The sequence below is a fragment of the Dipodomys merriami genome, unplaced genomic scaffold (genome assembly GCF_024711535.1).
Source record: "Dipodomys merriami isolate MVZ:Mamm:240054 unplaced genomic scaffold, mDipMer1.0.p SCAF_36, whole genome shotgun sequence".
NCBI classification, from domain to species: Eukaryota; Metazoa; Chordata; class Mammalia; order Rodentia; family Heteromyidae; genus Dipodomys; species Dipodomys merriami.
The window spans coordinates 3,895,408-3,967,496 of NW_027205159.1; the positions used below are offsets into that span (position 1 = coordinate 3,895,408).

The following is a 72,089-nucleotide window of genomic DNA, read 5'->3' on the forward strand; positions in this document are numbered from 1 at the left end:
CTCTCTCCTCTCCTCTTCTCCCCTCCTCCCCTCCCATCCCTTTCCTTTTCTTCTCCTCCCATTCTTTCTCCTTGCCTCTCATTCCTTTCTCTCATCCCTTCTCCTCCCTCTCTCCTTCTTTCTGCTCTTCCTTTTCCTCTCCCCTTTCATCTTTCTCTCTCTCCCTCTCTTTTCCTTTCTCTTCTTTTTTCTTTGTTCTGGGGATTGGATCTAGGCTCTCTGGCTTCATTCTTTGCAAATACTGATTTAAACCTTAAACAACCACAGATAGATCCTGTGATGGTCTCTGTACTACAGAGGAGAAAATTTTGGCACAGAAAGGCTAATCCTTGTGTGCAATCACTAACTAGTAATGTTCACCATTGCATTTTGACTCCTTGGACCAGGCTTGTGCTTAAGAAGTATTTGTGAAGCTGGATTGAATAAGTGAGCCATGTATCCTGACTCAGGTTCACAAGGTCTCTGTTTTCAGGGTGACAGCAGTGGGCAGGGTGAGAGTCAGAGTTGTCTGAGCCCTGTGCTTTCTAGGCTCAGTGAGAGGCAGGTTTGTGGAGGACCCATCACCTGCCCTCCAGGGAAGGGGAAAGCCTTGCTTTTGGGTCTTATTCTATCTAGCAGGTACAGTCAATCCATTCATTCCTTGGTGGAATTCACCCCCCCCACTCCCTCCCACAAGAGTGGGATATCACTTATAAAAGTGATAAACAAGCCCATCTCCTCTCTAGAGCATGTGTGACATTCCTGATCAAACTGCTCTGTTGTTACACGCTAGGGAGTCAGGGTGGTTTCAGTCTTGGCAGAGATGCTAGGTACTTTTTCTTTATCTCTTTTAATCTTTTGGAAATGTGGATGAACAACCAGGAAAACATTACCTTAGTCCATTTTCGCCAAGTTTTAGGTTAACCGCTACCACCACCACCACCACCACCACCACCACCACCACAATGAATGTTCCTCAGGTCTGTGTGTGCTGGCAGCTGCCTTGCTCACAGCCACCTGAAGCTCTGGGAACGCCAACATGAACTCCCAGTGTGCCATTGTTTTCTAGCAAAATAACCTGGTGGTTTGCAAGGGAAATTTCTTTTTTTTTTTTTTTTTTTTTGGGTCCAGTTGTGGGGCCTGAACTCTGGGCTTGGGCACTGTCCCTCAGCTCTTCAGCTCAAGGCTAGCACTCTACCACTTGAGCCATAGTGCCACTTCTGGCTTTTTTTTTTGCTTATGTGGTGCTGAGGAATCGAACCCAGGGCCTCATGCATGCAAGGCAAGCACTCTACCACTGAGCCACCTTCCCAGCCCCTGCAAGGGAAATTTCTTGTGTGACCCTTCTGTAGGCCTGAAGTCTGAGATCAAACTGTGGGTCTGCCCATGCCCCTTCCAATGTTTTTAAGGGGGATTCCTTTCTCGGCTCTTGTGGCTCCGGGTGTCCTGACCATCCTCGGTGTCCTTTACTTGTACATTGGCCACTCTGGTCACATAGTTATCTTCTGGCTATTTATATTTATGCCATCTTCCCTCTCTATGCCTGTCCCTGTGTTCACTTTATTTTTTGTTTAAGGACACCAGTCACAGTGGATTGGGACTCACCCTCATGACTTTGTGCTAACTCAATGACCTGTGGACAGGTCCTGTTTCTATAAATAAGATCACAATTCCAGGACCTGGCAGTTGGCATGTCAACACATCTGTCTCAGGAAGATGCATTGCTTCTTCATTTGACAGGCTTAGTTTCTTTATCTGAGGCTCCTGTAAGACATTGTGGGTTGTAAACAGGGCTCTGACGTGGGCATCCCTTGAGACCAGTATCACACTCTGGACTGGCCCCATGTAGCCAACTGAACTCCTAGGATCAGGGGCCTCGTTTGGAAAGTGAGTTTTCAATAGGTTGCTGTTGTTGCTGTTGCTGTCCCCCAAGAATTTCCAGTCAGCAAACTCAAACTCCGGGGAGTAGTGATGGCCTCTTCCCTTAGCCTTGAACATGAGTGAAATCCCACCACCCTTGTTTCCTCTGCTGCAAATGGAGTATTTGCCCTGGGGTGGGTCCAAAGCCCCTTCCTACACTGTCACATATGATCTATAGATCTACAGGTCCCAAAACAAAGCACACACTGTTCGGACTAAGAGCTTCCAAGCCTAGCTTAGATAGTCAAACCCAGCTTAGAGGACAAGATAGTAAAACAACCACAGCAACCTAAAAAGCTTGGGCAGCTCCTCAGGGCTTGTTAGAGAAGACTTAGCCAGTTTCTTTTGCATTTGGGCTCTGAAGAGCCAAGAAAGAGTCTGGAGAGCGCCACAGGGTTCTAAGTTTCCTCAGGGAATGAAGAGCAGGGGCCAGATGAATCTTGGAGAGTCCAGAAGCTTCTCTCTGCCCCTCAGTCAGAGCTGACACAAAGATAGGAGTGAAAGTCTAGATTCCTCTGGGGTCAGGCCTCAGAGGGCAAGTCTAAAAAATGCTGGTGTGCCATCCTAGCATAACCCTTTTTAAGGCCTTTGTCAATGAGAGAGTGGCTAGTATGACTGTGTAGCCACTGTCTCTCCTGATGGGCAATAGTAGGATGCTTCTTTGGAGTACTGAGGTAGGGCCTCTCTCTTCCCCTGTCAGAAGCTAGAAGGGAAGACATGAACCCATGCCTTCAGGTAAAAGACCATTGACTGCCAGCTGTGGACTGAATATTTACACCCTGCTTCCCACCCAAATCCATACTCAGAAATCCTAATCCCTAAAGCAATAGTTTTAAGAAGTAAGGTCTTGGGAGGTGGTTACATCAGGGGAGTAGAACCCCAATGAATGGGATCTGTGCCCTAATGAAAGAAACTCTGTATAATGCTCTAGTTGGAGAGGAGGGATAGGTTCAGGTATTCTGCTGTACCATAGGATTTCATATATATGTTTCTGTATGTGTATGTGTGTAGTATATATATATATATATATATATATATATATATATATATATATTCATCAATAAGGTATTAAATATATTCACCATAAGATACAAGTTTAATTGCCCTAATCTGACCATTGTATAATATATACATGAATTAAGCGTTATATTATATCCTACAAATATATACAATTATTATGTACTAATCAATAATATTAATAATTAATTTTTTGATGGCACTGGTGTTTGATCTCAGAACCACTCATTCGCTAGGCTGGATCTCTACTACTTAAGCAACACTACTGTTTTTTTTTTTGCCAGTTACTTTAGAGAGAGTCTTTCTGCCTTGTCATTTAGGCTGACTTCAAATTTGATCCTCTGGATCTCAGCCTCCTGAGTAGCTAGAATTACAGGCATCAACCAGTAACATCTGGCCAGAATGTTAATTTTTTTTTTAAGTATATGAAGTCTTTCAAGTACATTCTGGCAGTGGAGCCAGTGTTCTAACAGACATACCTGGAACAAATAGTTATGATTTGTTATCAACACAGGATCACTGTTTTTCTTAAAATGAGATATGCACCCTCTTTCTTTCTTTCTTTCTTTTCTTTCTCTCTCTCTCTCTCCCTCCCTCCCTCTCTCTCTCTCTCTTTCTTTCTTTCTTTCTTTCTTTCTTTCTTTCTTTCTTTCTTTCTTTCTTTCTTTCTTTCTCTCTCTCTCCTTCCTTCCCTCCCTCCCTCCCTCCTTTCCTTCTCTCCCTTCCTTCCTTCCCTCCCTTCCTTCCTTCCTTCCTTCCTTCCTTCCTTCCTTCCTTCCTTCCTTCCTTTCTTTCTTTCTTTCTTTCTTTCTTTCTTTCTTTCTTTCTTTCTTCCTTTCTTTCTTTTTTCTTTCTTTCTTTTGAACCCTTTTTCATATAGATGGAGTCAGAACAAATAGCACCTATTCCAAAAATACCAGCATTATCAGTGTCCTTATTTTTACTTCATTCCTATGGTTGGATCAAGGATCAGAAAACCCAGGGACACAAAGGAGAACCAGATCATACCAACTACTCAGATCAAATCCAGTGAGAAGTGACATTTGAATGGCTCTATCTCCTGGAGGGGAATTGTCCAGAACAGGGGACCTGCTTGAATCCATCTCACAGGTTATAATGATGTTTATTTGTTGCCATCGTTACTATTGCCTTTTTCTTCCACTGGATTGTGAACTGGAGAGCCTAGTACAGCATTGAGCTAATAGGAAGTGCTAAGAGAACAGAGAATCTTAGTAAAAACAAACGAATAAATGAATGAGTGAATGAATGAATAATAAGGATGTTAATCTACACCCTGGTCTCCTGTGAGCTTCCGTGGAGGGAATGACAATTGAGGCTCCTGTGAACCCTTTTGTATGAATTGTGACTCATCTTTGGAATTTCTTTTCTTTTTTCCTTTTTCTTTTTTAGCACTCTCTTGCTCCCCCCACCTTCTGTGAAAGCCAAAGACACAGAAAATGGAGGAAGTTAGTAGTTCAATTTCTCAGTCCTGCGAGGCAGCATTTTTGACCCACCTGGGGGAACTTTGGCAACAATGACTCATCCAGCCACCCCACCCTATCCTGTACTCCTCATTGGTGTTTAGATGGAGAAGTTGGGAAAAGCTTCCTGGTAGAGACTGAATTTGGTTTCTTAGTCTGTTTTATGCTACCACAGCAAAATATCTGAAACTTGGTATTTTGGTAAAGAATAGAAATTTATTTTTGACTCATGGTTCTGGAGGCAGGAAAATCCAAGAGAAGAGGCTGGTCCTGGGATCTGGTGAGGGCCCTGTGCTGCACTGGACCATGCTGAGGGTATCCTGTGGGGAGACAGGTATGTGTGCCCTCTCAAATCTCACTTACTCTTCTTAGAATGCCACTAATGCCATGATGGGGCTCCACTCTGACCGACTCCTTTAATCCTAATTGCTTCATAAATGCCCCACCTCTAAATACCATTCACACAGAAAGGTGGGGATTAAGTTTCCAACCTGTGAGCTCTCAGGATGCACATGTACAAATCATAACAAATGCCTCACAGATGTTCTAAAGAGCATCAGAAGATGGGAAAACAGAGTAGTCAAATGGAGGACTGAAGTCTACCTGTGCATACCAGTGGCTTTAGAGATAACACAATGTAGTCTAGGCAGTGAAAGAACTTGGGGACTAGAGCAAGGAATGCTGTCACCTGGGGAGGGGCCTGAGCAGGGCAAAAGGGGGATCTGGGATGTGTGCCCAGCTAATCCCTGCTTCTTTCTGAACTATGACTCTTGTGGCTTCTCTGTTGACTATCTTTGTTGACTTTCTCTGTTGACTTCTTTGTTGACTTTCAGGGTTAGGCTGGAAGCAGATGGAGAAGGGAAAAGAGAAGCTACTCCCAAGGAAGGTTCTTCTGGACATAGTAAGCAAAGCAGGGTATGAGGCCTGTGATTGGCAGTGGGAAACATTTCAGCAGTCTCTGGGGTTGTGGGGGGGGCGGTGCCCAGTAGTCTGGTACTTGGTCCTGGGGTAATTTGGGGAGGTGGATGGCGAGTATGGGAGCCTCAGAGTACAGGTTGTTGGGATGCAGGTTTTGTGTTGGTGCTTTGGGAAGTGAACAGTCTATGAGCAATCTGTTTGCTCTGTCTCTAGTAACTGGCTAATGGGGTAGTGAGGGCAGTCTTCTAGGGTCTGCAAGGTCTCACAGAACAGAATACTGAAAATAAAAGACGTGATCGATTTAGGCTAGCATACAGAGATGTTGAACTGTGGGGTCTGAGCAGCGTGGACATGGAAATGCTGTACCCTATGGGCCCATTTTGAAGTCTGTCTTCAGAACTGTCTGGTCTGCCCTTTGCTGGGCTCTGGGTCTTCACGGATGGGTGCAACACCAAAGTTTTTGATTTTTAATTACTTTTCTCAGCACAAAGGAGATTGGAATCTAGCCTAAGCTCCTGCAGCTATCTTTTTTTCTCTAAACTTGGCTGATCTTTCTGGATTTTGTCAGAGAAGGGGAGCTGACCACCTCCTCCTTTTTCTCTCTGAGGTATCTCTTTGTCATGATGTGTGTGGACTGGCTGCAGGTTTTTGGTTTTGATTTTGTGCTGAGATTGGGGCTTGAAGTCAGTGGCTTGAAGTCATTAGCTTTTCGCTCAATGCTGAAACTCTACCACTTGAGCTACAGCTTTATTTAGTTCAACTTCTTCATTTTTTTTTTTTTTTGGTACTTCATTGGAGATAAGAGTCTCATGGACTTTTCTACCCAGGCTGGCTGGGAACCTTGATCCTCACGTTCCAGCCTCCTGAGTAGCTAGGATTACAGATGTGAGCTGCTGGCTCTAGTTTGAGTTGTATATGTGGGCTGGCTTCTGCAGCATGCCTCCTTGGGCAAACACAGCAGCCTGGGCAGTGTGGGGTGAAATGGGCCCTGTGAAAGATGGTACACTAGGCTGTGACAGGATGCCAGAGGAGCCTGGATTCCATTTGTGGCCAATTTCGTTCTAGCTGCCAAAGTTTGCTGAGTCCATGTACCAAACATGCTTGTGATGGCCTGCCCTGGTGAATATTTTGAAGATGATGAATCCAAGTCAGGGCCCTCAAGGAAGTCTGCACGTGGGACATTTGGACTTGCATGTTAGGGCACACAGGTGGAATATCTAGGTATTTGTTATTTTATATAATGCCAGGTTGGTTGAGAACATACCAGGTATTCCTGGGCCCAAAGGTGACACATCTTCATCATCTTTCCAGAACTTGGCCAGAAAGGCAAAGTTGTCCAAGTCATAAGAGACAGGATTCTGACTTTGAGATTCATGTCTAAATGAGTTATGCATATGAGATTTGCTGTGTCCAAAGCATTTACTTTCTAAATTTAAACTTTTAAAGCAAGGTCTGGTCAGGTGTGAGGGTGCATGTCTGTCATCCCAGCAGTAAAGAGGCAAAGGCCAGAGGATTATCAGAGCAAGGCTTAGTCTACATGGCTTTAACCCAAACAAAACAAATAAAACCCAAGCAGACAAAAACAATAGAAACAATAAAAAAAAGGAGGCCCAATGCCCATATTCCTGTTTGTTATGAATCTTAAATTTTGGTGTTTTTTTTGGGGGGGGGCTAATACTGGCACTTAAACTGGGGGTCTGATGCTATTGCTTAACTTTTTGCTCAAGGGTAGAACTCTGCCACTTGAGCCATACCTTCATTTCTGGCTTTTTGCTGGTTAGTTGAAGAGTCATTGTGATTTTCCTGTTTGGGCTGACTTCAAACTGTAATCCTCAGGTCTCAGCTTCCTGAGTAGCTAGGATTATAGTTGTGAGCCACTGGCACCCAGTCTTTAATTTTTATTTAATTGAGAGCTTCAGAATTGCAGTGGATAGAGTCTTTTTTCTTACCTGGTAGAGATCCTGACAGGTGTGTGTGTGTGGACTGTTCAGTAGTTGGGTCAGGAGGGTGGATATGACTCTGAGGGAGCTAGAATGAAGAGTTCTAATCTAGGAAAAAGGAACCAAGCTCACATCGCAGGTACGCATGTTTGCATGTGTGTGAACACACATGATACATCCTCCACAAAGGTTTGCTAGGATAGAGACCTCCTTGAAAAATTTCTTGTACCAACTTCATTATGAGTCTGAAATTACTTCAAATAATCCATAATCATTTCTTCTAATGGAAGCCAAAAGGAGCCAATGGGGATTGATTGGCATATTGGCAGGTTGGTGGGTGGTGGGGCGGCTGAGAAGAGGGAAGGGCAATGGAAGATGGACTGTGGGAGGGGGGAGGAGATGGCATAGGGTCGATAGCTGAAGGTTGGTTCTGGTATTAGCTACTGATTGGTTCTCGTGGTTGCTGTCTGATGGACTTGGCATTATCTCTTCCTGCTGATCGGGCTAGGAGTTAATGTAGCATCAGATCTGCTAACAAGGAGTCCTGTAGGTGGCAGGCTTCACAGAAGTTATGGCTCCCAGATTGGACCTTGCTTTAACATGAGAAGAATCAGACCAAATATCAGGTATTGTGGTGGCGTATCTCCACGTTTCACAGTTCTAGATGTCTGACAATTGCCCAAAGGACCTACTTGATTAAGTGTGGGAGAGTATCAGAGGCTGCGGATGCAGGGAGACCATGCACTCATCATGGGGTGGCGGGGTGGGAAGGGGATGTGGGGAACACACTTGGGCTGGTTCTCACCAGCCCGTGGAAGAGCAGTTGCAGAGTCACTGTGTTGCTCATTCATGCTGGATGAATATCCACTTTCCATCATGAGCAGATCTTCCCCTTTCTGGTTCTAGAGAGAGGAAGATTTTCACTTCCCCCTCCAGGTCAAAGAGTGTGGGTCCACTTCAGTGAATGGTGTTGTCAATGCCCTCTGAGGTCAGCTTATAGGAGTTTCCTACTAGAAAGGTCCAGCAGCTGAGGGGCCAGGCCCAGAAACAGAGGTTTCCGTTCCACGTGTTAGTTACTAAATCAAAATAGAGTCTCTTTTGCCAAACCATAACAACAAAAATATTAGCCACTAAAGCAGGGAGGTGAAGAAGGAGGGGATCTCATGCATGTACGCATGTCTGGTATGAGAACTATCACAAAGACCCTTCCAGAACGAGAGCTTTGCACAACAGACACACACACACACACACACACACACACACACACACACACACACACACACACTTCTGAAAGACAACTGCCACTTCCTGTTTGATCTCTGACCAAAGCCTCCTGGTGACTGGTCCTTGGAGCCAAGGATTATTTGAGAACAACTATATAATCCTTCTAATTTTTTCCTGTGTAACAACTTCTCCTGGCCAAACTTTGTCAAATAGATACATCATTTATTATGGCTTTGTGAGGTCTATTCACAAATAATTCACTAGCTTCTGACATGTGCAAAGGAGACAGTGGAACTCAGGTCACAGAAGATGGAGTCCACCCGAAGACTCCAGGGTGCTATAGAAACAAGGAAGGTTTGGTTAAGCATGTAGAAGAATACACAAGGGTATGGATTGCTGGGTTTTTGCCTTGGTGTCTGGGAGGGATACTAAGCATTGAAATAGGACAGGTTTCTAGATGCCCTGTCATCAGTGCTCGGAATCTTGTGGAGGGAGAGAAGGTGGCATTCATTAGTGTTACAACCTTTTCTAATATCTGTCCTGGAAACACAAGGTAGAGAGAAGGAAACAAATGAAAAGAAGAAATCTTTGCACTTATGGCAAGGAGAAGAATGGAACCAAAAGATGTTTACATCCTAATCCCTACAAGCTGGGAACTCACTACCCAGTATGGCCTAAGGGACTTGGCAGATGAGACTAAGCTAGTGATTTCTAGTAGAGGAGATTATCCTGGATTGTCTGAGAGGACCCTAAACATAATCCCTAGGGTCCTTGTAAAAGAAAGGCAAGAAGGTCTGAGGAGGAAGAAGGGGATGCCACAGGCAGGAATAAGAAAACCTCCAGGACTCTCCCCTTGGAGGAACCCAGCATTGCCCGCAACCTGATTTCAGTCCTCTGAGACTCTGCTTAGACTGCCAATGCCCATGACTGAGAGACATACACACAATAACAGGAAGCCAGACCAGAGCCGTTGCTTCCTCCTTCTCTTTCAACAGGTGAAGAGTCTGGAGCCCACTGCACTCACTGTTGTTACTTTCAGTTTGTTAATTTCTAAGTTACTGTCTATAGGGAATGGCTTTTCTCATGTCTCTGGATAAGATCTAGAGGGTTTTTTAAATTTTGTTTTATTTTGGTGTGTGTGTGTGTGTGTGTGTGTGTGTGTGTGTGTGTGTGTGTGTGTGTGTGTGTGTGTGTGTGATATTGCACAATTGACCAGTGTACTCCCTAGAATTCTCAATTCTATGAGAACTTATTGTACAATTTATCCTAGGGGGTCTATGGCTAGTTTTGTATGAAAATGATGGAATTCTGATCTGATAAGCATAAGTGAATTGTGAGGATAATGTCAGAGTATTTGGATGTGAAGCTGTTCCCTAACATGATGTAGTGGCTGACATACTCTTCTTTCTCATCTTCCTCCTCCTCCCTGTGGCCTATACATTGCAAGAAAACAGAAGGTGAGGGGGGGGGTCACAGAATTTTCAGAGGATGCTACTAATCTCCAAGCAAGACTTTGGGAAGGCTCCCTTTGGTCTAAAAATGAAGAATCATTGTGTCAGTTCTTGCAAGGGTATCCTGGGTGACGTTTACCTCAAACCTCAGAGGATTTCAAGATGCTGTAGTACGTGCACTTCCTATCAGCTGGTGGAGAAGCTGAGCTGCACGTGTTGCTGATGGTGGTATCATGAGTAGAGGATGAAGGGATACAAGGAAAGCAGTCATTGTCCCGTGGGTGCTATAGCAGCCTTGGGATTTAATCTTGGGAGACTGTTTTGAATGTTAACTCTTCCTCCTCCTTCTCTTCCTCCTCCTCCTCCTCCTCCCCTTCCTGCTCCTCCTCTTCCTCTTCTTCCTTTCTTTTTTGTGTCTATACTGGGGCTTTAACTCAGGACCTGGATATTGTCCCCTAGTTTCTGTTGCTTGAAGCTACCACTTGAGCCACACCTACATTTCCATTTTTTTCCTTTTTTTTTTTTTGAATAGTTTATTAGAGATGAAAATTTCATGGATTTTCTACCTGGGCTGTTTTTGTGAACTATGGTCTCAAGATCTTAGCCTCCTGAGATATGATTATAGGCACAAGCCTCCAGCACCAAGCTGTGGGTCTTGAACACTGGGCCTGAGCTCTTCAGCTCAAAGTTAGCACTCTACCACTTGAGCCACAGCACCACTTCCAGTTTTCTAGTTGTTAATTGGAGATAAGAGTATCATGGATGTTCCTTCCTGGCCTGGCTTTGAACCATAATCCTTAGATCTCAGCTGTCTGAGTAGATAGAATTGTAGGCGTGAGCCACCAGTGCCTGGCCCGGTGAGTGTTAATCCTTGAAAGGACTATTTTGCAATCCCTATAGCTATATTATCAACTTTTTCCAAGGGCAAAAAGGTTATGTATTTCTCTTTATAAAGTTCACAAGAACAACAGTATACTTCAGCATGGTCAAAGGCAGGTTATGTGATACTGCCTTTCCATCATGGCTCTCAACAGTTGTATGATGACTGTGTTATTTAGTAAATAGACTCTTCAAGGCAGGCAGGCCAATTGAGAGTGACGGGTTTGGTTCATTTAAAAGGAGACTCAGTTATTGCATGTTCACTTATTCTGTGAGGATGATGGTGTCTAGGGAAATTCCTAGTAGTATAAATTCTCACCACTGGATTGACCTCAAATTTACAGCACTCTCTTCCAACTTACCATGCCAAAATTATGGAACAAAACCAGATAATACCTCCATCCCCTTATAGGTCTTTGGGAAGAGAATAGACATGAGTATAATGAACCTTGCCCAACAAGCTCCACTTTGGAGAAGTCCTAAATTCTGTAAGTTCACCACCCATCATGGAGCTAAGTATACCTTTAAATGGGCTCTGCTCACTCACTTGTGGCCCCTCAATGCTGAAACTCAGTTTTCTTTTAAAACTAGAGCATGGGTCAGATGTTGGTGGTTCACAACTATAATCCTAGCTACTCAGGAGGCTAAAATATGAACAATCCAGGCAGCAAAGTCTGTGAGACTCTTATCTCCAATGAACCAAGAAAAAGCTAGAAGTGAGGGTGTGGTTCAAGTGGTAACACTCTAGCCTTGACCAGAAAAAGCTAAGGGAGAGCACCCTGACTCTGAGTTCAAGCCTCAGTACAGGCACAAAACATACACAGACACAGACAGACAGATACACATGCACATAAAGCCTAAACAAATAACAAGCAAGCAAACAAATAAAACCCCCAAACAAACAAAACAAAACAAAACAAAAAAACAGTTGGAGGATGGATTGATTTTCTCTAAATTTCCATCTAATATTTATTCAATCTGAATTTTGACTACTAAAATATAGTAGCGAAAGGGTAGAGCTGATGGCCCTTTGAGATTTTTGTTCCGGGTGTGGATTTCCTAAGCTTTCTCTAGAAAGTTTTCTGGATCTACTGATTGACCTGTAAGAATAGAAAGATCTGGGGCTGGGAATGTTGTTTAGTGGTAGAGTGCTTGACTAGCATACATGAAGTCCTGGGTTCAGTTCCTCAGTACAACATACAGAAAATCCGGAAGTGGTGCTGTGGCTCAAGTGGTAGAGTGCTAACCTTGAGCAATAGAAGCTCAGGGACAGTGCCCAGACCTTGAGTTCAAGCTCTAGGACTAGCAAAAGAGAAAAAGAATAGAAAGATCTGCATAAACCAGAAAGTGTCATCAAAGTTAATAACATGGATTTTAAATTACACTTTGAAAAATGTTCTTTTTTACCCACCAATTGAGGCTCTTCAAGTCACATCTGCTTAAACTATGTGACACTGCCCTACGTATAAACAGGGGACTCTGGGGACTCTGAACACCGGAAGGTCTCAGCCCTTGAGTTTAGGCCATCCCACTTGGCTTCCTGTTGATAGCAAGAGGGCTCTGAGCCATCATGTTTGATTTGAAGTCTTGTATTGGGTGATGAGTAAAGATTTAAGTTCCTGAGTGGGATTGATTGGTCTTGAAGGACAGGACTGAAGTTGGCCCTGTGCTTGGTGTGAGCTTCCAGGGGTGGTGGGGGTCCCTGAGAGCACACTTGCAGGGCAGCTGCAGGGCAGAATCATCCTGCTGCGGCCCTGTTGTCTCTCTGATTTCAGGAAGGTTCCTTGTGTGGGAGATAAGCAACAACAGCACCTTTGGGCCTGTGAGAGGTGGTTGTTAGACATTGGTTTTATGCACATGTATGATTTAGTGCCAGGTTTCTACTGTCAGAACAGCAGCTACATAAACAAATTCCACAAGCTGGGAGAAATCACTAGGAAATTGACCCCTTCCATCACCTAACAATGAAATATCATCTAAGAGGAAGGAAAAGCTCCTAAAAACAAACCCATAAAGCTTTTCCTTTCTGAGCTCTCAGACCTCAGACTAGGAGGTAGGCCTGGGGACCATCTGTCACAGTCATTAAAGACCCTGTGTTCTCTTTAATGGAGTCTTGGTTAGGTTGCTAACCAGCATCCAACCAATCAACATCACTGTCAAACCACCTCTCAGCTGGAAATGTGTAATTTCCAGCGAGTCACAAAAAAAAATAGGGAAACTTACTCAGAGTTTCCTTGGCCACTTCCCCATCTGGTGATCACGTACATAAACACCACCAAAGGCTGGGGTGCTCCCCTATGCGGAGAAAAAGGTGTGTCCATGCCACTCTGTTGGAGTGAGTGACATAGCCTGGTTAGGAAATCCCGGCACATAAGAGGGTATATAAATCCCAGCAGGGACCAGCCTCCACTGAAGGTGAAAGTCTGGCCTGGCAGCTTTCCCTAGGCAAGAAGCAACAAGGTTCAAGAATGCAGAGCTGCAGGTAAGAGAGGGAGAAGAGAGGAAAGAGAGGAAAAGAGAGGAGGAGAGGAGAGAGAGAGAGAGAGAAAGAGAGGGGGAGAGAGAGAGAGAGGAATCAGAATATCTGACAGAACAAGGTACAAGAATGCAGAGCTGCAGGTAAGAGAGGGAGAGGGGAGAGAGAGGGAGAGAGAGGGGGGAGGGAGGGAGAGAGGGAGAGAGAGACAGAGAAAGAGTGAGTGAGAGAGAGAGAGAGAGAGAGAGAGAGAGAGAGAGAGAGAGAGAGAGAGAGAGAGAGAGAGAGAGAGAGAGAGAGAGAGAGAGAGAGGAATCAGAAGATCTTTGTCCACCACCCAGGTGACTTTCTTCATTTCTCAGGACCCCAGATGTGTCTCATCTGGGAGACCTAACTCATCAATGACCTTGTTATGATCTGACCTTAAGTATCACTGGACTTTCTGAGCTTCTCTGTCCCCCAAAGGGGCTAGATCAGAGGGCTTCAGTGACAGATGAAAATGTGCAATCCAACTTGAGGAGATGGATGGGTGTCCACCTCATTCGTCCACCTCCAAGATAGAGGTTTTCTTCCTTGGAAGGCTCTGGGGATGTTACCAATGTGAAATGTTTGTATTTTGCAAGGACCTCACCCTGTCCTAACAGCTGAGCCCCCTCAGCCCGGTTGCTCATGGTTGTCTAGGAGAGAAGCATTGTGTACAGCATTGTCCATGTATGTGTCCTTGAGCGTAAGTAGCCCAGGTTCAAAGTTCAGTGTTACTTCTTTCAGGTTGGGTGAGGTTGCACAATCTGTGAGCAACTCTTGGTGCTCACTTCCCCCATCTGCTCATCACAGCCAATGAACCCTAATAACGGAAGGTTCTTAGGGTCTTGGGTGGTGCAAAGAGGGACCTCGTCCACATTTGCTCTTATGCGTTGAAGTCCCCTCTCTTCATTTTAGAAGCTTGTACTGTGTTTGAAGCTCCAGACTCTCTCTACTCCTAGTCTCCAGGTCAGCCTCCCCACATGGTGTGATCTTGGTCAAAACTCTTCCTCTTCCAGTTTCACTTCCTCCTCAGTTTCAGTAAACTGAGGCAGGGGAGTGGACTGCCCTTCCCTTTCCCTCCCAGGACTCCCTGTCTGTGGCAGGATGATGCTGGAATCTCTTTCTCTCCATGTTCCTTTTCACCTCCCATCAAACTCACCCTTCTCCTGGCTCATTTCCCCCAGCTCTGCCTTCCCACGAAGTCTCTGGTGGACTTGCTTCCCCCCAGCTCAGAGCAGGCCCCAGCATGCAAAGCACAGAAAGAAACACCTTTCATAATTGTCATTCAAAGCCTGGTGATTTGGAGGCAAGAAGGAAGGATAGTTGAAGGCTGAGTGATGAGTGATGAGGATAATCTCTGTCCTATGTGTTGCAGTTGTCCTGGAGCCCCCTTCCTGGCCCTGCCAGCACAACTTCCTCTCAGCATCCCCACTCCCAACATTTGACAACTAAAGCCAAGTGATCCCAAATACACACAGAACCCAATCACTCCTTCTATACCCCAGGATAGAGTCAGTCTTCAGGGTCAGCTAACAGCTGAAGTAGTCCAAGTGATGCAGGTTTATGGTACCTTCTAATGTTACTGTCACCCACTGTACTTGTGGGAACACTTCAAGACAGTAAGGGTGGTCATAGGTCTTAAATTTAAGTCTGCAGCAGAATCTCCTGGCAGGTTGATTACAGTGCAGAATGAGTCTGGTGTAGTGGCATACTTGGATGTCTTGAGATCAGGAAGATCATGGCTTGAGATCAGTCTAAGCAAAAAGGATGACCTCAACACATAGCTGTGTGCAGTGGCATGTGCCTGTCATCCTAGTTATGTGGGAAGCTGGGGCCAGGAGAAGGCGAGGCTAGGCAGAAAAGTCTGTGAGATTCTGCCTCAATGGAAAGAAATTGTGTATAGTGGCATGTGCCTGATATCTTAGCTAAGGTGAGACATAAAAAAAAATAGGAGGATCAGTTCTGGCCTGAGCATGGGCAGGAAGGAAGACCACATCTCAGAACAACCAGCACACAAAAGGGCTACAGATGTAGCTCTGTGGTATGGTAGAGTACCTGCCTAGTAAGCATGAGGGGTTAAGTTCAAACCCTAGCAACTAACCTCCAACTCTCCCAAGAGAATTGACTGCTTGGCCCACACTGATATTTTCTGATTCAGTAGAAATGGGCAGGGTACAGGGACTCACATCTCTAGAAGGTTCTCAGGTTATGCTGTAGATGCCGGTGCAGGGACCACATTTTGAGAATCACTTCCTTTGGAGATGAGAGGAGATTTGGTCTATGGGGGAGTTATTGGGAGATAGGTTCTTTTGAGATTCAGTGCTTCTTGTTTTCTCTGAGAGGCTTGTCAATATGCACATGGTTCTTATTTCTTAGGTCAACAGCAGGGTCTGGGAACCTGCATTTTGCACCATCATTGTTCATGTTGCTGATCCACAGACCATACTTTGAACAGGGCTTTAGAAAATTTATGATGAGGTCTTATTTGAGAGCAAGGAACAAGGTAATATAAAGCTTTGGGTGGATGGTACATTGCTACAGCTAAGATTCATCAGAATGTTTCCTTAAATGAGTGTGACAGGCAGAATCCTAGTATGACTTCTACTGATTCATCCTGTTGTATAATCCTTTCCCCTTGAATGAAGTAGGGATGTGTGACTATTTTCATGGAGCAAAATTTCCTCTGCTTTAAGTACCACCCTTTACCTTAAAACCTTTTGTCTCTTGGCATTCAGGTTTTAAACCTAGAAAAACTGGGCCCACCTACCTGCTTCCTCTTGTAGCTTCTGTCCGTTCACGCTGACCTCTAAGGCCCTCCCCCACTTTTTTTCTACTTCTCTTTCCTACTAGGAAAGAATTTCTTCCATGTCCTACCCACTTCCTTCCCTCCTTTGTGAGCAGGACTCTGTGCTTCCCCTTTTCTGAGGCCTTTGTAGCACAACATTCTGGAAGAATGTTGCAAGAAGAGAAATACACTGAGAGGCAATGACAATATTACTACTATGCAGGTCCCATACTAGAGAAAGAGGATTTTGAACAAAATTTGAAGTGTTCTTTGTGATTCAAGGATGCCAGCTATTAATTCCTTTAGGTATTTGGCATGATAGCTTTTAGAGACCCTTTTGGAGGCAGGCCACAGAAACACAGGCAAATACTTGTGTCTGCTTTTCAAGGTGTCAGATGGTTGTAGTCTTTGGTTCTTGCATATGTCTAAATCATTATCCTGTCTCCTTTGTTTCTGAGCATCAGCTACCATTGGTCTTGGTGTGTGCTTTCTTCTATCAGCCCTCTATTTTTCTAATTTGCTACATCTAATTTCTTTTTTCCTCCCTCCCTCTCTTCCCTCCCTCCTTCCCTCTTTCCCTTCCCTTCCCTTCCCTTCCTTTCCCTTCCCTCCCTCCCTTCTTCCCTCCTTCCTTCCTTCCTTCCTTCCCTCCTTCCCTCCCTCCCTCCCTCCTTCCCTCCCTCCCTCCATCTCTCCCTCCCTTCCTTCCTTCCTTCCTTCCTTCCTTCCTTTCTTCCTTCCTTCCTTCCTTCCTTCCTTCCTTCCTTCCTTCCTTCCTTCCTTCCTTCCTTCCTTCCTTCCTTCCTTCCTTCCTTCCTCCCTTCCTTCCTTCCTTCATGTACATGGTCCACTACTGAGCTACATTCCTAGTTCCTCAAATCTATTTTTGATTCAACATTCTATTCACCTCTTGCTGCATGAAAAATTACCCTGAAATGTAGTTGTTTAAAACAATTGTTAATTTACACATCCCATCCATGAAGAGCTAGACAATTCATCTGTACTATGAGGACTAGTGTCGTGCAGACAGTGGCTCTAGTTCTCAACCAGTGAATGGAATCATCTGGAGATTCTAAGGTGGCTTCACTCTCATGGCTGTTGCCTTTGGGGGGAGTCCTGGAGACTGGTCCAGCTCAACCAGGCCCCCTTGGCAAGGTGGTCTCAGCATAGTCAGACTGTTTCCATGGTGACTGGTTTTTCCTGGAGTCAAACTTCTAAGGAAACCAGTGGCACCTGTGCGTGGTTTTCTGGGCTAGCTTTAGAGTTCACAGTATCACTTCAGTTGCATTCTATTGGTCATGTGAATTCCAGGCCCGCCCCACATTCAAGGGAGGTGAGTTGGATTCCACTTCTTGGTGGCAGACTAGGATGAAAGCATTTTAGAAGACCATGTGGAATGAGACAAGAGTTGGGACGATGGGCAGAAAATGTAATCTACTCTTCTAAAAACTAACCATACTCATACAAATAAGGGGAAAGAACAGCTGGCAAAAGGCTTCCAAGTTGCTTCTGTGAGTAAAATATACCCCCCTTTGTGTTGGGATCCTGTTGTCTCTCTTCAGTGATTTGGGTCTTTCTGTTCTTGCTTCTGCTGTCTGTGTGATATTTAGATGGGCGAGTTTTCTTGAGGATTGAAAGATTTGAGTTGTTTCCTACATTCAGATGGTACAAGGTTGAAAACAACATTTGGTTCGAAGGGTGTGCATCCACCAGTACCCAGTGCTTTAAGGGAGTATTCAGGTACTAATTAATGAACATCATCTAGCCATAGTCCAACAGAGCTGGAGCCCCATTGCCCCAAATTCCCAAGCCCTGAGTATTGGCATTTGACCTTTTCTGCCTTGGAGACCTACAGCAAATGAGTTGACCTGGTTCAGTCCTTAATTAGGTCCCTTGACTTGATGCTTTAGAAATGGAAGCTCTAACCAAGAGCACACCTGTGCTCCTACCTGGATTAGAATCATAGGTGTTTATGCCTGAGAGGACAAACTTTGTATTTTAGAGATGAAGAAACTGTGCCCTTGGATTATGTAAGTGATTCTGTGGTTGCTTAAGATCACATAGCTAGAATGTGCAATGTGAAGACAGGCTCTGAATGAGCCAGGGTTGCTAGGAACTCTAGAAGGTATGAGTAGAGGCTTTGACTGTGGGGTCTGATGAGTTGGGTTGATGTATGGAGGTGTCTTTTCCTGGTGCTTCTTGGGATAGAAGTTGGTTAAGTTCATAAGGTTCCACAGGGAGAGGGCACCTTTAGTGAGAAGAATTATTTGTTGGCAGAAAGACAAAATGAGTGTGAAGCCATAACAATAGCTCTAGGTCTTCTTTGCTAAGGTACCACCTGTGTGGCCTGAGGCTCAGTGGCCAGGAAGGGTCTTCTTTTTTTTTAATATTATTTTATTTTATTTGAGAACATACTGTACAGAGGGGCTACAATTACATGGGCAGGATAATGCATACATTTCTTACCAAGCATTGCAGCCTCCTCCTTTGTTTACCCTTCACCTCCCTTCCCAGCCTCCCCCCTCCCCCAGGAAGGGTCTTCTTAAGCCATTGCTTTTAGGACATGATTTGGTTTACTCAGGCCTCACCATGAAGTGGGGGATTTTGGTCAAATAATATGGCCAGTTGTCAGCCAGGAGCTAGTGGCTCATGCCTGTAATCCTAGCTACTCCGGAGACTGAGATCTGAGGATTCTGGTTCTAAGCCAGACTGGGCAGAAAAGTTCCCATGAGACTCTTATCTCCAATAAACCACTCAAAAAAAACCAGAAGTGGTGCTGTGGCTCAAGTGGTAGAGTGCTCACCTTGAGCACAGAGGCTCAGGGACAGTGTGCAGACCTTGAGTTCAAGCCCCGAGACTGGCAAAAAAAAATAAATAAATAAAAATGAAAAAGTTGGCAGTTGTCATTCTGACTGGGCACTACAGCCAGAGACAGTTCACCATGAAGCTTGGAGGTTGTATTCACATAATTTTGTATAAACAAAAATAATACAGGAATTCTGTTTTTTTTTTGTCTTTTTGTTTTTTGTTTTTTGGGGGGGCTTGAACTTAGGGCCTGGGTACTATTCCTGAGCTTTTTTGCTCAAGGCTAGCACTCTACCACTTAGAGCCACAGAAATCACTTCTGGTTTTCTGCTGTTTAATTGGAGATAAGAGTCTCATGGACTTTCCTGCTTGGGCTGGCTTTGAACCATGATCTTCAGATCTCAGTTTCCTGAATACCTAGGATTACCAGTGTGAGCCACTAGTACCTGGCTGGAGTTCTGTTGTTGTTTTTTTTTTAAAGAATTGATTGTATTCAAAATTCATGCATGTCTGATACAAAATTAGTACTCACAAATTAAGGCTGGGTAAAACTCTGTTTTAAGCCAGTACATTTTTCAACAAAAGCTTCAGCAACTTTGTTATAGATTTCTCTTTATTAGAAACTAGAGAGTCTTTCTTATGCTGCACCATCTTAAAATGATTGTGATTGCCTGAGAATTAATTTTTATAGAAATATGTTTTTTTTTCTCATGGGTTTCAGAAAGTGCTATATGACATGCATGAAACATGTGTGGGTGGATTTTGGGAATTGATTTTTCTATATTGGATATGACTTAAGTGATAGGTGTAAAGCCTGAGAGGTAATCGACTTCATTAACATTCAACATCTGCTCTTTAGTTTTGTTCTTTAAATGACTACTTGGCCTGATTCAGAGCTGGGACATTTGCCTAAAAACCTTCTGGGAAGGAGCAGGGATAGTAATAAAAAAAAGGCTTAATCATTGCAGTGACTTTAGTCTCAATAAATTCAAATAAACCATAGAAACATTTTTTTACTTCTTTTAAATGCTTGATGATTTTTTTCTGGGGCCATTCCCTAACTTAATTGTTCTCAATTTGCTTCAAAAAATGTATTCATGCATTTATTCTGAAGTATTTAGGAATAAAGCCAGTGATCTACAACTTTCAAGCATTTAAGGGAATATATATATGTATATATATATATATATATATATGTGTGTGTGTGTGTGTGTGTGTGTGTGTGTATGTGTATAATTCAACATATACATATATGCATGCATATACATATATAGCTGTCTGTCTATCAGTTATATACCTTAGAGGAAACAAGAAAAAAGTAAATGCAGAAGTAGGTTAAGTTGGTACATATTTGTGGTCCCAGTTTCTGGGAATCAAGGGAAGGAAGATAGATTGAGGTCTGTCTGGGAAAAAGTAGGAGTCCCTATCTGAGAAATAAACTGGAGGTAAAAGGACTGGGAATATGGTTGAAGAGGAAGAAGTCTTGCCTGGCAAGTATGAAGACTTGAGTTAAATCCCCAATACTGAAAAACAACAACAACAACAATAACAACAAATCCAGAACAAAATAAAACCAAGTAAAAAACCAGTTGGGTGCAAGTGGCTCACATCTGTAACCCTAGCTGAGGATGGTGGTTCAAAGCTAGCCTGGACAGGAAAGTCCATGAAACTCTTATCTCCAATGAACTACCAGAAAGAAAATAAAGTTGGAAGTGGAGCTCTGGCTCAAGGGGTAGAGTGCTAGTCCTGAATGAACACTGTCCAGGCTCTGAGTTTAAAACCCAGGATAGGCACGCACACACGCACAAACCCCAAACACAAATTTGCAAAATGTTAGTAAATGAATCAAGGTGAAATATATACTGGTGTTGACTATCCCATTCTATTTCTTTCTCTATTTTTTTTGGCAGTGGTAGGGTTTGAATTTAGGGTCCTGTACTTGCGAGGCCCAAAATATTCTACCACTGGAGTGAAACCTCTAGCCCCCTTTTCCCTTAGTTATATTTTATATAAAGTCACATTTTCCCCTAGCCTTCTTGGACAGCAGTACTATTTATGCTTCTCATCTTCTCATATAAGTAAGATGACAGGCACCCACTTCCATACCAAGATTTTATTGATTAGAGATGAAGTTTTGCTTTTTTTTTTCCTTCTGTTTTTGACCTGGCCTAGCCTTCAATGGCAATCCTTCCAACGTCTGCCTCCTGAATTGCTGAGATTACAAATGTGAGCCACTGGCCTGGCTGGTCACAATATTCTTTCAGCTTTTTAGTCTTTTTTGCACCTTAGGCTTTATGTGTTGTCTTTTTTGAGCCCTGGCATTAGAAGGGAGATGGCCAGTTAGTTACCTAGGCCTCAGTATGTGGTGTAGAAAGATGCTTGTAGTGCTGTCATATCTGTCTACTTGCTGTTGTGTCTTTAGCTCTTTCTACCTTAATGTATCCTCCCCCCCTCCATTAGCTCCTCACACATTTCCCTCATTTTCCTTCTTGCTTCCTTTCTTCTCTTCTTTCTTCTGTCAGGTGGACTTAGAGCCTCACCTTACCCCTGCCCCAGATTCCTCCTCCTCTTCCTCCTCCCCCTCCCTCCCTTCCTTCCTTCCTTCCTTCCTTCCTTCCTTCCTTCCTTCCTTCCTTCCTTCCTTCCTTCCTTCCTTCCTTCCTCCCTTCCTTCCTTCCTTCCTCCCTCCCTCCCTCCCTCCCTCCCTCCTTCCTTCCTCCTCCCTCCCTCCCTCCCTCCCTCCTTTCCTTCCTCCTTTCCTCCCTCCCTCCCTCCCTCCCTCCCTTCCTTCCTTCCTTCCTTCCTTCCTTCCTTCCTTCCTTCCTTCCTTCCTTCCTTCCTTCCTTCCTTCCTTCTCAGTGCTGGGATTTGCACTCAGGACCTGGGTGCTGTCTCTTAGTTTTTTTCACTCAAGGGTAGTATTCTGCCACTTGAGCTACAGCTCCACTTCTGATTTTTTCGCTGGTTAATTGGAGATAAGAGTCTCATAGACTTTTGTGCCCTGGATTTTGAACTAGGATCCTCATATCTCACTCTCTTGAGTAGCTAGGATTATAGGCATGAGCCACCAATGTTTGCTCTCTTATTTTCTTATGTCCCGCCATGCTTTTCATCTTATTCTCTTGCTTTCTTACACTGAGGGAGGTGAAACGTGGTTATTTCTTTGGGAAAAAAGAGTTTGAACTTTAAATACTTGGAATGTGCTTCATAGACATTTTTTCTGGTAATAAGGTCAAGTCAGATTTCAGGAGAAATGTTATACTGCCTGTGATTTGAAAACATTCTTAAAGAAAGTAGGGCAGGAGAATAATGTTTTGCTGCAAACCTCTGCAAACAAATCTCCCTCGCTCATTTCTGGGACTGTCAAAGATTCACTATTTCCCACGCTACAGCAATTTGGATTCCAGCCCCTTTTCTGAGGTTTCTGATGACTGCAAAATGTTACTACTATGTGCTTGTGGTGTGAAGCCACATCCTGGAGAAGTCAAGTCAAACATCTGTTATACTGAAGTCCAGGGAAAGAAACCAAGACAGCTTCCCTGGTGGGGGTAGGTTGGAGCATGGCCAGAAGGCGGCTTCCAAATTTCATTCTTCTGCAAAAGGGCCCTTGTCGAAACATCTCTTTCCTCTCTCTTGACCAGCTGTGCAATGGGGTCCAACTTCCTGACAAGCTGTGCAATCTGTACCACTTCCAACTCATCTCCATTACCTGTCTGAAGAAGAGGTGGCAGTAGAATCTCTGATGCTCTTCAGCAAAATAACTCTTTCTTGGCCAGTCATTCAGTCTGTTTTATTTTATTACTGAAAACATAGTGACACTATATGTTCAATCACAAAATAAAGTGATGAGATTAAAGAATATTTACTGCAAAAGGCACAGCCTGGCAGGATTGCAATTCAAAGTCAGCTCTGGTAAAATATTAGTGAGCATCTATCTTAACAAGTTAGCTGGGTGTGGTGGTGTATGCTTGCCATTCCAACTACAGTACAAGTGCACATAGGAGGATGGTAGTCCAGGCTGGCCTGGAGATTCTAATCCCCCCTACAAAAAAACAACAAAAGCCAAAAAGATGGGGGTATATATCTCTGAATGATGAGTATGCGGAAAGTGTAAGTAAATAAAGGAATATAAAATAAAAGGAAGGTATTGAAGGGATGAATGATACAGATCAAGATTCATTGCTTTATTAAATGGCAAAAAATTCAGTACATAACCTAAAAGTTAAGAAAAGTGAGGGAAAAGGTAAGGTAGGAGGAGTGAGTGAGAATGTTAAAAGGGGTGACATTGATCAAGAGGCACTGTCTTCATCATAAACTACTGTTTGTACAGCTACTTAAAGAAAATAAAAATATAGTGGAAAAAAATAAAAGGGTGAGTCAAATGCAGGTGGTTCATGTCTGTAATCCTAGTTATTCAGGAGGCTGAGATCTGAGGATCAAGATTCAAAGCCATCCTGGGCAGGAAAGCCAGTGAAACTCTTTTCTCCAATTTGCCACTAAAAAGCCAGAAGTGGAGGTGTGACTCCTGTGATAGCCCTAAAGCCTTGAGGGAAAAAGTCAAGTGAGAGATCAAGGTCCTGAGTTCAAGCTCCAGTACTGGTACACACACACACACACACACACACACACACACACACACACACACACACACACACACACACACACACACAGCCCGATAAAATAACATAAATAAAAGAATAATGGTAAAGGACAAAAACCTGCTAAGGGTAGCACCTGAGGAGAATTAGGATATCCATTTTAAAAGGAAAGAGTCTTTCTACTTTATACTCTTATAAACCTTTCAAATGTTATACCTTACAGATATGCAAATTAACATCATCACTGATAAGGGCAACACAGTTGTGGCAGATCTCCGGAGATGAGTGGTTCACAGTAAGTACTGGGAAAGCAAGGAAAAGACATCCATAAAATAATCTTCAATGAAAGAGATTTTTTTTGAAATAGTGGATATAAAAAAAAGTTGTATTCCTATAGGGAAATATGAAATAATCAACAGAGGTACTTTTGGAGCTTGAGTTTGTGGCATTTTCCTTTTTAACTTATACAATTATATATATACATATAATATATGTGTGTGTGTGTACTATAAATGTATATATACACATATATGTAACTATATAATGTATATACACATATCTCCATATACTGTATAATGACATTTTGTTAAATGACAGATCACATATAGACCATATAATATGACAGTGACTCTCTGTTAGCCTTTGTGTAGCAATGACCAAATAACTGATAGAAATAACTTGCGGTTTGTTTGGCCTCTCAGTTTCAGACATGTCAATCCATCATGATGGAGAGGATGTGGTAGAGCAGAGATGCTGGCATCATGGTGGCCAGGAAACAGAGAAAGGGATTATAAGAAAGTGGGGAGGGCAAGATCTAGCCTCCAAGGACACATAAAAGTAAAAATGGCAGTGACCTACCTTCTCCAATTATGCCTACTACTTTAATCACCTCCCAATAATGTAATCGGACTATAAACTCATCAAGAAATTGACATTCATTAGATGAGAGCCCTTGTGATCTAGGTATCTCTGAAAACTCAGAACTGTTCTTTATTAATTTTGCAGGGATTTCTCAATTCAATCAGTTGGCAAGTAAGATTCACCATCACAAATCCACACTTGACACCCAATCACATTTGCACCTTTCCACCTCTGGCTCTCAAAGACTCATGGGCCATCTTTTAAAAAAAATTATTATTTTTGTTGTTTTTAAAATTTTTAAGTCACAAATACCTTTTAATATTCACAATGATAATCATCAATTATCTTAATCTACATTGCTTATGAACTCTATGACCTTTAACAATAAAACTATTCTTTCACAAATCAGGTGATATATACATTTCTTTCCTTTTGTTTAGGATCCCTCTTTGTCTCTCATTCCCTCCTTCCCATCACTATTCATGGGCCATCTTGTAATGCTAAATACAACTAATCCCCTTTCATGAGTCTCCAAAGTCTTAGCAGTTCCAACTTTGTTCAAAAGTTCAAATTCACATCTCCTTTGAGACTCAAGGCAAACTCGTATGTATGAGCCCCCAGATTAGCTAACACCTAGTTTTTCTGAATTCCCTTTGCACAACTTAATTCTCCTTTCCCAACAGTAATTAGACTTGCTTAATTCAATGCCACTTTTTCTCAACACACTGAAAACTCTATGAGGGTAGGGACCACATCTGCATTGTTCTCATTATCTCCAGAGGAGTCTTTCCAATGCATTTGATAAATTGACTTTATTGTAAAAGATAAACTTGAAGCGATTTGACTTTGTCTTCTAACCTCAAACTTTTATACTAATGACACATGCATTTCCTTTTATTTCTCAAGGCTCTTCCTGTCATAAAATACACAATAAATACTCTTAGTTGATTATTTAGCCAGAAAATCTTAATGGCCTTGAGTCTAAATCCTGGTCAGTTTTATTCCACACTGAATAAAAATGTTTAATTGCTCTACTGGTTTATACATTGAAGGTCCAAGTAAGATTTCTGAAGACTGAAAACATGAGCCAGAAAACAGATCCACAGGAAGTTTTTTCTAGGAGGACAATGATGTACTTTCAGATCACCCCCACATCATCTCCAGATTCTAACTCTCTTCGTTATACATAAATGCTTAAATATCTTAGTTTTAGTACTGTGTAGGGGTCAAGATGGCATTGCAGGTCCCTGTGTTGAGGGGTTAGGCTTGGGGTACAGAGTTCAGCCTCACAAAATTGCTTCCAGTCCACCTATCTTTCAAAGCAAGTGTAAACATGTTTTCAGACCTCCATGAAATCTGAGGCTAAGACTAATACAGAAACAATGTGAGCCTTGGGGTAGGGGCTGAACAATTCTTGAGTCAGAGATTTTCAGAGAATCAGCTGAATGAGCTGTGAACACAGAGCATCTGATGATGCTTGGCAGGCTTCTTCTCCTAAGCTCTTTTTATAAACTCCAGACACACAGTGTACTGGGGCTAGGCTTGCCTGTATGATGCTAAAACATGAATATGTAAGAGAAAGTAGTCTAAGGTGGTGAATGGATTCACAAAACCATCAAGGAGGGTCATCCCTCCTCATTGTCCCATCACTGTCCATTAACCCTCTGTACCTGGTGGTCCAAAATGGTGGTGATAATCCAACAATCTTATCCATGCTGGTAATGGATAAGTAATGACACATACTAATGGTATATATTTGCAGGGGTTCAATGGTAACATGAATACATTACATAGTGAACAATTCAGGATAAATAACATAGCCACTTGGCATGTTTATCATTCATTGTGGTGAAAATACTTAAAATTCTTTCTTCTGGTTCTTTTGGCTTATACAACGATTGGTTGTGAACAGTAGTCATTCCATTGTGCAATTGGAACAGTAGTCCTCATTCCTCCTCTCTATTTGTAGTACCCATTGACCAGCCTATCACCAGCTTTTTCTCTCTACCTCCACCCATTCATCTGTGATAATCAGTATGATATCAATAACATGTAGTCAACATTTTCAAGATTCAATATGTAAGTTCAAATTGTATTTATGCGTGCTACTTATTTTGCTTAACATGATGTTTTCAGTTCAACCCATGTAGTCATAGATGATAAAGTTTCATCCTTTTTAACAAATGGCTTAATGGTATTCCATTGTGTGTGTGTGTGTGTGTGTGTGTGTGTGTGTGTGTGTGTGTGTAGTATTCTTTATTCATCCCCTGTGGGATATTTAGGTTGATTCCAGATTTTAGTTATTGTGAATTATATTGCAATAAACGGGAGTGTGCAGATATCTCTTCCACACGCTGATTTCATTTCCTTTGGATGTATGCCCAGGAATGGGGTTGCTAGACTTTAAGTCTTTTTTTTTATAAGAATTTCCCAAGAATATCACATGTTTCTTCTTATGTTCATTAACCAAATTTTGTCACATGGCCATTCCTATTGTAAGAAAGAAGGAGAAATATGGCTTTTGTTTGGATGGGCCATGAACCCACTTGAGAGTCAGAGTTTCCATTATTGGAGAGTAGAGTAGAGAGGGAAGAAACAAACAGTATCTGCTACAGAAAGTTATTTTTTTTAAGAGCAAAAACTTTTGAATCACCAGTCCTAAATCAGTTTTTACTTAGTAGCTAGAAGGTCTAAGCCAAACCTTTTAATCTCTTTTAATACATTGTCTGTAAGGTTGGCATGATACCACATGAGATCAAATGAGAGTCACAGTAATGGTCACTAATACAATTGTCCCTACAGAAGAATCTTTGCCTTTGCTTTCCTATTCAAATAAGGAGCATCATTTTTCATTCCTACTTGTTTTACTTCCATACCAGAGGATGAGTGAGTCTAACTATAACCCGTACAGCTGGGGGCATGATGCATAGGTGTGTGTCCAAAGAGGACAAAGTAACTGATGCTTCTGCAGCTTTTAGGCTGCCAAACTCAAGGATGAGGTGAGAGTTGAAGGGAAGTATTCGTACTTTGGAAACATGAGAGGAACAGCGTTGGGGAGATCGCTCCTGCTCAGATCCACAGCTAAGGGAGAAATATCAGGTCCTGGGTCCTCATCTCTACAAGCTGAGATGATCCTTTGGACTCTGGTTCTCTAATCATTTGTCTAGAGAATTCTCAATGTCAGCCCTTCTCTGAAGAGCCATGTGGATTTATATGGAGAGATGGAGAGGTGGAGTGGTAACTCAGTTTTGGTTTCATTCTGGATAAATATTCTCTGGTACTTTCTGGCACTGTGAGGCTATATGGGCTGTGAACAAGAGTCAGCCTCTGTCCTGAAGGTTGTCACATCTGTGGAGAGCCAGGCAAGGAGCAAGCACAGGAGATGACACATATGCTCCCATTGCTTTACCCCTCCCAGCATAATTCTGATGGCACATTTGACCTGTGATTTCTTAAGGCTGATGGAATGTGGGAAGACAAGAAGGAGCTGGTTCTGAGCATGGCAGTTGAGTGACTTTGTCTCCATTGCTTGTGTTTTTGCTATTCCCTGAGAAGATCTTCTCCCAGGATGTTTACTTGTTCATGAGGAATGAGGGACACATGGAGTAGACTACCTATAACTTGGAGCCAGGCTTAACTCAGCCTGATCTAGGTTAGCCAACCTCCTCCATAGATTTATTTTTTTCCCTTCAGGTACTAGGACTTAACTCAGGACTGGGTGCTGTTTGCTGTCTTTTTCACTGTTTTTCTCAAGGTTGGTGTTCTGCCATTTGAACTACATTTCCATTCTGGCTTTTTGTGTTTAATTGGAGATAAGAGTCTCAATGGATTTCCTGCCTGAGCCGGCTTCAGACAGAGGTCCTCAGATCTTAGCCTTTGGAGTAGCTAGGATTTGGAGTAGCCATGGACTTGAGAGTGAGAGGAAATGATTGCCTTATGCCAAATAATTTAGGGATGATTTCTTATGCTGAATTGTTGTGGCAATGGCTAGCTGATAGAATCACCAATGTGAGAAGGGTAATGGTGGGGCATTGGCTTATGTATCCCCAGAATATCAAAATTCAAGGATTCTGGAGGTTCTTATACAAAATAGCACAGTAAACAGCATGGTGGTACATACCTGTAATACTAGCTACTCTGGAGGTGGAGAAAGGAAGATCTCAAGTTTAAGCTCAGCCTGAGCAAACAACAGAAACAGCAAAAGGACTAAAGGTGTGGCTGGAGAAGTAGAGCACTTCCTTAGTATGCTTTAAGCTTTGGGTTCAATATCCAATTCCTCAATAAAAAATAAAAAAAGGTGTGGTATTTGTTTATAACCTAAGCACATCCTCCTATAAACTTGAAACTCTTTCTAGATAATTTATACTATCTGAATCATTGGAAATAGGGGGCAAATAGTTGTTATATTGCTTTGTTAGGGAATAATGACAAGTAATAGAATAAGAAAGGCTTGATTTCCCAGCCAGGTTTTCTGACTTTAGTAGCAAAAACGTTGGAGATTCAGAAGGTAAAACATGTCCTGTGCAGGTGTGGGAGTGGAAGGGAAAAGGAAGAGGATGAAGAAGGGAATCTATGGCCAAAATACTTTATGTATATGTGTGAAAATGGAAAAAAAAATAAAGCTTTCTGAGACTCATTTGGGAAGGGTGGAAGTGGGAAGAAGGAGAGTGATGGAAGGCGTGATCAAGGTCTGATCAAGGTAGATTGTGTGCATAAATGGACATTTCAAAATTAAACCCTTGTACAATGAATTGATGCCAAGAAAAAAAATAAACAAAACAAAACGAAATCCCCCCAAAGTAGTAGTCTTGGAAAACAGCTCTCTAAGGTGTAACCCCATGCTCTAGCTTAGTCTATTCTGTAGGAAAGAGAAGTGGTGAGAAATTCCCTGTGTCCAGTCCTTGATGGATTGATGTCAGGAATGTCTACTAGAACTGTGAACTGCAACCTTCTAGCCCTTGAGGCCCTCAGACCCTGCCCCAGACATCCTGACTGACTGCTGCTTCCCACTGGTGCTTTGCCTCTGTCTCATTCCTCCCTTTCAGAGTCCTGCACTTCTCATGCAGAAGGCTGAATCTGTAAAAGAAACGAAATTGCCGCTTTCTAAAACTCGCCTTTTCTGCTGGGCTTTAGAGAAGTATTCACATGACTTTTAGGCAACTGATCTGTAGAAACAATGCACAGTGTCTACAACCAGCTACATGTTAGTCACTCGGGGAAAAACAAATTATACTGATTTGGGGCTCTTCCTCTAGATGTAATTGGCATGAGCATTTGGTAATTTTTGAAAGCTTCCAGGTGATTCTTATCACCTGGTGTCCAAATGGGAGTCACCAAGAACAACCTGGTTGAATGAGAATGGATGCAACTGTCTCCTAACTCAACATGCGTTAGACAACTACATTTATGGATGTCACATCCTGGTTACTTTCAAAAGGCAGAAGGACAATCAGCTCTGTGAGCTGTTTCATGTGCTTCCCTAGCATTATGGTAGAAAAATGTATTAGGCTGTACTTCTAAATACAAAGATTTAGTTAATGAGCTGTGTTTTCCTGAAGGTTTTCCATTCTAGGTTTTACTTGAAGTTTTTCTTCTTCTTTGACCTCCAGATTACCTATCCCATCCATTTCATTTCTAATGAGTTCTGGGTTGGTAAATAAGCTGACATTGGCCCTCAAGGGCATCAGCTTGCACTTTGCAGAAGTGCCAAGTGCAGATAGAATACTTACCAGGATACAAGTGTTTCCCTTTTGATAAATGATGTGATCCAATGTAAGGAAAAATTTGGTAGCTTCTTAAAGAATGCCGAAACACTCAGGGATGAGTTCTTTAGGTTGAATTTGACTACTTTTGTGCTAACTTGGAGGGATGTTATTTCAGTCATAACCCATTGCTGAGCCTCTAATGAAAGAAAAGAGTTCTTAAGAAGGTTGCTGAGGAAGCTGATGGGTGAGCAGCCAACACCCTGGGACATAATGTTCGGTAACCTAGAGAAGATGTGTGCCTCTTATTCGGGATTTTGAGAACTCTCTATAGTACACATAGCTGGAATGGAATGTCTTTTTTGAAGGAATGAATAGATGCCTAGTTAAATCTGTTAATTAGCATAAGTATAGGGAGATGTCCTAGAAAAAAAGAAGAAAATTCTATGGTATTCTTGAACCACTTTTCAGGGACCTTCTGAAAAATCACCCACACTGGTCCAGGATCAGTGGAAGAAAGAGCATTTGTGACTACACATTTTAGTAACATAGGCTGTCCCAGATATCTGAAGGAAGTTCCAAAAGCTGGAGGCAGATCTTTAGACCCCATTGCTAATCTTGGTAGACAAAGCCTTGAAAGTCTCTAACAACAGAGATAGAGCAGATTAGGCCAAGAAGAATAGGAAACTATAATGACACAGGTTTTGGATACTGTAATTGGACTACCACACGTTAGGGTAACAAGGCTCCAGAGTATCTATAGCCAGTTTCCAATGGGAGGCAGGTCATGTGGGTCAGAACATGTGTGTTGATTCCTGGAAAGAAGGGCAGAGCCTGGAGCAACAACTGGATAGCATTCCACATGGAACTCAAGCTTACCCTAAAAGGCACAGTCACTGTGCCAAAAGAAAAAAATCACTATCACGTCAGCAGAGCCTTGGTTAACCTTTGGTGTGGCAGGTAGTAAAACAGAATTTTGTTGGACACTGAGTTTGTCTTCTCTGTCCTGACTCAATCTGTTGACCTCTTTACCTCTCATATATGAACTTTCCTGTATAGTTAAACAAAGTGCCTCTAATTCTCTACATGAAATACAGTTTTTTTGTAGAACTAGTATCCAACAGGTCTAATAGTGCTCCTTGATAGTCCTGACGTTAAACTCCTACACTTTCCTGATGGCCCATTAAAATACAACCCAAGCCTGAAATTGATTGTTAAAGGGATTTCTTGGACATGGATTCATTAGACAATGCAGTCCCTGTGTCCACTAAAGAAACCCAAATGGGAAGTACTGGCCAGGTCCCTTGGCCCATTGTTTTTTAAGCATGTCTCAGGTTCATTCTTCTCCATTCAGAGTTCACCTTCTAATGATGTGATCCTGACCCATAGGAACCAATTTTGGATAAAGAGTTGAGAGCACCACCATTAAGGAATTGGACTTGCTTACAATATGTGGATGACTCATTGATTGTTAGCACCATTCATCAAGCCTCAGAGGACTGTACTTTGGGATTTCCAGACTTGCTAAACTAGTTGTCATGCAAGGTTTCTAGCCTACACCCTCAGGAAAGGAATCTGGCCTATAAGTCACTAGAATAGGGAGCAAGATTTCAATGCCTCCCAGTCAGTGTTCTTGATAAACAGAAAAGAGTTATAGATGATAGAGACCTTCCTCTGAGTTACCGTGTTCAGTGAAGATGAATGGCATTGTGACTAAGAGAACCAGTGAAGAATGTATGGACCGCTGGGAGGAAGAGGTGGTGACATTGAACACAGGGAGCTGGGGAAAAATGTTATCAACAGAGCCAGTGGTGTGTGAGCACAGATCTTGGGAAGCTGGCGCTGAAGCAGCAGTCTCAGCTGAGGTACGAGGGAGGCTGAGGGACATTTCTGAGTAGATGGAAACTAAGGCTGTGGATCTGCAGGTTTGCCTGCTGAAAGTCATTTGTTTCATTTATAGCTAACATAGATAAGCTTTCTTCTTTGCTTCCCTGAGGAGTGTGTGGGGAACTTCCTCAGTGTGCTGACCCTATCTTCTTACGCTTGAGCATAAGGCTCAGTAGATTTGCCTGTCCTTTCATGACTTCTGTCTTTAATTGAGCAAAAGGAGCCAAGGCTGAGGAAGCACGGTAACTTCCTATGAGACAAGATCACACATCATTGGAAAGCTAACAGGTAACAAAGAGTTAGAACCAGCTACATTGGTAATGATGTACTCATATATTTGAATATTTTCCATTTGTGTTTGATTGAGTACAGCTGTAGCATTTGATAGAGGGATGACTGAAGAGAAAGCTCTCTGACAAGTGAGACATGAGGACCTTTGGGTTTTTAATGATTCATTCCTTCAAGAAATGGCAATTGGAGATGGAACTGTAATAAAATGAAGTGGGGTTTTCACAGTAAAAGACAGAATCACTTAAGAAAATATGTAGTATTAGGATGGAAAGGTGGAAAGGAGAAGATGTCACTAAGAGATTGCCATGTGAGCAAAGATCTGGGTGTGGTGGGCTTGGACAGTGGCCTTAATTGAGGGACAGAGGGACCTGAGGTACAGTTCTAGAATATTCCAGTTGGAAACTTAGGATATGGAACGCCTAATCTAAGTAGATCTGCAGATACTTCAGGAGTTTGACTTGGAACATGATCAAGAAATAGAACCATACAGAAAAAAAAGACAGAAGTCAAATGGAGGCAGGCCAGGCACCGGTGGCTCACGCCTGTAATCCTAGTTACTTGGGAGGCTGAGATCTGAGGAGCACAGTTCAAAGCCAGCCTGGGCAGAAAAGTCCATGAGAATCTTATTTCCAATCAAACAACAAAAGGCCAGAAGTCAAGCTGTGACTCAAGTGGTAGAGCTATCTTTTTGAGCTTAAGAGTGCAGGGACAGTCCTCAGACCCAGAGTTCAAGCCCCACAACTAACAAAAAAAAAATGGAGATGAGAATGTTTCCATGATTAGGGACAGCTTCAAGATTTGGACTCTGGGCTCATCTTCAAGGTCTTCTCTGTTTGGGAGTTCATGACTTCTAGTTACTGTTTTGTTTTTTCCTCTAGGCGACAGGGCCCTGGACCCCAGATCTCTACTTCCAGTATTTTCCAGAAGCTGTTGGAAACAATGTTCATCTTGTATATATTGATAGTGTGTGTTTCTGCCTTGACCACTCAGCCAGAGGAACAAGCAGGTAAGAAGCAAACCCCCTTCAGCTGGAAAAGAGCTAGCCTGGAGCTTCTCTGGGGGAAGTTTCCTCATAGTGTTTCATTATTTTATCAAAAACCAAGGTACAAAATATTCATGCTTCAGTGAGTACCAAAAGCTGCTCTTTGATGATTTCATTTGCTCAAGCCCTGGGTGGGTCAGTCCTACCAAGGAACAAATCCATGATATGTCTAACTCACTCTTTAAAAAAATAGTACCTTTGACTCAGGAGGCTGAGATCTGAGGATCCCAGTTCAAAGCCAGCCTGGGCAGAACAGTGTGTGAGACACTTACCTCCAGTTAACCACAGAAAACAGGAAGTGGCACAGTGGCTCAAAGAAATAGAGTGCTAGCCTTGAGCAAAGAGCTCAGGGACAGTGCCCAAGCCCTGAGTTCAAGCCCCACAAATGACAAAAAATAGTACCTTTGAATTGAACCATATAATTTGTCTGAGGGCTGTTTTGAATGTCAGCCAATGAAAAATAAAACCAAATGAAAAAAGAGAGATTGTCACCATGTGAAACTGATTCTTTTCACTAAAACTTGGGATTGGTAAGTAATTCTTAGCTTGCTATTCCTGAAGTCATGGTAATGGACATGTAGCATCTTCGGATAAGTTATGTGACCCTCTGCCAGTGCCAGCTTCGGTCTGGGATGGGGGAAGTTTTGTGATTTAAAGGGCTGGGACCTAAAGCCTGGATCTCTCTGTGGTTTCCCCATTCAGTGGCTTCAACACTCTGCCAATTTCATGGTAAACATTATAAAGCAGAATACAGGCTGGAAGGGGAACCTGTGGTTCTGAAGTGTCCCCTGGTACAGTCTCAGTTAGAGGCAAATGCCAGCTCCCACATCCTCCTGACCTGGCGTAAAAACAACTCTGCCCAGCTGGTCCCAAGAAAAGAACCAAGGATGTGGGTTGGGGATGGTGCTCTCTGGCTTCTGCCTGCCTTGAGAGAGGACTCTGACACCTACATCTGCACAGTCAGGTAAGCCTCTCTGGGACAGGGCTGGGCTAGCCCTGTTCCTGGCACAATGGATTTCTGTGTGTGTTTCACTGACAGTCTGGATTTCCAAGTACCCAGGTGAAAAGCCATATTGTGTTCTTGCTGCCCCTGGAATACCTGTCACTGGATGTTTTATAGTTCCTTCTGCTCTTTGAATTCATTTGGTCTTTGCCTCCATGTCACTTCTTTGGGGAGGACTTTCCTAGCCATATTAGTAGACACAGCGTTCTCACTACTCTGATGTTATTTTTCTTTATCATATTTTCCCATCTGATGCCCTCCCCTCTCTGTATTTCTCTCTCTCCCTGTCCATATTTAACACTTGGTAAGCCATTGGGCAGGAACTTGGTTTATTTTCTTCATGATCAATCCACATGGTAGTGAAATAAGAAACAGATGTGGAATCCTGAGTAGAATTTTAGAGTTGCGTGGGGTCTTAGGAATAATTAAATCACACTGCCTATTTTATGGATAAGAGACCCAAAGTTGGTTACAGAATTTCCCCAGGTAGGGCGTACATGGTAGAGCTGACCCTTAGAGGCCATGATTCCTGACTAGTTTTCCCCACTTTTTGTCTTGTTGCTTTTGGAAAAAATATATAGCAAAACACATATGACAAAATTTTACCTTAACTGTGTGTGTGTGTGTGTGTGTGTGTGTGTGTGTGTGTGTGTGTGCGTGTGTATGTGTGCACACGCGCGCGCTCTGGTACTGGGGTTTGAACTTCGGGCCTCATGCTTGCTCAGCATTTTTGCTCAAGGCTGCTGCTCTACCACTTGAGCCACACTTCCGTTTTTGTCTTTTTGCTTGTAAATTGGAGTGTCTAGGATTTATTTGCTTGGGCTGGCTTTGAATTGAGATCCTGAGATTTCAGCCTCCTGAGAAGGTAAGATTACGAGCAGGTGCTATTGATGGCTCCCTTAACTATTTTTAAGTGTATGGCTCAGGACCATTAAGTTTATTGGCATTGCAGTGTGATCATCTCCAGAAGGCTTTCATCCTTCCATACTGAAGTTCTGGACCCACTGAACAACAGTTCTCCTTTGTGTCTATGAATTTGACTACTACTTTCTGACACCATGAACATAAGTATTCTATATATCTTGTATCAATAGACTCACAGGCTTGTTTTCCTGTGACTATTTTATTGACAGCATGACATGATGTCTTAGAGATTCATCCATATCACAGTGTGGATCAGAATTTCCTTTCTTTACAAAGCTGAGAATTAAGACTCAGAATTTCATCCACAAATACAAGGGTTGGTTCTGTCTTTTTTTTTTTTTTTTTGCTGGTCCTGGAGCTTGAACTCATGGCCTGGGCACTGTCCTTGAGCCTCTCTGTGCTCAAAGCTAGCACAGTGCCACTTCTGGCTTTTTCTGTGTATGTGGTACTGAGGTATCGAACCCAGGGCTTCATGCATGCTAGGCAAGCACTCTACCACCAAGCCACATTCCCAGCCCCTGATTCTGTCTTTTAAATCTTGTGAATAGGCCCATATGAATATGAGTGTACAAATATGACCTTAAATTCCTGCATCCAGTTTATTCATTTATTTAGTTTTTTTGACATATTTCTGGAAAAGAAGATGCTGGATCCTTTAGCACTTGTATGTTTGATTTTCTTTCCTTCTTCCTTCCTTTCTTCCTTCTTTCCTTCCTTCCTTCCTTCCTTCCTTCCTTCCTTCCTTCCTTCCTTCCTTCCTTCCTTTCTTTCTTTCTTTCCTCCTTTCTTGCTTCCTTCCTTCCTTTCTTTCTTTCTTCTTTCTTTCTTTCTTTCTTTCTTTCTTTCTTTCTTTCTTTCTTTCTTTCTTTCTTTCTTTCCTTCTTTCCTTCTTTCTTTCTTTCTCTTTCTTTTTTGAGGAACTGCCATACTGTTTTCCACATTGCTGCATCATTTTACATTCCTAATGCCTATTTTCATTTTCTACTTTTTACAGCAGTTTCTGAGGGATATGAAATGGTATCTCATTGTGGTTTTGAATGGAATATTCCTAATGATTAGTGATGCTGAGCATTTTTTAATGTACTATTAGGCCATTTGTCTTTCTTCTTTGGAGACCCATATATTCAAGTCCTTTGCAACCCTCCCCACCACTTCCTTTTTATTCTGTGTCAGCCCTCGGGCTTGAACTTCTGAGCTGGAATCCTGGATGCTGTCCCTGAGTTTTATTTTATTTTTTTATTTCTCAAGGTTACCACTCTACCACTTGAGTCATAACTCCATTTCTTGTATTTTGGTGCTTAATTGAATATAAGAATCTTTCCTGCTCAGGTTGGCTTCAAACCACAATCCACAGATCTCAGACTCCTGAGTAGCTAGGATTACAGGTGTGAGTCACCTGTATCTGGCTCCTTTGTCCATTTAAAAATTGTATTTTTGTTGACTTGTCAGAGTTCTGAATATCAACCCTTTATCGAATATGTGACTTGCAAATATTTTCTTCCATTCTGTGATTCCTCATTCATTCTGTTGATAGTGTCTTTTGATATACAAAAGATTTCAGTTTTGACTAATTTTAATTGATCTGTTTTGTTTATATTGCCTGTGCTTTTGGCATCAAGAATATCTGCCTCAACGACTCATGATTCCCTAGAAATTCCCTTCTAGGAATTTTATAGTTTTAGTCCTTTAATATGGGGCTTTGAAAAGTTTTCAGTTTTTTTGTTATGGATACAGTGTGATGTAAGGTTTTAACTTCATGTGAAAGTTTCACATAAAATCCCCCAAACCCCCCTAGAAATAACCACTTGTGGAAATCCTAATATACTGACAGACATTTATTTATGTGTGGGAAGTTTACCTGGCTGACTTTTCAGACTCTCAATTGCTCAATGCTGGACTTCAAAGTCGAATGAAAATGACCAGAGGTTGCAGTAGTACTCTGGCATGTACAGCCACAGAACACAAGCCTGCCTTGCCCTATGATTTTTGTGCTACTTAGAACCCACACAGACTTTCTGCTATTCAGAACAGTTGAGGTGATGTTCCTGGAACAAATGGCCTCCCAAGCTCAGCCCAAGGGGAATTACCAGATCTGTGTGTGAACAGCTTTGCAGCTCTCAGTATGTCTAATAGGCTTGGTTCCCAGAAGTGCTGCCTTAATGTATGGACTTTCCCAGAGCTCTGCTGGTCCCAACAAGGCACATGTAAGCAATTAATTGTTGTATCTAATTTTTCTCACAAACATGTTATAATAATTCCTACCTTGTAGAGAGGTGAGCATAAAGGAACTATATATGTAAAGCATAGCCCAGCATTTGTCTAGCTACCTTGGTGATGACTTTTCAAGTGTACACAGCCTTGGCCTCCTATTTCTTCTACTTGAAGTGAGATCTTACATTCTTTTTTGTGGGGAGGTCCCATCATGGGGCCTGAACTCTGGGCCTGGGCACTGTCCCTCAGCTCTTCAGCTCAAGGATAGCGCTCTACCACTTGAGATCCTACATTTTTTTAAGCTGAGAATTAACTTCCTTTATATGAGCATGAAATGTTTGCTCATCTATTTTTATCTTTTTTTAAATCAGATATGGAAATCTAATGTAGCCATGGGTCTTATATATTTAAATGATGGTTTTTACTTTTCAGTAAGCAGTTAACAATTTCTTTCACGTATATTTTTCATGTTTCATTGCTTCTTTGGATATATATTGTGGCACATTTTGCTGTGTAATTTTTATCCCACATGTAAAGTTTATCTTTATCATATTAATGGATAGATTATGTGTCTTAGGCAATTAGAAACTTATCTGAGATAATTGCTTTTTTTCTGTGTGTTTTATTTATTTTATTTTTTGAGGGCTGAGCCCAGAACCTCATGCATGGTACATGTATATCCTTTGCTTTCTTAGCTTAAAAATTAGCTTTTTCTAGTTGCAGTGACTCATGCTTATAATCCTAGCTAGTTGGGAGGTGGAGACCAGGAGGATTATAATTTGAGGCTGGTCAGGACTAAAAGTTGATGTCAACAAATTAAAGCTGGGTGTGGAGATCCACACCTGTATTCCCAGCTACGCAGAAAGCTTTCGTAGAACTGCAATTCAGGCCTGCCTGAGCAAAAATTTAAGATCCTTCTGGGCCTAGCCTGAGCCTAGCCTTAAGTTCAAACCCAAGTAATACCAAAAAATACCATTTATTTTAATTACTGTCTTCCATCCATTTCCTCCATGTTTCCAGCAAGGTTTGGCTTCTGCTGCTTTCTCAGTACTACAGAATTGCTAGAATTATGGCATTGAAATCATGGGAGGGCCAACACATAAAAAAACTTCAAAAATAAAAACAACAACCAAACACACTCAGAAGTTAATCCCCTCCGTGCAGTATTGCAAACAATTGTATTGTTTAGATGAAGTTCCCACAGCTTTCTGAAACTGGACTTGGGTTAGTCAATGACGCCCAAGAGAGGTACAGGAAATTTTCCTTTTATGGGAAATGGCTTTTAGGAAATAAGCTCTCCATCTGCATATGCTTCTGTAGACCATGCAGCTGGAACACACAGAGCTGGGTTCAAGAAGCTTGAGAATTGGAATGATTCAAGATCCTTTGAGAGGACTTGGAGATTCCTTAGTGGCTTTTGATGGCATTGGTAGGCTGGTGAAACACTGATCAGCTGTTAAAGACAAATTGCTGTTTCTACCCAATTAGGATGCTAAGCTCTTTGTACCCCAAGGATTGAAAAAGAACAGAAACCTCGTCCTCACGAAGAAAACAAAGTTACAGAATTTAATAGAGCAGAGGAAAATTATTCTTAATTTCATTTAGCTTTTTATTTTGCCTTTGCTGGCTGTTTATTGTCCTTTCTTTCCCCCTTCCTTTTAAATCAGAAATGCCTCTCAATGTGGTGAAATGTCCACTGAGCTCAGAGTTTTTTTGAATACAAAAGCTTCCCTGAAGCTCGTCTCCTACGTTCAAGTTGTGACTTTGTCAACCTCTGGGATGTTAGTGTGTCCTGACCTGAGGGACTTTCTTCCTCACAGAACTGATGCGAAGGTTCGGTGGTACAAGGTACATCTCAAACACACGCCATTTCAGTAGAGCATAGTTTACTAGCCATAGGAAAGCTATATTAAGACCTACATTTGAAGGTAATCTATTGTTTTCATTTACATCTATTATATATACTTATATTTAAATATATGTACTCAACAATCAAAAATGTCTGTGATTGCCAGGTGTCAGTGGTTCACGCCTATAATCCTAGCTTCTCAGGGGCTGAGATCTGAGAAATGCAGTTCAAAGCCAGGCTGGGCAGGAAACTCTGTGAGGCTCTTATCTTCATCAAAACTATTTCAAAAACCCAGAAGTAGAGCTGTGGCACATGTGGTAAAGCACAAGCTTTGAGCAAAGAGAAGCTTAGGGACAGTATTCAGGCCCCAAGTTAAAGCCCCAGGACCAGCACACACACACACACACACACACACACACACACACACACACACAAAATGGCTATGATTAATATTTTATTAGCTGTATGTGGATTGGATGAGGTTTCTCAAAAGTGATTTGCGAAGGCAGAATAGAAAATGAATAAAGAATAGCTGAAGAAAATAGCTTTTTAGTCTATTTTATGTCCCTATAAAAATTCCTGTTTCTGTAATGACATTATATATGTACTAAAGAGGATTTTTTTCTCTTTTGCGCCAGTACTGGGGCCTGAACTCAGACTCTTGTGATCTTACTTATCTGATTTAGATGTTTTATTCAAGGCTAGTACTCTATCACTTGAGCTAAAGCTGTACTTCCAGCTTATTTTGCTGGTTAATTGGAAATCAATCTCATGGACTTTTTCTGCCTGGGCTGGCTTTGAAATGTGATCCTGAGATCTCAGTCTCCTGCATAGCTAAAATCACAAGCATGAGCCACCAGTGCCTGGCTTAAATTTTTTTTTATTTTTAAAGAGTATATGGCAATATTTGGGCTAATGAAGTAAATATAGAGGACATATTTCCCTTTGTCTGGTTAAATAAAGATCCAGTGATTTGATAGTTCTTAATGAGATTGCCAGACATCCTTTAGGTAGCCCACGTGTTGGCAAATTATAGCCTGGAGCCAAATTGAGCTTCTCCATGTCTGCCTAACTTATAAATTAAAGATTTTTTTCACTTTTTAAAATGGAAGAATATTACATTTCATATTTAGAGTTCAATAAACAAAGTGTCCATACATAAAATTTTATTGGCACACATCTATCTTTGTTTCTGCATTCACATGGTATGGTTATGATAGAGACCACACAGACTGTGGCCCTTAAAATATTTGGCCTCTAAGTATTCTTATCTAGCCTATTGCTTATTGGGGCCATTTCCAGAAAGCAGGATTGATACTAAAAAGATAGTTACTCAAATCAACTGCTAGTTAGTGATAGGTAGACCAGTTGGTTGGTGTTGTAACGACAAGATCTATGTATATAGAAATGATATGATAGAATATATGCTTATGCAATATAATAGGTAGGTATTTATGTATACAGGTATAATATATATGATATAGATTTGATATTGTAAATGTCATAATGATTTTCTGAAAGTAGAGTAGACAGCTCCTGTGAATAAGATGGCTCAGCCGTAGGCAGCATCTTTCAGTTTAGAAAGATCATTCAGAAAATATCCAGAAGGTTTTACCTGCAGAGGAAAAAGCCTAGATTAGCAGAAACCATATTTGGATTAGAAAGCTTGTGACTTCTTTCAGCTTTGGCCAATTTATTTCCCCCCTTGAGCTTGTTACTGCTATAAAAAGGCAATTAGAAAATAGTGCTTAAAATTAGGCCAGCTGTGGCTCACACCTGTATTCCTAGCTATTCAGGAGGCTGAGATCTGATGATTGAAGTTCAAAACCAGCCTGGGCAGAGAGTTCATAGATTCTTACCTCCAATTAACCACCAAAAATCTGGAAGTAGAGCTGTGGCTCAAATGGTAGAGTGCTAGTCTTGAGAAAGTAAAGCTCAGTGATATCATCTAGGCCTCATGTTCAAGACAATGCCAGTACTGATATATATATATATATATATATATATATATATATATATATATATATATATAAAACAAAACATATATATATATATATAAAACAAAACTTTTTTACAATTTTTTCTATTATAATGACTCCAAATATTGGCACAATTTTTAAAGAAATTACTGCGATCCTATCTTTTTTGAATATTGTTGTTAACATATAATAGTGAGCTTCCTAGATATTTTGTAGGCCAGAAGGAAGCAGACCATACATGCATTTGTATTTTTAAGTCTGTTTTTTCAGTGATGAGTTAGTTCCTTTTGTATTTTTGCAAAAAAAATATGCTTTACATATAGTGGATTAACAAACTCAGCCGCGATATTTGTTATATGTTAACAAATTCCTTTTCTAAGCTGAGCGTGGTTGGGCACACCTGCAATTTATAGCATTTGGGAGGCTAATGCAGAAGGATCAAATATTTGAGGCCAGATAAATGTGGTGGCTTACACCTGTAATGCAGGTTGCTAGGGAAATGGAGAGTGAGAAGGTAAATCTAGGCAAAAAGTCTGTTAGATCCGTATCTTACCAATAAAAGCTGAGTGTGGTGTCATGTACCTGTCATCTTAGCTGCAGAGGAACCATAAAGAAAAGGATCGTGGTCCAGGCTAACTTGGGCAAAAAATGAGACCCTATTTGAAAAATAACCAAGGGAATAAAAGGCTAAAGTTGTGGCTCAAGTGGTAGGTAGAATGCTTGCTTAGCACATGCAAGGTTCTGAGTTCAAACATCAATACAAAAAAATTTTACACCAGCTTGGTTGGGTTCATAGCAATACTTTTCTTAAGAAATAAAGCAAAAAAAAAAACAACCCTCTAAATCACCCTTTTCCTTTTTTTTTCTTTCTTGTGTCGGTCGTGGGGCCTGAACTCTAGGCCTGGGCACTGTCCTTCAGCTCTTCAGCTCAAGGCTAGCGCTCTACCACATGAGCCACAGCACCACTTCCAGCTTTTTCTGCCTATGTGGTTCTGAGGAACCGAACCCAGGGCCTCATGCATGTCAGGCAAACACTCTACCACTGAGCCACCTTCCCAGCTTAAAACACCCTTCCCCTAAAAATACTGTTAAAAAGTAAACATCAGGATAATATTTAGGTTATAAACTCAACATTGATTGATAGTGATGTGATTCAAAGCTATTGAGATACACATTGCATTAATTACATACTAATAATGTATAAATATTATATTGATATATTCATATTAGCACAGTATATATATGTGTGTGTATAATAAAATGCTATAATAACATATAAATAGCAGTATATATTAATAATGTACAAATACATTTTCACTTAAGGATTCTGTCCTTTTGGATGAAAACAACAGTAAATTTGTGGGAGTTGGAAAACGCTTGGTCATATCGAATGCATCTATGGAAGATATGGGCTATTTCACATGTGTCCTGACATTTTCCCTCAGGGGCAGGGAATACAACGTCTCTAGGAATATTGAACTTCTTGTCAAAAGTAAGTACTGAGGTCCCTGTCCTTCTGTCCAATGAAAAATATAAGAACAAATTTAGGCTCACCCCGAAGCCCTGTAATGTCCTTAGTATGCAAAAGAAAACTGATACATGAACTGTTCTAAAGGATGATGAGACATGTAAGTGACAGTTTGAAAGCTATAACTCATAAAAGAGGAAAAAAAGATGATCCCTGGGCAGTTAAAAGGCTGACAGAGGCATAAACTCACCACCAGAGGGGGCCAAACACTGGTTTCTTTAGAAAGCTCCTTTGGAAGTCCAAAGGTCCTCACCACAGGATTGCACTGAGCTGGGAACCAGTGGCTCAAGACTGTATGTAATTCAAGACAATTAAGGAGGCTGAGATCTGAGGATCACTGTTACAAGCCAGCTTGGGCAGAAAAGTCCTTGAGGCTTTTTATTTCCAATTAACCAGCAAAAACCAGGAAGTAGAGGTATGGACTGAGTGGTAGAGTGATAGCATTGAGTGAAAAAGTCACAGAACAGAGCCTTGGTCTTGAGTTCAAGCCTTAGAACCACCTAGAAAAGCAAATAAACAAAAATACAGTTGCCCTGGCCTTATGTACTGTTATTATAAGATATGAGGACTTTATTAGATTCTCACTCCTAAGGTCATATATATCCAGTAGAAATTGCCTTAATGTTTTATTTTCTCTAAGATGTGTGTAGATGTTCTTGGTACCAGTTGAATATAACTTATTCCAAATGCTTGAAATAGAAGTCTCAAACTTTAACAAATATTTCTCTCTCTCTCTCTGTCAACACACACACACACACACACACACACACACACACACACACACACACACACACACACACACACACACACACACACACACACACCCCTAAAATAAGATAGCTAGGGGAAGGGACCCAAATCTAAACATCAAATTAATTTTTCATACACATCTTACATATATACCCTGTAGGTAAAATTTAATGCAATGTTTTATATTATGTACTGTGTTTTTTTCTTTTTTTCTTTGTGTGGGTGTGTGTATGCACAGGTGTGCACACCAGTACTAGAGCTTGAACTCAAGCCTTGGGTTCTGTCTCTTAGGTTGTTCACTCAAAGCTGATACTTTACCACTTGAGCCATATCTCTACTTTTGGCTTGAACGGTTAATTGGAGATACACTGTAAGAGTCTTGTGTACTTTCCTTCCTTTGAACTGTGACCCTCAGATATCAGTCTCCGGAGTAGCTAGTAGTACAGACATGAGCTACTGGTATCCATCGTGTCTCTCTCTTTTTTCTCTCTCTCCCGTCTTTTTCTTCCCTCCTCTCCTTTCCTCTCCTCTCTTTTCCTCTTCCTTTCCTTTCCTGTTATTTTCTTTCTGTGACAGTCCTTGCTGGCTTCAAATGATATAAAATCCAGGTTGGCTTTGAACTTACTATGTACTCAAGTTGGCTTCCAACTCATGATCTACGTGCCTCAGTTGCCTGAGTTATAAGATTACAGATATGTGTCACTACACCCAGCCCTACACTTTTAAATAATCCTAGGTATAAAACTTACATGCTGTGGAATTTTTTTACTTTTTACTTTCACTCGTATCAACACTCAAAAAATTAAGAGTGAGGAAGCTCAACTGGTACCAGAATCTGTTATACTTGAAAATAACATTGGGAACAGGATTTACCATTTTCAACATTTATTCCATACCTTCTATATAAGTAAAACTTGGGAGAAAACTTGGGACAAGGAGCATAAAAAGTTGTGAGTGAGTCCTAACTGTGCCCTGGAGAATGTACTGAATAGCTAGAGATTAGGTCATGTTTCTTGTGCACGGAATAGCTGACATGATTGGAACCTTTAAATGTTTTTTTATTTTTTATGGTTAAGGTGATGTATAGAGAGGTTGCAGTTCATTTTAAATAGTGTCTAGTGAGTACCACTGCTGAATTAGTTCATTCTTTCTCCCACTATTTCTGTGCTTCCCATTACCCTCCCCCCCCAATAAGATAAACTTACATAAAAGACAGAATGTAAAAATAAGGGAGGGTATGACACTGTTACAAAAGAAATATACTCATTACATGACTTATGTAACTGTAATCCTTCTGCCAATCACCTTTGCAATAAAGTTTTTAAAAATCCATTGATTATAAAAAAAGATAAAAGGTACAGAAATCAAAAACAATGACAACAGGGGAAAAACAGAAAAAACACAAAAAATAAAATAAAAAAACCTCTTGTTTCCATTTCCTGGAGTTCATTTAGATAAGCATTATTTAATTTTTATTGTAAAGGTGATGTACAGAGGGGTTACAGTTATATAAGTAAGGTAATGGGTACATTCTTGTTGAACATTGTTACCCCACTTTCCCTCCCCCCAGATTCCTCTCCTCCCCAAGTTGTAAAGTTCATTTCCAACATAGTATCTTGTATCACTGTTGCATTGGTTCACCTTTTGTCCTTTGTCTGATTCTTTTCAAAACAGATTCTATTCTATTCCATAACCCTAAGCATAATGAGCACTATTGGCAATGAGAATGGGAACCCCAATGATGTCAAAGAGTAAAAATATGGAAACTCTTGTACTTCCTTTTAAGTGTTGCATGTACTTTGCTTCTATTTGTTGGTAGAAAACTCATTTTCCCCCTAAGGCTGACCCTTCTCTAACTCTAACCCTAACCTGAACTTGAATACTGACCCTAAAGTCCCACAGATGCTGTCAGGAAAACAGATATACCTGTTTTCTTTAATCTTAACCTGAAAGCAACTGATTCTTGTTCATTTTGTTATTCCCTTTCCCTTTCCCAAATTAGATAAATCTATATACAGGACACAGGGTACTAAAATAAAAATCAATGACAACAGGGTATAAACCAAAGGGGGGGTGTGTGATGAAAGTAAAAAGAAATAACTTCACACATTACATTAAAACAAAAATGAAAACAAAACACAAAAAACACTTGTTTCCATATCTTGGAGTTCATTTTGATTAGCATCATTTTATATGATCATAGCTGTTGAACCTTTGTGATCCTCTCCTAAGAATATCCTCCTTTGATCTCAATGTGTGAATGTTTAGAGTCCTGTTTCATTTATGATGTCCAAGTGTAATTTTTTGTCTTTTACTATCCACTGTGTTTACTTGTAGATTTGTAGACCCATTCTAATTACTATAAATGAGGGAAATCATGCAGTCTATGTTTCTTTGGGTTAGGTTTACTTCACTTAATTTTTCCAAGTCTTTTCATTGCCTTACAAATGGGGCAATATCATTCTTTCCGATGGAAGCATAGGTTCCATTGTATGTATATACCACATTTTCTTGATCCATTTGTCTACTAAGGGACACCTAGGTTGAATCCATATCTTGACTATGGTAAACAATGCTGCACGGAGAGGGTTTGAAAAGAAATGTACTTATTACCTTACTTATGTAATTGTAACCACTCTGCATATCACCGTTACAAAAACAAAAACAAAAACAAAAACCAGCTGCGTGCTGGTGGCTCACACCTGTAATCCTAGCTACTCAGGTGGTTGAGATCTGAGGATCAAGGTTCAAAGCCAGCCTGGGCAGGAAGTTCACAATACTCTTATCTCCAATTAACCACCAGAAAACTGGAAATAGCACTGTGGCTCAAGTGGTAGAGCACTCACCTTGGTCTGAAGAGCTCAGGGACAGCACCCAGACCCAGACTGCAAGCCCCACAATAGACAAGAAAACCCAAACAAACACAAAACAAAGTGAACATGGTTGTACTGGTAGCTTTAGTGTGGCCTGGTTTGTGGTCCATTGGATAAATATCCAGGAGTGGAATTGCTAGGTCATAGGGAAGCTGTATGTTTAGTAATTATTTTTGGGGCTTAAACTCTGGGCTTGGGTGCTGTCTCTGAGCTCTTCAGCTTAAGGGGAGTACTCTATCATTTGAGCCACAGAGCCATTTCTGGTTTTCTGGTGGGTTAATTGAAAATAAGAGTCTCACCGACTTTCCTGCTTGTGCTGCCTTTGAATTGTGATCCTCAGATCTTAGCCTCCTGATTAGGTAGGATTACAGATGTGAGCCACCAATGCCTGGCTATGTTTAGTCTTTTAAGGAACCTCCATACTGCTTTCCAGAGTGGTTGAACAATTTAGTATCCCCACCAACAGTGTAGCCACATTCAATTGGAACCTTTTAGAGGGACTTCAGAGAGCCCTGAAAACAAATTAGTGTTAAATAATTGGTCTCTGAGCTGAGCATTGGTGGCTCACACCTATAATCCTAGCTACTCAGGAGGCCGAGACTAGAGGATCACCATTCAAAGGCAGGAAAAAGTCTGTGAGATTCATCTCCAATTGAACAGCAAAAAAGAATTGAAGGTCTAGGTCAAGTGGTAGGGGACCAGTCTTGAGCAAAAATATCAAGTGACAGAGGGTGGCCCTGAGTTTAAGCCCCAGTATTGGTATCCCCTGCTGACCCCCATGATTGGGTCTATGAAAGAAAAATTTCTCAGAGATTCCAGAAGTTCATTTTTATTATAAGTTCATAATTCCATGTATTTCTAGATTATATTTCTTTTCCTGACCTGTTCTAATTCATTCATATTACTTCCTTCTTTCCCCCACAGGGTAGTGATTCAGTCTTCCTGTGCCTTTCCACAGGGTCTACTGTTCTATTTGTGTAATACCACACAGAAACACTAGGAGGCACCAACCTATATATTATACTGTGATATTAGCCTACTGCAGCTCAGTGGCTTTTCAAAGTGTGGTCCTGAGCCAGCAGCAGCCTCTTCAGCTGGCTGGGTATTCCTTGCAACAGGTGCAAAATCTCAGGTTCCATGCTGACCTAAAATGGAAACTGGGCATTGAGAACTGCTATCTGTATGGTTCACCCCCAAGTGTGAAAAATGTTTTAATACTAGATCCTGGAGGCTTTTCTCTCTCCCTGTATAGCCCGGCCACTGTCCCATAGCAGTATAGCTCGGAGGGGCCTACGTAGTGTAGATGCCAGCAGCTCTTCAGGTTAGACCATCACCTTGCCTATTGCTTACCCATGGGAGAATTTTGAAATATTCTGTAAAAGAAATGAGGGTGATGAGGCCATTGAGAGACAGCTCCTAGCCCTCACTCATCCTCAACTGTCATTTTTGTACCATTTTGGGTACTCAGTTTGTTCAAGCGAGGTGTAATCCTTTAATTCTTTAAACATCAACCTTTGTATCTCCAAAGACTGTATTTTCTTGGTTAACAAGATATCAATGGCCCACTATGGGTTACTGGATTTGTTACTCAGTGTGGGAGTAGGGTTAGCTTTATAAACAGGTCATTTAGTTCTTCAGCCTCTGTGTGTGTGTGTGTGTGTGTGTGTGTGTGTGTGTGTGTGTGTGTGTGTGTGCATGTGTGCATGTGTGTGTGTGTGTGCATGTGCACACACTGGTCCTGAGCTTGACCTCAGGGCCTGGGTGCTGTCTCTGTTCAAGGCTAGCACTTGAGCTACAGCTCTACTTCTAGGTGTTTTTTTTTTTTTTTTTTTGAGGAGTTAATTGGAGATAGGAGTTTCATGAACTTTTGTACCCTAGCTAGCTTTGAACCACAGTCCTCAGATCTCTTCCTGCTGAGTAGCTAGGATTACAAGCATGAATCCCCAGAACTTGGCTCCTTATGGCTATTCTTATAGAAGCGAGTCTTTAGTGTTCTGTGCTAGACACTTTGGAGGGGAGTGGAAACCTTTGAGTATAGCCTAGCCTGTGGATACCATCAATGTGCATTCAGGAAGCCTGGGAGGTGAAGGGCTAATTGTTTATGTCAGAGCAAAGAACAAAGACCATCTGTCATTGGAATGTGTAACTGTAATCTTTTCCAGTAATGTCTTTTCTCTGCTGGGAAAAGCATTGGCCCCAAATGCTCAATTTTGTGAGGAGATCAACTGTGTTTCCTTTGCCAGAAAAAGGTTGATTAGCACAATGACTGGCCGCTTGGTGAAAGATAACTTAATTAGACAAACAATGGAAGTTAAGTGTCAGGTCAAAATGAAGGTTTCCCTAATGGAATCTCTTTTCCTTGCAACTTTCTCAGAAAGAAGAGAGGAAACTATTCCTGTAATCATTTCTCCGCTGGAAACCGTAACAGCATCTCTGGGTAAGGCCTGCAAAGACTGTCATGCACATGCGTGTGGTGATTCTTGAATCCCAGAGTCAAGACTCAGGGCTCGTGGCCTACTGACCACAATATCCACACCACTGCCATTCCTTTGGGGTATCATGTGTGTGGGTGAAGACCTTAAAACCCCAGTGGTTGGGCCTGAGGGAACAAATGGGAGTGGGCATTTTTCTTTATCAAATATTGTTAGGAATTGTATTTAAAATTAAGGATACTTGGCTTCAAGGAAACCCTACTTACAAAGTTCTAAATACAACATGGTATTTTTGCATAGCAGTTAACAACAAAGGATTGACAGCATAAATCCCCTACATAGCCATCACCTCTAGTAGATTTAAAATAATCCATATTGCTGAAGCTTGGCTGGTGCTCAGCACCTCTGTAAGACTTCATTTGAAGATGTAGTAAATGAGCTGGGCTCTCATGGCTTAGACTTGTGAACCTAGCTACTCAGGAAGCTGAGATCTAAGAGTTCTAGCTTGAAGCCAGCTCAAGCAGGAAGTCCGTGAGACTCTTATCTCCACTTAACTAACAAAAAGCCAGAAGTAAAGCTGTAGAACACCAGCCTTGAGTGAAAAAGTTCAGGGACAGGGTTCAGCACCTAAATTCAAGTCCTCGTACTGGCATGTATGTATGTATGCGTGTGAAAGAAAAAAATAAAATGGAGTGGATGACCAGAGACAGGTTCTTTCTACCAGAACAACTGATCAGCTGGTTTAGTGGTATGGACAAAGTAACCATTGAAGATTTTGTATGTTTCACTCCATTTTGATTTAGGCTGACCACCCTACTTTTTGGATAGGCCACAGGATTGGCCAATGAGGGCATATCAGTATTGAACATCCACCATAGCTAACATTGTCTAAGAATCACAGTTAGGTAAGGGGCTCCTGCACTATGCATTGATGACTGTAGAGGGCGCCATCCTTAGAAAATGAATTTGTTTTGGGGAAGGGTTAATTGGGAGTGAGTACCATCTTAGAATGGAGAGTCCCAGGGGGATGCTTAGAGCTGAGATAACCAACTGTTGGAACTTTTAAATGTAAATAGAATCACTTGTAGGAGAATTCAAAATGCCTGGTAGGACCTGAGTGACCTTACTGAAGCCATTCATGTATTTCTGGATTTTCATCCCCAGTGAGGACCAGTGGGAGGTTCTAGAGACATATGGTAAATATTAAAGTTTAGTGTGAACAGAATTGTTTGGAGAAACTATATTTCCTTGTGAGATAAGGACTCAGCAGTGAAGAGTGCTGGGGAAGATGAGGAAGGATTTCTGGTTGGCCAAGGGATGCAAATTGCTTGGATGCCTTTGTTTCCCATTGACTCCTTTTCTGGTTGATGTGTTATGTCTTGCTGTACACAGGGTCAAAACTGACAATTCCATGTAAAGTGTTCCTGGGGCCAGACGAAGATCCCCCCTTTGCCTATGTGCAGTGGATGGCTAATAACAGCGAAGTCCCGAACACCTACCCTGGAGGCCGATTAATGCAGGGGCATGTTCGGTATGTGGTCTGGCAGATCTCCACACTTCCTTTAAGAGACAGAGTCACATTGGGCTTATACACATAACACTCTGCCGTGAAAGTCACATTTCTGATTTCCAGGCTGTTGGGTTTTAAAATTTCTTGAACTTGAATTTCAAACCATTGCTGCTAGCTGCAATCTTAGCTATTAGGGAGGCTGAGGTATGAAGATCAAGGTTTAAAGCCGGCCAGAGCAGACAAATCCATGAGACTTTTTATCTTTAATTAACCAGCAAAAAGCCTGAAGTAGAGCTCTGGCTCAATTGATAGTGCATCATCCTTGAAGAGAAAAAGATAAGCAGCAGCAAGAAGCTTTGAGTACACACACACACACACACACACACACACACACACACACACACACACACACAAATCAAACTTTAGACTTGTATGAGTGGAATTGTAGTTGGTCAGTTGGAGGTTGCCTTTTGTAGCCATTTAGAACATTTTCTTGTACTTTTATTTTTTCCAGGTTAAAAATATTTGTGAATTAATCCATCTCCATTTCCTGTTTTGCTATCTTACTTTCAAACTTTTTCATATACCTTTATAAAGGCTCTGAGATCTAGCCACAGTATCTGTACTGGGACCTCTTTTGATTTTTAGGGAATTGTGGGCTGCTCCAGTTTCCAAAGAAGATTGATAATAATAGAAAGATGAGTTTGCTTCTTGTACATACCTATCTTTTGAGAATATTTCTTCAGTGTGAAACTAGAATGCTCAGATCTCATATATGGGAGCTATTTGCATATGGGCAAGGGAGTCCATTCAATATTCCAAATCAAAAAGTATTTTTTAAATTATAGTCTGACACATTGGGTTAGCTGGAACTCTGGCTTGTCAGTCTTTTGTCATTTTTTTGAAAGACTTATCAAAAAGTCCTTTTGGGGCCAGCTGGGCTAGGTAGTAAGAGACTGTATCTGTAAAACAAATTGGGGGCATGGCTCAAGTAGTAAAGCATTTGTCTAACAACCATGAGGTACTGAGTTCAACTTTTAATTCTTAAAAAGAAAAAGAAAAAGTTCTTTCTGGATGGCACTGACTGGGTCACAATGATGGTTAGCATAATCCTTTGTTTTTAAGTCTTTGTTGAGAAGAATTGACCACAACTACATGTACCATATCAGTTTACTCACACTTCATTTTCTTTCCCTCCCTCCCTCCCTCCCTCCCTTCCCTTTCCTTCCTTCCTTCCTTCCTTCCTTCCTTCCTTCCTTCCTTCCTTCCTTCCTTGTTTTGCCAGTCCTAGGGTTTGCATTCTAGGCCTATGCTCTCTCCCTGAGTTTCTTTTGCTCAAAGCTAGTGCTCTATCACATGAGCCACAACAGCACCACTTCTGGTATTTTCTGAGTAGATTATTGGAGATAAGAGTCTTTTAGACTTTCCTTCCTGGGCTGGCTTTGAACTACAATCCTCAGATCTCAGCCTCCTGAGTAGCTAGGATTACAGGTGTGAGCCACTGGTGCCTGGCTTATACTTCATTTTCTTAAAGGAACAGGTTTCCATACTTTTCTTCCCTAAATAACACAAATATAATCCTAGTGGATTCATTCCACTAGTGGCTTGAACTGCACTGGACTAGAACTCAGAGCCTCACACTTTTGCTTAGCTTTTTATTCAAGGCTGGCTCTCTACCACTTGCGCCCTACCTCCATTGCTAGCCTTTTGCTAATTAATTGAAGATAAAGTCTCCATGATGCCCAGTTTCCATGATAGCAAGGCAGTATCTTGGACTTCTGCCAACATTACACATGGCAGCTGTCCACACTATAGTTGCCAGTCTGCAGCTCTGATCTGGACTCGAGTGTGTGGAGTGAGAGACAGCAGTAAAAATGAAGGGCAGACACCATTGAGGATGGAGTCCTGGAAACTCCCTTCTCTTCAATATATGAATAAGTCATCGGTAAGAGAACAAGGTTTCCCATACTAGACTTCTCTATTCCCACTACTGGGTACATTAAGGATATTTAAAATATAAAAATTTGCATCTAAGTGAAAATGAAGGTTTAAATTCTTATTGTGACAAATGGCCTATTATCACAAGCCATGCCATTAGTAACACTCTGGCCTTTAGAAATAGGCTTGAAAACTTCTCCCAAACAGGGGTTCGGAATGGGGTGCAGTGGTAGAGTACATGCCTAGCATGCATGAAGCCCTGGGTTTGATTTCTCAGCACCACATAAACAGAAAATAAACAGAAGTGGCACTGTGGCTCAAGTGGTAGAGTGCTAGCCTTGAGTTGAAGAAGCTCAGGGACAGTACCCAAGCCCTGAGTTCAAGGCCCAGGACTGGCAAAAAAAAAAGTAGAAAAATTCTCCTAAATAGTGGGCTGGCAATGTGGCTCAGTGGTAGAGTGCTTGCCTAGCTTGCATGAAGTTCAATTCCTCAGTAACACATAAACGGAAAAAGCTGGAAGTGGTACTGTGGCTCAAGTGGGAAGCTTAGGGACAATGCTCAGGTCCTGAGTTCAAGCTTCATGACTGGCGAAAAAATTCTCACAAATAAGTAAAACAGTATGTGTCAATTTCTCCTAACTTTATGAAACTTGCGGTTAGTTTAAATTTGAGAATGTTTGATTGTCTAGCGGGTAAAAGATACACTTATACCACACTTAAATGAATGTTTTCTTACCCAGGGAATATTCAGAAAACAATGAGAGCTACATTGAAGTACCACTGCTTTTTAATCCAGTCACAAGGGAGGATTTGCATACAGATTTTACCTGTAAGGTCAATGGCAAACAAAGTCATCAGGTCCTACGTACCACAGTCAAAGAAGGTATGCATTTTGGGGACACTAATGGGAAAACAAACTTGTGTAATGGTTTACAGATGCAACACAGAGCTCCGTGATCTCCATGTAATTCTTTAACAAACCTCTCACTCTTTGATAATTATTTTTGGTTGATTAGAGGTTGGATATTGAGGAATTATACTGTGATTGAAAAAAAAATTAAGTTGTTCTAGGCATGGTGGCTCAACTTTGCAATCATAGCTACTTGGGAAGCAAGGGTCAGAGATGGAGCTTCAAGACTACCCTGGGCCTATAAATTCACAAGACTCCATCACAACCAATGGCTGGGTAGGGTGGCATGTGCCTATTATCCCAGCTACTGGAGAAGGAAGCAGAATGGCTGGGCACAGAGGCCACACCTGTCATCCCCAGTGATATGGTAAGCACAAGTAGGAAGATTACAGTCTAGGCCACTCAGTTGTGACAGGGAGACCCTATCTCAAATATAATCACTGCAAAAAGGAGCTAGAGGCATGACTCAAGTGGTAGTGTGCCTGTCTTGCAAGTGCAAGGCCCAGACTTCAGTTCTTACTTCATCAAAAACTAAAAACCAAACAAAGCCAAATCAAGTGTTAAGTTTTAGAAAGCACATAACATGGCTCTTGGATGAACTTGTAAGAACCCTGCATTTTTAAGTGCTTCTGCAATGGAGTACCAGGGCCTGTTGTCCTCTAGGAGAGGGTGGGTGGACTCCTCTTATCTTAAAGTTGAAAAACTCCATCCTGCAAGAGCTGGGACTGGAAGATACTGAAGTTCAGAGTAACTCTGAGGTCAACGACATCAGAAACAGGAATAAGTGCAAAAATCAGTCCACTATCCATTTAACAACAAAAAGTGAAATGCTATCATTTTTGACTAAATGGATTCCTTGGTATATTTAATCATTGAACAGGAAAGGGAAGTACACTTGATGTTGTATCTGTTGACAGTCTAAAAAAGCAACAGCCCCTGGTCCAAAGTGAGTCTCAGCAGGACTGTTAATATCTTTCAAACAAATACTCAGCACAGCTGTCTCCAACTGAGCTCCTACACCAGCAACACCACAGATTAGAAAAACCCAGCCCCCTGCCCTCATCCAGATAGATTCCATCCAACCCTGCCCAGCTCCTTTCATATGAAGTTTCACACTTGGGTCTATGTGTACAGGGCAATGTTGCAGGACCTTTCACAGAAATGAGGACTAGGAGGGAGGGAGAGACACAGTGACCATACAGATTTGGAAATGGAGGGTCTCATAAAAAGAAACTTGCCTTCTCTGGGGAGTAGTGAGCCAAAAAATTCTGTGCATAGCCTGATTCTGATGTTGAGAACCTTTGAAACTTTGTCACTGGAGTCCTCTGTGCATGCTCTTTTCTGGGACAGCTCACGACTTATCCCAGAGGCCCAGCAAGGCCTTTTATCAGGATGGAGAGACATATTCAACTAGCTGCTCAGAAAATTGCAGCTTTAATTATTTACTTTGTTACTTACTTACTTTTTGAGCTGGTACTGGGCCTTGATCTCAGGACCTTGTACTCTGACTTGGCTTTCTCGCTCAAGGTTGGCACTCTGCCATTTGAGCCATACCTCCACTTCTGGCTTTTTACTGGTTAATTGAAGAGGTTCCTGGACTTTTCTGCCCAGGCTAGCATTGAACCATGATCCTTAGATCTCAGTCTCCTGTAGCTAGGATTACAAGCATAAACCACTGATGCCTAGCTCCATGTATTTCTAATCCGAGTAGTGTAAGGTGAAAGAGTCCTGTGGAAAGTCAGATTGAGATCCTGGTGATTCCAGCAAGCCTGCATAGACTATGCCAAATAATAACTTTAAAATGTGGAATTCTCTATTCTTGTAATCTCAGCATTTGGAAGCTGAGGCAGGAGGTTTAGGAGGTAGAAGCTAGCCACGGTTAAGTAGAGAGACTCTGTCTCAAAAACAAACAGTGGAATTCAGATCTCATTAACAAGGTATTTATTAACCACCATGTTCTCACATTTGCATTTTAAATTTTTAAGTTCACAGATATTTCCTATATTTTCACAACACAGAGATGCCTAGGGGTAGAACATGCAATAGCTGATCAAAAGAATTATCTTGATGTGTCAAGGGCTTGATTGCAAGCCTGCTCTTTTCCTTTGTTCCTTTGTTTAATCCTCATGCCACCCATGGTCCCTGGAAGAGGGCAGATTGTTTCCTGGCAGTGTCGCAGGTGGAAACAGGTCACATCAGAGACACACCACTGCTCACAGTTGGAACAGTTAGTCCCAGAATACTTGTTCCCTACCTTACAATGTTCTTGGTAACAGATTTTATCCTACCTTGCTTGTTTTTCTAATGTCACCAACGTCATTCTCAAATATCCTTAATTTTGGTGTCAACAACATTTCTCAAACAAGTGCACATTTACCAGGAAAAAAAAAAAAACTCAGTGTGCTTCTCAGCAAACCTGTGTGGCCCTGGCCTGACCTATTTTGCAGTGAGTGATGATCAGTCCTGACATCTTTCTCTCTCTCTTCTCTCCACAGCTTCCCCTACATTCTCTTGGAAGATTGCGCTGGCCCCACTCTCTCTGGTCATTTTGGTTTTGGGGGGAATGTGGATGCATAGGTGGTGGAAAGGCAGAGCTGAGAAGCATATTCTCTAACCACGCTAAGAACTGGCCAAAGACTTTCCATCCTACTCATGTACGATAAGGGAAATGTAGTGGTGCAAACTCATCTGTGTCATTTCTTATGGAAGCATTGTGCCTTGAGGATTCCTGTCCTCATCTCTTTAACAAAGCTCTGTGTTTGGAATAAAAGAATGAAATCTTATGTTGTGTTCTGGAAATCAGAGATAGGAACAGAAGTGCACCTGGGAGCATATGAGCGGCTCTGTCACCTCTGACCTACTTAAAAGAATGAGCTGGGGCTGAGGTTATAGCTCAGTGCTAGTCTAGTGCTAGCTAGTGCGTGTGTAAGGTCCTGAATTCTGTCCTCAGCCCCACCAAAACGCAACAAACAGCAACCAACACCTGACAAGAAAACACAACAAAACAGCAACAAAACCAGATTGAGTACTAGGAAGTTAAGAACAGGTGTTTCTGAGGAAGAGAAGAAGAGAGGACACATGAATGCAGAGAGGAAAGGTAAGCAAGAGTAGTCATAATATTCAATGTACATATGTAGAAATTGTTGGAGAGGTGGGGAGAATGAATGACATTGACCAAAGATGCATCGTACTCATAAACTGATATGCTGAATTGAAACCCCTTTGTACAACTACTTAAAGATAATAATAATAATTAATAATAATAAACCAAACCAAAACTAAAAGACCAAAACCCAAACAAAACCCAACAACCAAGTTAAGTGTTTTTAGGTATGAATGAGAGTGGAAACCTAGAAGTGACTTTTCAAATTCATCTACTCTTTAAACTAAGGTGTGTAGGAAGTCCATTTTGTTTAAGTTCTAAGGGCAATGTCATAGGTGCAAAGATGATTCCTCCAGGGCTGGGTTGTAGCTCAGTGGCAAAGCATTTGCCTAACAAGTGCAAGGTCCTGAGTTCGACCTCCAGTACCAAAAAAGAAAAGAAAAAAAAAAGGTACAGTTAAAAAAAAAAACAAAACCTGAACAACAACAACCAAAAGATGATTCCTCCTTCAAAATATAGGAAAGTATATCTAAATCTATTTTCAAAACTCTGGAACTCTCCATGAATATGAATGGGTGGAGACAGAAGTAAATGGCATCTGGCAAAAGGAAGTCCTGAAGACTCCCTGTGTTTTGGCCTCTCCTTACCCATCCAGAACAATTGTCTCTGGATTGGTTGTTACTGGATCATAGGATACACGTACTCAAACAGACAGGAACTGCCATTTTGAATCTTTAACTCCCATTTCCCTAATGGGAAACAGGAAATGTTTCTCTCTTTTCTATTTCTCCCTACTTTGATCCTGTTACACTAAAATAAATCCTTGCCAAACTTGTCAAAAACAAACAAACAGAACAAAACTAAAAGCTCTAAGGGTGCTGGAGATACAAACACAGTTAAAATGTAATTTTGACATTTTGAGATACAAACACAGTTAAAATGTAATTTTGCCATTTTGATTCTAGAAAGGGTAGTTTAGAAATGTTAAAGCTGAAGAACAGCAAGAACTGGTGAATTCTTTGAGAAACATGATACAAAAAGTAGCAAGTAAGATAAAGTTAGGATCATCTGAAAAATGGCCCCTGGGGAACAGATTGAGGGATGGAAAAATATAGCAACTTCATAACAGCGCTTGGGAAAAATAAAAGAAATGAAAAGGAATTCAGATCATCAAACATAAACTAGAAAAATATAATCAGAAACTCTGATTATATCCAGGTGGACAAGTGGGTTTAAGTAAAAGCCATTAAGCAAATTAGGTAGATTTACTCTTCACTTATTTAGTCATCTATTCAAATGTAACCTTCTTATAGAGGTCTAAAACATTATCTTTCCATCTCTCTGCCCCTTCCCCTGCTTGGTGACACATGACTCTTCTCATCAGCAGGCTTTCCTATATACATTTGCTTGTGTATTTTCTGTCTGTATTCCTCACAAGAGTGGAAGATCCAGGAGAATGGAGATGGTGATCACACACCAGTGATCACACTGTGTCCATAGGCATTTAATGAGTAGTTACAGAGTACAAGAAAATAGGACAAACTCTCTCATGTTTACTACCAATCAATGAATTTCAAGGATAAAGACAGATAGACTTAATTATGCTCACACTTGGATCTTACTAGGAGGTACAAACTGACCCAGCATTCCTACTGACTTGGTCCTTATTAACTTCTTACTACCTGGTGCCAAGATTAAGGTACCAGTATAGTTATTGGGCACTTGTGGGAGGGCTCATGCCTGTAATCCTAGCTGCCAAGGTGGCTGAGATCTGAGGATCATGGTTCAAATCCGGCCCAGGCAGAAGTGTCCACAAGATTCTTATCCCCAATTAACCACCAAAAAGCCAGAAGTGAAGCTATGGCTCAAGTAATAGACTAGCAGCCTTGTGGGGAAAAGCTAAGGGAGAGTATCAGGCCCTGAGTTAAAGTCCTGGCACAAACAAATGAACAAACCAAAAGATGCCAGTAGATTTGGTGTCTGGTGTGGGCTATTTCCTGGCTTGTAGACAGCTGCCCCAGGGCCCCATCTATAATCCAATTGCATTTTGGAATAAAGTTTCATTATATTAATTTTAGGAAAAATTAAAGAATCTAGTAGCATGAGTACCTCAGCAGATGTAAGAACATGCATAGGGGACACATGGAGAAATGATAGTTTCAGGAATAATCAGAGATGTAATACACTATCAAGTGTCCAAGAATAAGAGCAAAGCTGTTCATGAAACAGCCACTCTCACAGATCCATTCAGAATTTGGCACCGGTAGTAAAAAGGCAATAAGGACCAAGTCAGTAGGAATGCTGGGTCAATTTGTACCTACTTGCAAGATCCTAGTGTGGGTATCATTTCCCATCCCAGATGACAACTTAAAATTATCCCATCCTAGGAGTATTTCACCATAGTAGGTAGCCAAATGTCACATATCAGTATCCTCTCCCTATCTTACCACTACAAGGGTTAGATAAGGGCCATAGAGATCTTAGGAAATCATTTAATGAAAGGAAATGGTTAGATATATGATATTTGAAATATATCTGATGGAATTATAATGAAACTACCCTGATTATGAAAATGTATATATCAATTATTAATAAAAGTGATCAGGATGGTGAGACAAATAGTAAAGGAGAAATGTCTTATGTGATATTTATGGTTAGAATGATATTTAACTTTGCATATAGACACAGATAAGAGAGATATTTTACGTTCAAGTTCAATCACTGTGGTGTGTTATCAATGAGATCTTTAGCCTCATAGTACAGATATTTTCCTTTCTGAAATATGATGCTAAATAACAGAAATGATGTTAACATCGTAGCTACAGTTCATATTTCTATTTATTTATTTATTTTGTTGGTCGTGGGGCTTGAACTCTGGGCCAGGACACTGTTCCTGAGCTCTTCAGCTCAAGGCTAAGCCTCTACCATGGGAGCTACAGCACCACTTCCAATTTTCTGGTGGTTAATTGGAGATAAGAGTCTCTTGCACTTTCCTGCCCAGGCTGGCTATAAACTTAGATCATTAGATCTCAGACTCTTAATTAGCTAGAATTATAGTCGTGAGTCCCACCAGCACCTGGCTAGTTTGTATTTTTATGTTATATATTATATTTTATTTAACAATAACAAGCTGTTGAATAATTAGGTGTATCACAGGAATAGACTGAAATGAAGATAGTTGAATTGTTTAGACAAGCATAAATCAACCATAGCCTGGGAGCCAAATCCAATTTGCCTTTTGTCATAATCCCTACACAAGATGAGAGGGAGAATCTGAGAATATTTGGAAATCTCAAACATCTATGTCACCTAGAAAAAACAACAACAATCTGATAATATTTGGAAATCTCAAACATCTATGTCATCTAGAAAAAACAACAACAATCCTTCCTTTTGAAGATACTAACTCCCAAGGAGTAACTCAGGGAGACAGTGGATATAAACACAGACTCCACAAAGTGATTTATTGAAAATGATGCATAATAATTTGGATGTCACAAGTGTTTCAAATGCTATGGGAATGTAGAGTCTCTTATAAAGAGAGGATGGGATGTATATTTCTTGTAAGATTGGATCTCAGGCAGAAGCAGATCATTATTCCCTAGCATTGAGTGCCATGTAGCGGACACTTACAAAATGTCTGGCGAGCCAGGCACCAGTGGCTCACGCCTGTAATCCTAGCTACTCAGGTGGCTGAGATCTGAAGATCATGGTTCAAAGCCATCCCGGGCAGGAAAGTCTGTGAGACTCTCATCTCCAATAAACCATTAGAAAACTGGAAGTGGCGCTGTGGCTCAAGCAGTAGAGCTCTCGCCTTGAGATGAAGACCTCAAGGATAACACCCAAGCCCAGAGTTCAAGCCCCACGACGGACCAAAAAAAACAAACCAAAACAAACAAACATCTGGTGAGTGGATAAACTGTGTCACCTGGATTTTCTCAGCCAAGGGAGTATTTAGGTGGCCTTCAGTGGGACTCTGCTGAGTTTTCCTTCCCCTGTTCCCATCCACATTTGCACTGGTTTTTGGCATGACCTCTTGCCAGTGTCTCACTTGGACACAAAAATACATGCTCCTGTTTCTGGCTTGTGTTTTGTATTTGTGGTTATCACTTGTGGCCATCTACTGCTCATCCACCACTTCAGGGCTATTTGTAAGTGCTCTGTCTCCAGGGGACAAAATGTCCAGATAATAACTCGAGCCACAGCCTGTGTCATCTGTGGTGGCCCCAGCCCTCTGTTAGTCAGGAAAGCTCCCCTCTTTCTGTGGTTCAGATGGCTCTCAGTCAGGTTCCAACGCAGGGGAGGCTCTTTCCCTGTGCTACACAGCTTAGCTCCCAGCACACTCCCTCCTCCCTGGCAGGCCTTTGAAACCCACTTCCTCTTACATCCTCAGAGAATCAAAACAAAACGAAGACTCCTGCCAAGAGAAACATCCACAGCCTGCTATCCACTGAGTTCTTTATGAACTCCCCAGCCTCTAGATGCTGGCCTCTGAAGGAGGCTGAGCTAAGGGAGCAGGGAGCATTTTGGCAGCTGCAAGGACAGGAAAGACAAAGCAAGGACAAGATAGACAAAGATTTAGACGAAGAAGAAGAACAACAACAAAGTAGAAGGGAGAAAAAGTAGGATGTACAAGGGAAAAGCAACATCTGCTTACAGTGTGCAAGATTTTGGATTTTTTTTTCTTTTATTCCAATTTCATCCGCAACTGAAGATCTAGCAGGGACTCTTTTTTTTTTTTTAGGACATTTCTCTTTCACGACTTTCCTCCACGTTCAAATAATCTTAGTCTGATATGTATTTTAATGTTTTTTTCTTTCATGCATGTGTTTCTAACGCATTTATAAGATTATCTCTTTGTTGCTTTGTATGTCCCTCCCCCACAGTATAACCCCTGCTTTCACTATATTTGATGTCAGTAAAACTTGAGGAGGAGATGGGGAAAAACCAGTTGTTTAAGGATACAGGTGGACCTGTTGCAACAATGAGAAGTACAAGTTGTCATGTCCAAAATGAGCTTTACAACATCGTTGCGGGGGGAGGGAATGGGGGGGAAGGAGAAGGATTGGGATTGGGGGGAGGGGGGAGGCTGGGAAGGGACGTGAAGGGTAAACAAAGGAGGAGGCTGCAATGCTTGGTAAGAAATGTACGCATTATCCTGCCCATGTAATTGTAACCCCTCTGTACAGTATGTTCACAAATAAAATAAAATAAAAAAATAATCTTAGTCTGTTTACCTTAAAAAAACAACAACCAAAAACCAAACCAAACAAAAAACCTCTAAGCCAGGCACACATATTTTAGACCTCAGGAAACTGAGACCCACTGAGCTTAAGTACCCCGTCCTGAAATGTGGGAATGGAAGTTTTGGCGAACGGGTGCCTCCCAATGCTGAAATCCAGCATGTGGACACAGCTGAGAACAGCTGGCTCTGGGGGTGAGGCTGGGTCAGGGAGTGTGGGTGCTGGTCTGTATGAAGGTCAAGGCAGGAAGGAGCAGAGTAAATATTTGCTCTCCTGGGGGTGGACTAGTTACCAAGAGGAGAAAGAGCTGGGTGCTTCTATCCGGTTTCTTTTCTAAATTCAACAATGGAGAGACTCAACAAGAATTCCTCCCAGGCAAGGAAGCCTCAGCATGGAAGCCAGTGTCCCTGTTCCCTGCACCATTCTTCCATGTTTTGTTTTGTTGGGGAGTCGCTATGTACTGCAGGAATGGAGCTGAGTTGTCCCATTTGACTTTGATCTTTTGGTTTTCCCGGGGGAATGCAGGTATGTGTTCCTGGACTTTTCTGAACCTGCTGGGGGATAATACGGAAAGCTCAGAAATGGTCAAGAATAGTGTGTGAATTACATTAATTTTAATTAGGAATCACATGATTACATTAATGTAGTTAAGCATTACATTGCACTAGTTTCAAAACCGTGCTATATCTCTGGTTGACAACTCACCTTGTTGTATTTTCTATCCCTAATTGTAGCTTGAAAGTGTAGAGTTCATTATTATTTGGGTGTCCAGAAGCCAATATCCGAGGAGACCTGTGCCATCAAAACGATAGCATTGCATTCACAGATTCCAGGAGAGCACCTGTGGTATGAGGGAGGGAATGCCGAAGACTTGGGTTGGTCAGGAGCCAGGGCAACCAGGGCCAGATGTTCGCAAGAGCTTTTATGATGGCCCTGTGGGGTGGCAGGTTGGTCCCTGGGCATAGGAGCTGTTTCTAGTTTGGTAGTGAGGGCTTCATAAAGGTGGTGGAGATGTGAACCTCCGATTGGTTGGTTTACATCTGAAAAGCTTCTTCTTAGATCAGCTGTTCAGCGGGTTTAGGAATTGGGTGAGATTGAGAAGGAGCAAACGCTCCAGGGTCAGCCAGGTTCTAGGTGTTCAATCATCAGTACAAATTAAGAAAAGCGAGGAAAGGGATAGGTTGAGGGACATGGGTGAGAATGTTGAAAGAGGTCACGTCGATCAAGATGCATTGTATTTATAAACTGTTTTGTTCAATGGCAACTCCTTCATGCAACTACTGAAAGATGATCATTGAAAACATTAAAAAAAGAAATCCACACTGAACACAACTATTGTCTGAGATGGTACTTCAGAAGTTATGCAAGGAAATTAGCCCAAAGTGAGAAGTCAACAAAATAAATGCATTTTCAATACCAAAGATTCTTGAGAAAGCATACTAAAGCAGCCATCATAAAACCTTCCAAGCATGAACATTAAAATGTTAGTGTTGCATAAAAATGTCCCCAGCCTTGGTAATATCTAAAAAGGATTCAAAGCCAACTTCAAAACATTTGAAGTTGAAATCTAAGATTCCCTCTCCACAATTGGTTCTTTCTGAGTTGCATCAAGAGGCAAAGGTAGTCTTGGCTGTCATCTTTCACAGGGGCCTTAGAACCTGAATTGGCCTCTCCTAGGTCCCCTGTTAAAGAATCCCAGGTATTAAGATAAAATTATAAAAGTCCTGCCCCCCGCAAAACTCTCCCTAAAGGTTAACATAAAAGCATGTCCCTGGAGCAGATTTCCCAGGCAGTTTTGCTTCAGTGGTTGCTGGCTCTCTGCATGTGAATCCCTGGCCAGCATCCTCAGGAACTCATTAGATATGACAGGCTTGCTAATTAGAGACTCAGGATGCTACAGGTTACTTAGCTTCAGGAACCTTGCCCAGGTGACTGTTAGTCACAAAAGATAACATGCCATAGCTCTCTGTGGTTAGTCTGTAAGTTCTCTTGGCCAATTGTTACATTTGTTTTTAGACACTGTTACCCACTTCACTCCCTCATTTTCTTCCCCTTATCCCTTCCTACTCCCCTGCCAAACTGTAAAGTTCATTTCCAACATAGTGTCAAATGAGTATCAATGTTGCATGATTTCATTCTTTGTCCTGCTGTTTCCATGATTCCTCCCTAGATGGAATAAACACAAGACAAAGGGTACAGAAAACTAAAACAAAAAATAAAAAGTAATAACTACATACAGAACAGAATAAGAACCTCCTGTTTCCAATTCTTGGAGTCCACGTTGATATGCTTCATTATATATGCTACTATGCACTTATCAATTGGGTTATTGAGATCCCCTGTTAAGAATATTATAGACATATTCTAGTTATTACAAATTAGGGGAACCATGCAACCTACTTTTCTTTGGGTCTGGCTTACTTCACCGAATATAATTTTTTCCAGGTCTTTCCTTTCTTTAGGAATGGGACACTAACATTCTTTCTAATGGAAGCATAGAACTCCATTGTGTATATATACCACATCTTTTTGGCTTTGTGCTTTCTTGAATAATAAATACATTCCCAGAAGCCAGGCGCTGATGGCTCCCACCTGCTTCTAGCTACTCAGGAGGCTGAGATCTGATGATTGAGGTTGGAAGTCAGCTCAGGTAGGAAAGTCTGTGAGACTCATGTCTTTAATAAACTACTCAGAAAAAACTGGAAGTGGTGCTATGGTTCACATGGTAGAGTGCTAGCCTTGAGCAAAAGATGTTCAGGGACCAGTGCCTAGGGCCTGAGTTCCAACCCCAGGACTGACACAAATAGCACAAAAAGAAAGACTTCAGGTTCTGGCCTTTTTTGGATGCTTTTCTTCCCACTTAGCACATTTTGTATTATTCATCATGCTTTTTCCAGATTGAACCAGGCACACTTAGTTTCTTTCTGAAACTCACAATAAGGTCCCACATAGAATGAGGGTCCAATGTTCACTCATGTCCACAGATAAAAGGAATATGACCTCCTCAAAAAAACTAACATTTCTTAGCTAATTCTAGCATTCATTCTTTCTAAGTTTTCATGAGAAAGTTGCCCATTATTCAGGGAGCTTTTTACTAGGAATATAGGAGCAGAAAAGGTAATTGAGTTGTAGTCAAGAAGTTTGCGTACTGCTGGGTCATCCTGTGAGATGCCAGGTTCCTGGAAGTGGGACCAGAGTCTTTCAAAAGTTGTCCAAGATCTTGTTTCTTGTATGATGTGGCCCTATCCTATGAGTGTCATAGGACATTTTTACTATAGCATGGTAGTCTAGATATTGCTCAAAATGCATTCAGAAGACAGAAGGTCCTTATAGCCCGTTACTGAGTAGGTAACCAACGAAAGCATGCATACATGAATGACTAGACTATTTCACTAAAAGGGAAGGACAAAAGCTAGAGCCTGCCATTGGCTATTTGCTTTCCGGTAACTGACTTTGTTTGTACTTTGTTCTCCTTTTCAAATCCTATTTTCACTCCAGGGTACTGTTCCTTTTCTAAGCGCTGGTATAATCTCTCCCAGGCCTGAGATCAGCTGGGTCTCTCGAATATCCCATGATGCTTTCTACTTCCTTTGATGTCAATCACACTTTCTCCTCTTTTCTCTCTGACTAGGCCGTGAGCCTCTTAAGATCAAGTTCAAAGTCTGAATGAGCTTTGTTTCTCCAGAGCCTCTAGTAAGATATCATGGGGCCAAAGCATGTAGGCATGTATAAAGACTCTGAGGAAGTAGGATCACTGGGCCCTGAGATGCCACACAAGGGTGCCAGATCATAGGAGAATGGTTGGAAAAGAGAGAAAATTCCCTCTGGGCCTCCCCTGCTCATCTGAGAGAAGTTTCCAGGTCCACAGACCGAATGGGAAGGATGCAGCCAATGAGAAGTGAACTAATCAGGTCCTTCCTTAGGAATCAGAGCACTCTTCAGAGAGCCTCTGCCATCAAGGTAGCTGGCATGGAGAGATTGTCAAATCAGCAACTATCAACTATATGATGGTTTCACTGTTTCATTCATGGATTCATTCTTTAGCCTGGGGTGCAACAGCATCTTCGTTTGTCCTTGCCTCCACACTGGCCTTCATCATGGCCATCCCATGGTTGCGTATTGTGGGCGGGAGGGGTGTACTTTCTCAAGCTCATGCCCAGCGACCTCACTCCTCTGTTTCAGATTTTTGAACAGCTGACCTACAGTCCTCAATTAAGATGTGAGGTCTTTCTGGTAATTTTATTTATCTCATGTGTCTTGTTTATTTCCTTTTGCAGTGTAAGTTCTAAGAGGGTGGGTTATTTATTTATTTTTTTGTGCACAGTCCCACCCCCTCCTCTGGTCTTGAGGCTTGAACTCTTAAGTCTGGCTCTGTCCCTGGCCTCCTATTGTTCAAGGCTAGCACTCTACCACTTGAGCCACAGTGCCACTTCCGGGTTTTTCTGTGATTTATTTGGAGATCAGAGTCTCAGAGACTTTCCTGCCTGGGGCTGGCTTCAAACTTCCATCTTCATAGCTCAGCCTCCTTAGTAGCTAGGATTACTAGCTTGATCTACCTGGTGCCTGATTGAGGGTGGGGTTTCATATCTTTTTAGTTCACAGCTGTTCTTCCTTTGTGTAGGTGCACACACATTTTTAATAAATAGTTAAAGTTCTGAACTGCTTGGCTTCATCTTCTGTGACTCTCCCAAGGGTAAAGCCGTGCCATTTCCCTCACGCCACCATTCTGTTTTGTGTTGAAACATACACTGTTGGTATATACTGTTTCCTGGATCTCAGAAACTCCTTACCATCCTGCGCAGTTGGTTGTCTCCTCTTTCCTGTCCAGGTTCTCTCTTGGAAGCCTTTCTTTTTTTCTTTTTTTTTAATTGTGAGAATACCGTACAGAGGAGTTATAATTACATGGGCAAGGTAATGAGTACATTTCTTTTTTTTTTAATTTAATTTAATTTTATTTGTGAACATACTGTACAGAGGAGTTACAATTACGTGGGCAGGATAATGCGTACATTTCTTACCAAGCATTGCAGCTTCCTCCTTTGTTTACCCTTCACATCCCTTCCCAGCCTTAATGAGTACATTTCTTATCAAGCATTGTTGCCTCCTCTTTGTTTCCCTTTCCCATCCCTTCCCATACTCTCCCCCTCCCCCCACCCGATCCTCCCCTCACCCCCTACCAAAGTTGTAAAGTTCATTTTTGGACATAAGGACTAGTACATCTCATTGTTGCAATGGGTCCACCTGTATCCCTAGTTAAATGATTTGTTTTTTCCCATCCCCTCCACAAATTATACCAACATCTAATACAGTGAAAGCAGGGGTTATACTGTGGGGAAGGGACATGCAAAGCAACAAAGAAATCATCTTATAAATGTGTTAGAAACAATTGCATGAAAGAAAAAAAAAACAAAAAATCATTTGAATACTTATCTTGGGGTTCATTGCCCTAACATCAACATATCTGACCTTTTCTGCTTGACTCAGACATATACTAGTTATTGCAAATAAGGGAAACCATGGGACCTATGTTTCTTTGGGCCTGGTTTATTTCACTTAATATATTTTTTTCCAAGTCTTTCCATTTCCTAACAAATGGGGCAATGTCATTCTTTCTGATGGAGCCTGATGGAAGCCTTTCTTAATCACCAAACTGACACAGACGTCTCTTGTACTGAATCTCTGAGCACCAGCACCACAGTTGGAAAGTTGCCATTTATTGAACCAATCGGCAGACACAGAACTTCAACCCTTTTTGTGATATTACTGCATACCCTGTTCTCAAAAACATTTTTTCTCTTTGAGATAGGGACTCTCTATGTAAACAATGCTGACCTCAAACACAGTCCTCCTGCTTTTTTATGCATCACAATATTGGACCAAATGCCATATTCTTAAAACTTATATCTGTTCTTCTGAGAGCACCCAAGTTGAGTGGGTCCTCATTCGTTTTTCTTAATTGAATTGTGAGTTTGAAGGTGGGACTTCATAGGCTAGCAGTTGGTCCTTGTTGATTGGTGCCTAGCAAAGGGCAGTGTTGGGTTGTAGGCACACAGAGATAAGGAAGGCAAAGTCCCTGTCCTCCATGTCTGTGGTCGTGCAAGGAAGCTCATCACTTACTCTTAGGCTAAGTCCTAGTTCACTGGTCCATTATGACCACGTATGTCCCTGGATCTCTCCCATGAGAGATCCATTGAACAATGGTTTCACAGATACCATAATATCAGAGATTAATCCAATGAAAATGGTAGTTCATGGTACTCATGGGGAATGTCAGTGGGAGGTCGGTATTCTAAGGGCAAACAAAGAGGTTGTTCCCTGTTACCCAAAGATAATTTGGCTCCATCCGGGAACCACTCTTTTCTCCTTAGATATTGGGAGTCTCTGCCTTTCACATTCAGTGCTTCAGACTCCACTGACGGCATTCTGAGCCTTCAGCTTCTTTACTTAATTAAAGAGAAGCTAAAAATCTCTGTTTTGGCATTCAACTTCATCTTCCTGCCAGGGAAGGCGGAGCTGCTTGAGAGTTTGGTGTGAACAGGGAGGGGAGCTTTTCTCTGGCAAAGTTCTACATGTTTTCTGTTCTCTGGACACAAAGTTTCCTGTTTAAAAAGGCCTGAAAGACTATCACAGTTGGGGACACAGTACTTGCTGAGCTCCCACTAAATCCAAGCTGTGATTAAATCCTTTCAGACTCTAAGGAAAATATTTTTAGAATAAAACCCTTTGGGAGTCATGTTAAATGCCAAGTACACTTTTTTCGGTAAACACTTGAACTTGACCCATCTTTCTGAGTCAGCTCATGCTCAGCTGTGTCCATCCTGAGGAAATTTGGGAGGCGATCTTCAAAGCTGAAAGTCTGGGTCAATTTCAGATACCTCCTGTAGATAAAGTGTCTTGGTGAGTTGACTCATGGCGTGGCCAGCGCTTTTTGTTTATGTTTCTGTCTCTTCTTGATTAACTCCTTAAACAAAAGTCTTTTGCGCTATTGGTTTGAAATGGAAATCTACCATGGGAGTAAATTTACAGAGGAATTGACATCATGGTCCCTTTACCCCCACCATCCTCTAAATATAAAGCATCTAGATAGAGGTGGAGTGGGGGTGAGCTGGGAGGCCATGGGTTTCTTGATCTCCCCCAGTTAACCGACAACATTGTTTCTTAAATCACAATAGTCTAAAATAGATTCTCATTTCTTGTTGTCTAGAAGCACAGACTTTCAAAACCCATTCACTGAACTTTACCACAAGCGAGGTGCTGTGATTGGTGGGGACTTGGGAAGAAGCATTTCATTGTCCTGTGATATTTCTCTACCCTCCAGGAGCTTCTGGAAGGAGGATGGTTGAGATGGGTACACAGGTGGCACATGTTTCTTTTGGCTAGATCAGCTGTAGTGTCATTAATGTCCAGGGCCACACAAATGGCAACTAGAAGTCCTTTTTAATTCTAGATTTGGAACAATCAGTGGTGCATTTGATGGCAGGTAACAAAACATGAAAGAGAGCCATTCAAACAAAAGTTGGTACCTATTTTTCTCACAGTCTTAAAAGTGTGAGGATTTAGCAGCTCAGTGGTATCAGGCTCAATGCTTCTCTCATTCCTGTTTTTATTCTCAGGTCACAAGATGACTGTTGGAGTGCCAGACCTGGCATCTACACTGCAGGTAGAAAGGAATAGGGGAAATTCACACACCTTTATCTTTTTCTGGTCAGTGGGCTTCTGCTTATGTGTCATTAATCAGAAATGTCATATGGCTTCATGTAGTCTCATGTGAATATGGAAAAGCCATAATTACGGCCATAGTCTTGTGAGCTCAGCTTTCTACTTTACCATCTTTTCTGAAGGTTTTTGTTTTTATCTACTGAAGTCTGAATTTTTAGAAACCTGGCCAAATAGTTCTGTGGGCTAGATTGGAAGATAGCACTGCCTCATGCAGAATGAGGTTTCTGGGGTGCTCCTCTACTTTCATCCCTCAATAGAGATCCTCAGATTTGGCTCCCAAGCATGACTTCTCTTGGTGCAACTTCTTTTCCAATGGGAGCATTATTTTTGGAGGTTAGGGGAGGCCCAGGATTTGCGGGAGGGATGAATCTGTTGTAAGCCTAGATGTCTTTCCTCCCTACTGCAATTTAACAGCCTTGGGGAGTGCAAACAGAGGAGACCAGGACAGGCTGACATAGACATGGCTGAGTTCTTGCTGAGTACCTCACTTGTGCATTTATGCTGGGACCAAAGGAAGGAAGGAAGGAAGAAGGAAAGAGGGGGGGAGGAAAGGAAGGAAACAAGGAGAGGTGGAGGGAAGGAGAAAGGTATGTCAGAGGGAGCAAGGGCGGGAAAGAAGGGAAAGAAAACAAAGAAAAGATAGAGGAGGAGAGAGGAAGGGAGGGAGGGAATGGGGGATTCAAGAAAGCCAAGACCTGTGAAGTATGCTACAGAGTGGCAAGTGGTGACTGGGTAACTGAGTCACCGCGTGTGCTGTGGGAGCAGAGAAGAGACTCCCACGATGGCTAAGTGTGTTGACTGCAGGCAGATGAGTAGGAAGGAAGCTGAGGACAATGCATGAGTCACAGAAACAAGGATGTCTTTTCTATTTGTTCATTCAGTCTTTCCATTCGTTCATCCATTTGTTCATTTTACAAATATAGAATTATCTTTCCTTGGCTCCCTGCCCTGTGGGTAAAGACCTACCTTGTGACTATTCTGGGCCTTACCCCATATCTCAGGAAGACAAAGATAACAGAATAACCCCAGTGGAATGTAAAGTTATAGAACATGTAGGGGAGGAGAGGTGGTGCTGAGTGGATGGAATCAGAGTCTTCTACCCTCTCCTGGGGGTCGTAGAAGGATGTACAGGGGAGTGGGGTGCTGAGACTTCAGCATACAGAGGGAAGGCATAGGTTCTCATGGACAGGAATGGCTGGAAAAGTGCAGAGTTGGGAAAGGATGGCCAGATGTGGGGAAAGGTGAATTCTTTGGGTAACCTGAGGAGGGGAGAGAATGATCAGATAGTGCAACAGTTGTGCTTTGGGCTTTATTTGGTGATTTAAAAAAAAGTTCCTAACTTCTGCTAGGCTTAAAACAATCTTATGAAATGAAACTTTCCCTGTTTTGGTTCCCAAGAGAAAGAGAAAAAGACAGTTCCAGGAGCTGGACAGAGGCAGATGGGAGAGAGAGGGATGGGGAAATCAAAAACCCACAGTGTCAGGAGTGATCATGGAAGTCACATCCATGGCTGTTGGAGCTCAAGTGTACCAGGATGATCTTCTGGAAAGTACAGATGGCCCTCCGTTTCTGTGAGACCCACGGTGTGGGATCAGCCAAGCAAGGAGCAAAAAGCATAGGTTGGCTAAGGATGGTCACATCTGTACTGACCATGTACAACATTTTATGGTTGGCTTTATTTCCTAAGCAAACAATACAGTGTAATCACCATTTACATACTGCTGGGTAGAGTAAGGATTCTAGCAATGACTTAAAGTAGACAGCAGGATGTGTGTATGCTCTATACAAATGTTCTGCCATTTTATAGGAGAGACTTGACCATTTGTGGATCTTAGTGTCTGTGGGGAAGGGTTTGTTGAGCTGATCTCTTGCAGATACTGAGGGGATGACTGTATACACAATTTATCTGCATTCTTTTTTCTTTTTGCTTGAGGAAATGGACAAAGATCAAAAGTGAAGGCCCCTTGAAACACTTGTGTATTGGTTGCAGGGAGATGAATAGGAAGAAAATGAGGACAATGCAATTGTTGGGGTGCAGGGTTATATTCATTTGAAACCTGAGGGTCAGAAAGTTTCAGTCTTTTGCCCAGAATTTTATGGCTGGTAAATGATAAAGCAGAGATCTAAACCAAGGCAGGCTATAATTCCTGCCATCACACTCTGCAAACCTCCCTATTAGATGAAAACATGTAATTATCAAAAACAATGAATTTTAGGGGATCTTGATATTGACATCCCTTTTAGTATATTTTGCTATTAATATATTAGTATCTATCTATCTATCTATCTATCTATCTATCTATCTATCTATCTATCTATCTATCTATCTATCTCCTAAAACTTGTGAATTCTTCAAGCCTTACCAGTGGTGCTAAATTTCAGATTCTGTTGCCATATCTAAAGAGATGATATCTTATCAGTGGCAGTGAAGAGGCAACGTCACTTTCTTACTGGTGCTGGACAATGTAATCCAATCCCACAATAGGGAAAGGAATATCAGTAGAGGCCATGGTGATTTAAAGATGCTTATAAACACATATCTGCTTAGTCCATCCAGAGCAGCAAATCTCCTCACTTAATTCCAGGCTGCACTTAGTGACTTGCTTGACCAATAGAAGGAGACAGGCATGATTTTCTGGAACTTCCAAAATTTGCTCACAGGATTTCTGCAGCTTGGAACTCTTGTTTTTTTTTTTTTTTTGAGGGGTTGCTATTTGTTGGATTCAATTTAGGGTTTTAATGTTTGCTAGAGAAGAGCTCTACCACCTAAGGCCTGCCCCTCCCGGTGCCTTACTTTTTTAAAAATTTTATTTTATTGTAAAGATGCTGTACAGAGGG

At 41.7% G+C, this 72,089-nt stretch overlaps 1 protein-coding gene across 5 annotated transcripts; it reads left to right on the forward strand.

Moving 5' to 3' along the window:
- The first annotated feature begins 5,244 nt into the window (after positions 1 to 5,244).
- Positions 5,245 to 55,969, forward strand: Il1r2 (interleukin 1 receptor type 2). 5 transcript variants are annotated; one of them, XM_069988423.1, is made up of 10 exons: positions 5,278 to 5,298; positions 23,721 to 23,792; positions 33,117 to 33,244; positions 33,983 to 34,244; positions 39,086 to 39,266; positions 42,570 to 42,738; positions 48,772 to 48,834; positions 50,222 to 50,360; positions 53,017 to 53,159; positions 55,682 to 55,969. In XM_069988423.1, the coding sequence occupies exons 2-10, from the start codon at positions 23,779 to 23,781 to the stop codon at positions 55,798 to 55,800; spliced, it is 1,218 nt and encodes a 405-aa protein (XP_069844524.1). In that variant the 5' UTR covers positions 5,278 to 5,298; positions 23,721 to 23,778; the 3' UTR covers positions 55,801 to 55,969. The 5 variants fall into 5 exon arrangements, with proteins under 5 accessions (XP_069844527.1, XP_069844524.1, XP_069844522.1 ...); XM_069988421.1 differs by lacking the exon at positions 5,278 to 5,298 and adding an exon at positions 13,093 to 13,291; XM_069988422.1 differs by lacking the exon at positions 5,278 to 5,298 and adding an exon at positions 13,410 to 13,428.
- Positions 55,970 to 72,089: the final 16,120 nt, after the last annotated feature.

What these genes read in the sequence shown, in the direction of transcription:
- Il1r2 (XM_069988423.1), top strand. An exon ending in ACCTACATCTGCACAGTCAG is followed by an intron (nt 34,245 to 39,085) that starts GTAAGCCTCTCT and finishes CTTTTAAATCAG; the next exon opens with AAATGCCTCTCAATGTGGTG. An exon ending in AACCGTAACAGCATCTCTGG is followed by an intron (nt 48,835 to 50,221) that starts GTAAGGCCTGCA and finishes TGCTGTACACAG; the next exon opens with GGTCAAAACTGACAATTCCA.